The sequence below is a fragment of the Coregonus lavaretus genome (genome assembly GCF_964263955.1).
Source record: "Coregonus lavaretus genome assembly, chromosome: 28".
Classification (NCBI taxonomy): Eukaryota; Metazoa; Chordata; class Actinopteri; order Salmoniformes; family Salmonidae; genus Coregonus; species Coregonus lavaretus.
The window spans coordinates 14,714,028-14,786,116 of record NC_140015.1 but is presented as its reverse complement, the minus strand read 5'-3'; the positions used below and the strand labels follow the sequence as shown (position 1 = coordinate 14,786,116).

Genomic DNA, 72,089 nt, shown 5'->3' with positions numbered 1-72,089 from the left:
TCCTCTTCTTTCTGTTACAGTTGCTGGCCAATGTGCCCGAAGGAGTGAAAAGAAAACCACTGAAATCAAGAGAAAATCTGAAAGTAAAATGTATTTTAGTATGGCGCAATCAAGGCAAATGCAAGTGGCAGGCGACAGCATGGATGTTTGTTGGGGTAGTGTGAATGGAAAATCGGTCATTGTGGGAAGGGTTTGCTGAATCTGACCCTGGCTGCTACAAGACAAGCAAGTGTGAAATTCATATGAAAGGTAAGCAGCTGATAACGCTATACAACAAAGGCAATATCATCTCTCCCTCTTTTCCCTAGTGTTCTTTTCACTACTCTCATCTGCTTATACCTCTCAGTGGCTGTTGTGTGTTTTTTGGCATTTCGCAATCTTCACTATCCATTAAACACATGCTAGCTTTGATCTAAAAATAACCAAACTTCAGGTTTTATATGAAAGCGCAGCTATTTCCAGCACTCTCCATGGTTAGAGAGTTTCTTTTTTTAACCAGACTGGATAAAACCAGACTGGATTGCAGAAGAGGACTCAGTTCAGCTTTCTTTGTTCAAAGCCACTTTCATTTTTGTAATTGTCACCCCTAAGTCTCGCCACAAACTGTGATCATATCCGCTAATAGTAAGTGGGCTATTTCTAATGTTTACCCAGCAATTAGGAGCAAATCACTCATGCCAGCGGGGTCTGTTGCTATAGTTACAATAGGATTCTGCGGACTATCATCTGGTCCTCGCATCCTCCAATGGGATTGCAGTGAAGAAGCTGCAACATAAAGTAAATTTATTTATTTATTTATTTTGGTCATTTAGCAGACGCTCTTATCCAGAGCGACTTACAGGAGCAATTAGGGTTAAGTGCCTTGCTCAAGGGCACATCGACAGATATTTCACCTAGTCGGCTCGGGGATTAGAACCAGCGACCTTTCAAGATGCACATCTTTCAGCAACCCACTAGTAAGAAACAGAAACAGGTTCATGAGTATAAGAAAGTAGTCTAGACTGGCAAGCAGGCGACTGCGCCCAGTCATGGCGGACCAGAGAAATCAGAACCGACGACACACTCAGCAGGAGAGGCAGGTGAGAGCATCGACCATTTTGAGACTTAACTGGTTATTGTTTGAAGAAAGTACTTTACGGAACAAAAAAACTGTGACAGTAAACAAGATTAGCCTTAAAATCGAGTCTCCGACTATAAAAGAGGGAAAAGAGTCCTATGAGTGGGGTGTCAGAATGGATGAAGAGCATTGTCGGGATGAAAGAAAAACAAAAATGTAGTCAAAGGCCTCTCAGAATTGTTTTTGTTTCAAATGGCGTGATCATAGAAGTCCAGCTGAGCACTTGTTTACTTACGATAGGTTTTGTGCTCTCGATTCGTACATCGAAAGAACGGAAGAACAACAAAGTCGGATCGGTTGGATCAAGCGTTTGTGTCTCTAATACCTTTGTTATCCGTAACATTTGTGACTGAGACTGTACGGGTGACAACAAATTGGCCTAGATCAATCAAAGTCCTCTAAATCTCATTACTCGGAACATCGGACAGAAAGATGTATTCAATAGGCTCTATTGAAGAGCTTTGAATTCGGCCTTCCACACATCAAAGGCCTCAGAGCTGAGATACATTTTTGTTTGGAATCACTATGTTTTGGAGAAAAACTAGAAACGTCGTCAGTGAATGTGCAGCGAGGTAAAGGACAGCGGCCAATGCTGCTTGTTTTGAGATGCCCCCCTACCGGGCGGCACATGATCCTGTCGATATGGCGGTTTGATGTCAGTCAGAAAAGAAGAACCCCCACAACAATCACAGAGGGGGCCGGGACGGAGAGACAAGAACAGAGTAAGAGAGGGGAGAAAGGAAAGAACCATCGACAGATGAACTCAGTTGTGATTAAAGATGGCGGCTGTGCATACCGCAGACTGCGTAGAGCGGGACGTGATCCATAGCAAGACAATCGGAGCAGTCTGCATTTCAGCACGACAAAAACAAGCATCGCGTAACAAGGTAAATTCAAATGGAGGTGGTAGTTTTGCTGTCTGCACAGCTTTGAACCTTTGACAGCGATGGCTGCTTTTGCTTTGTTTACCGCTCCATTTCTTCTTTTCGAACAGTTTACGTTTTTTCTTTCCCAGACGATCTTGCTACTGTTACGGGCCTCCTTGTTTGCCAAGGCAGAGCACATCAATTGTTTTGACTGCTTGAAGTGCATTCCAAACCCAAACTACTGGGCATAATGACAAGCTTTCATGCCTAATTTCATGTGCATTAGTCCAACCCAACAGATCTTGTATGATCAGAGGACTATCGCCATTGGGTGCATGGCCACCGCTGCATGTGACTTTAGGGTTCCATTCCATAACAAACAAAAAGCAGCCTGAATATGTAGTTATATGCATGTTTCGAAGAGTAGAAACTATAAGTAGTAATATAAACTCAAGACGGCAAATCGTTTAATCCTCTGTGCCTAATCCACTCTTGGGTTTGTTAGTCACGATATATTCAGCAATGACAAAGAACATCAGCAGGACTCCAGAATACATTTTCTGACAGTCTTTCGGTATTGCTCTTTCAAGACTTCCAAGCGCTAAAAAAGCAGCATATCAATACACCAAAGATACACTCTTTCTTTTAAGTCCCTTCTATTCAAGTAACTTAATTATTCTTAACCAAAGCTTGACCAAAGCTTGCACTGTGGTTCAAAGTATCCGCAGCAGAAAAACCCCTCAGCCGCTGAAAACATTTGTCCGTGTTTTATTTCATTGTTGTCTTTGTATCTGTGTCTTGTTTCATACTTTTTTGATGAGAACTTTGAGACAAATACATATTTTTCCTTGCTTTTGTGCTTATGCATACTTCATTTTGTGAGTGACTTGAAAACGACTGGTTTTGAAACATGATACCGCCTTGTGTGTACAAAGAAATAGAACATTAATTTGAATGTATAGATGGGCTATTGTCAAGTGAAGAGGCCTCACCAGAGATAAGCCTTTTTCAAGCAAGGCTTACAAGGGAGTGAAAATACACATTGGCAACCGGAACAAAAGGCAATATAAAAGAAGAACTGTGGATGTATTAAGTTGTTAAGATTATTCTATGAAAGGAAGCTTGCATCATTCAATTAGATGATTGCTGATTTTATTTTTTATTTTTTAGATAGCAATCATTTTTTATCCTGTCATGAAAGAGAGGAAACACACAAATCATTCTTATGAATGTGCTTTTTAATTATTTGTCATTAGTTGTCATTGTCTGTATTTTAACCTCAAAACCCCAACATTTATCATGGCTTATCCTGATTCAGTCCAATGACAATGTAAACAAATTAATAACATGAAATTAAGGATTTATTCATGTTTATCAAGAAAAATGAAGGTGTACGCATTGTATGTATGCTTTGTCCATCCATCTCTGCATCCATCTATGCATCTTAAAACTGTTCCTAGTGCAGTTAGAATGATGGCAATTACTATATTTACAGTAGTATTGAGTCGATGCCTATTTCGAAAGATGTCTCTATAGCCAAAAGTGGTTCTCCAGAGCAGTGTGAAAGGAAGTCAAAGGAACACCTGCAGGTCGCATTCTGTTCCCTCTCAATCTCAATCAGCCATTATGGCTGTCATTGCCTGTTTATTGAAAGCTTGAGTTGCATATTATTCAGTCACAGCCACTGAAATAGTTGGAACAGAACTTGAGCATTTTGAATGGGTACAGGAATTAGTGACATACAGCTGAGAGATCGGAATGTCTTTTGTCTTTGTTCCTGCTGATCAGGATTTAGGAGTGATTGTCCAGCATGTCCTCAAAGGAACTTAGAAACTCCTAAATAAAAAGCAAGGAATCAAGCAGGTAGGCATAAGCGTAAAGTACATGTACAAGTATCCTAAACTGTGTCGTAAATGCCATACACAAAATATGATTTTTTTATTAATTTTTTTGGTCATTTAGCAGACGCTCTTATCCAGAGCGACTTACAGTTAGTGCATACATTATTTATTTTTTCATACCCCCCGTGGTCTATGTGTCTGGACTTTTGGCAAAGTGGTATAGCATGTTGGGTTGGCAAGCATCATGTAAGTAAAGATCCTATTCTCAATACTATCCACATTTCTACAGCAATGAAAAATGTGTCACATACTGAAGTCATTTAGAGAAATAACTCCGCAGTCAGTAAATTATCCCAAAAAGGAGTGTAATTGCAAAAGAAAGGCATGCCCGTTGTTGCTTCATTACATTTCATAAGCTGTTATTGAAATGTATCTGGGATGTAACCTTTAACATAGTCACTGTGAAACATGCACATTGGTCGTTTTTTCCCCCCCTCAGCAATGAGACTTTGCTGTCTTTAAGCAAACACAGCTCTCAGATGTGCAAATGAGATAAAATGGGCAGGCCCGGGGGAGAGCCCTGAGATTTATTTTGGATTTACAGGAACTGTGTCTGGAAAATGAAAAGCTAAACAATCTTAAGGAGAGGAGGTGAGGAGGAGGAGATGAAATTGAAATACCACTTGCTATGCAAAAAGCTCATTTCATTTCATCACGGTCTAAGACAGTGCATGAATTCCCTGCGTGGCCCAGCCCAGGCTCCATTCTTGTGTGATATAGCCCACTGGAGGGATGCCTGTAGAAGCATTTTCATCTGCTGTAGGAGAGCAGATGGCTGGGTCACAGACAATGGAGAACATGAAAGGCGCCTAGAGGCCTGGTTTAGGTTACCTTATCATCTTCGGCAGCTGTGAATTGCAGCACAGGAAATCAAGTGCACCATAGACCATAGGTGGCACATGTTTAAGCTGCTGTTAATTCAGATATGAACATTTTTACTTCTGGTCGATGAGACACAAATAAAGATGGAGTATTCCGTTCCGTGTGTCTGTTCGTTCTATTCACTTGTAACACAATTGTTCTCAGTTCAGTGAATATCTGACTATGGGCTCAATTCAATCAAGCTCGCATTGCAGTAGCATAAACATGCTTTTCCACACTAGGTAGTCCCCCCCTCACACACACACACAGGTAAATGCTTACAATTTTCAAAACAAGACTTGTAGTCTTTAGTGGAGAAAAAACTATACAATTATATGGCAGGTCTGATTGAATTCTAAGTTTTACTTGGATTTTACCACTAATGCTAAAAGGCCTCATGTTAAATTATAACTCAATTCATAACACGTACTATCTATGTTGACAGTAAAGCAGTAGGATGATTAATTGTCCATAAATATTATCTTGCAATAAAGCAGTATTGTATTTTGCATGCACAGCACAGCAACTTTGTAAACCTTGCACTTTGCACACCACATGCATACAATATGTTGACAGTGCACCAACAGATAATACATATTACTTGGACCGGTACAATGAATTGAAGGATTCATCCATGGGTATAATATAAACATTGCATTATTATACCCAAGGGTTTGTCTCCTGATAATTCAGAGAGGAAGACGAATTAAAGCATAGCTGAAACCAAGATATATTCCTCTGTATTGCATCACTTTGTATTGTTTCATGTGTACAGAAAAATCAGCAACATTTGAGACAAATTAACACAGGGACTCAAAGTAAAATCGTTCTTATGTACAGTATATGTCCCTGTTTTAGGAGCGACCTACCACCATGATGTAATCATATCAGGTTAATGTGTAACGTAGAGGGTATGATAGGGTTGGGATTACCACCCTGAACATTGTATCTGATGTCCTGACCTCCTTACTCATGCTATGCTCTAGCTCTGCAACATGCAATTCTATGATATTTTACCATTTAACTGTTGTTGATCTCAAAGTGATTATATTACAAGCACCAAAAGGCTACATTTGTCCAATTATACTTATGAGAATAATGTGTAATATTTCTATGTGAAGTTATGTGAATAGTTATAAAGGAAGCGACCTCATTAGTTACAAGTGGAGACAGTTGGATGGCATGGTGCAAATAAGAAAGAGAGAGCAGGTGCTTGGTTAATGAGTGTGTTTTATTTGGTTAGATAATAATAATCAGCAGTGAATGACATCATTGTACACTATGGGATCTATTTTAACAAACTAACCGCTAACATAAATCTAAGTGCACTCGAGTTGTGGATGTGTCAGAAATATTTTTCCTATTTTGACAGCGGGAACTATGGGCGCAACACCTGGCGGTAACGTAAAGAGGCAGGCTTTCAATGAATTAACAAGTTGTAGGTGTGACGAGGGCTTGACCACTCACTGGCCAATGAAAAACTCACAGAAGCTTTTTGTGGTTGCTTCAAGTTGTGTATTTACGGTGTTTGGTGTTCTGTTGTCATAAACTGTGGCGGGAGAAAATGGATGTTCGTCCTATCCGTGAAAGATAGGGCTACTAGTTTATTAAATAGCATACAGTATAAATAACATACAGCAGTAACCCTATAATAGTCCTAGTTATAACAAATGTTTATGTATCCAAATTCTCATATGCCTTTAAAAATAAAAAGGTAATGTGCTTAACATGGGAATATTACATTCAAATTTCGGTAGCCTCTAGCCTAAATTGCATTGCATATCCGAACAATAGACATCGCCTACCAAACAATATAATAAGATTAGCCTACCTTCACCGTGATATGGCCTGTATGGTGACTTTGCCATGTGAAGAATTTTACAGGTAAACAAACAAACAGTCAAATATATGTCTCCATATAGGCAGAGGGACAGGTTGCCTCCCACAATGTATCCACCTAGGGTCGGGTTTACCAGACTAGGCAAATATTAATACAATAGCGGATTCAGCACAATAATCAGAATTCCTGCGATTTGACATCAGCAGAGGGCAGTGGAAGATTCATTTTTCAACTAAATGATCAACGAGAAACAAGTAAACTTTTTAACAACTTGATGTTTCTAAATAGGCTTCCTACACATAACAACTTGATGTTTCTAAATAGGCTTACTGACATATTTCATTCAATGGGCAACACACGTGTCTAAAGTTTTTTACAGGAGCTGGACATAAATATTATAAAAAAACTGCTCCCAAAAGTGATATTTTAATATAACATTTACATTTACATTTACGTCATTTAGCAGACACTCTTATCCAGAGTGACTTACAAATTGGTGCATTCACCTTACAGCCAGTGGGATAACCACTTTACAATATTTTGGGGGGGTGGGGTGGGGTAAGGGGGGGTAGAAGGATTACTTTATCCTATCCCAGGTATTCCTTAAAGAGGTGGGGTTTCAAGTGTCTCCGGAAGGTGGTGAGTGACTCCGCTGTCCTGGCGTCGTGAGAGAGCTTGTTCCACCATTGGGGTGCCAGAGCAGCGAACAGTTTTGACTGGGCTGAGCGGGAACTGTGCTTCCGCAGAGGTAGGGGGCCAGCAGGCCAGAGGTGGATGAACGCAATGCCCTCGTTTGGGTGTAGGGACTGATCAGAGCCTGAAGGTACGGAGGTGCCGTTCCCCTCACAGCTCCGTAGGCAAGCACCATGGTCTTGTAGCAGATGCGAGCTTCAACTGGAAGCCAGTGGAGTGTGCGGAGGAGCGGGGTGACGTGAGAGAACTTGGGAAGGTTGAACACCAGACGGGCTGCGGCATTCTGGATGAGTTGTAGGGGTTTAATGGCACAGGCAGGGAGCCCAGCCAACAGCGAGTTGCAGTAATCCAGACGGGAGATGACAAGTGCCTGGATTAGGACCTGTGCCGCTTCCTGTGTAAGGCAGGGTCGTACTCTCCGAATGTTGTAGAGCATGAACCTACAGGATCGGGTCACCGCCTTGATGTTAGCGGAGAACGACAGGGTGTTGTCCAGGGTCACGCCAAGGCTCTTCGCACTCTGGGAGGAGGACACAACGGAGTTGTCAACCGTGATGGCGAGATCATGGAACGGGCAGTCGTTCCCCGGGAGGAAGAGCAGCTCCGTCTTGCCGAGGTTCAGCTTGAGGTGGTGATCCGTCATCCACACTGATATGTCTGCCAGACATGCAGAGATGCGATTCGCCACCTGGTTATCAGAAGGGGGAAAGGAGAAGATTAGTTGTGTGTTGTCTACGTAGCAATGATAGGAGAGGCCATGTGAGGATATGACAGAGCCAAGTGAAGCGAGAATAGGAGAGGGCCTAGAACTGAGCCCTGGGGGACACCAGTGGTGAGAGCACGTGGTGCGGAGACAGATTCTCGCCACGCCACTAGGTAGGAGCGACCGGTCAGGTAGGACGCAATCCAAGAGTGAGCCGCGCTGGAGATGCCCAACTGGGAGAGGGTGGAGAGGAGGATCTGATGGTTCACAGTATCAAAGGCAGCAGACAGGTCTAGAAGGACAAGAGCAGAGGAGAGAGAGTTAGCTTTAGCAGTGCGGAGAGCCTCCGTGACACAGAGAAGAGCAGTCTCAGTTGAATGACCAGTCTTGAAACCTGACTGGATTGGATCAAGAAGGTCATTCTGAGAGAGATAGCAAGAGAGTTGGCTAAAGACGGCACGCTCAAGAGTTTTCGAGAGAAAAGAAAGAAGGGATACTGGTCTGTAGTTGTTGACATCAGAGGGATCGAGTGTTGGTTTTTTGAGAAGGGGTGCAACTCTCGCTCTCTTGAAGACGGAAGGGACATAGCCAGCGGTCAAGGATGAGTTGATGAGCGAGGTGAGGATTGGTGATATGCTATTCTATCGATTAGGATACTGGGTGCCTCCGCTGGCAAAATCCATGCCATAGACAACTGCCCTACCGCTAAGACCAGCTTTTGGTCTGTCTTTAATATCCCCACAGCGCTGCCTGAAATTGGCACTTTAACGCACGTTTTTAAGGACACAGCTCAAATATTTCCACCCCTCCCACCTCAGCGCAAGCGGGCTGATATAAGACAGGTAAATTACCGACCCTGGCACAAGGGTTTGAAAAGAGCAGAGTGCCTGCTTTAAGAGGTTGAAATTGCAAAAGATTGTGCATTTGAGAATTGCGCTGGGTTAATGGCAGCCGAAAATAGAGCCCTATACCTTTACGAGGTTGTCATCGTGACATGTGCTGTGTCATGTACCATTCTGTTCCTTAGCTGGGTCTATGGTCAGGGATGCCCTTGAATGCTAGTTAATATCACTTGAGATAGATAGACTGTGACATGGTGTTATGATTTTAAAGGTCAAGGAGAGACCGTTAAACTCCCTAAGTACATGGTAAGGGTGGTATGTAAAAATCGCTTGCCACCCTAAACTTGATTTGTGTACCCCATCTTTATTTTTGTTACTGCACTGTGCTTTCCCTTGCATATCTACTGTATATTCCAACCAAACCTTGTAAGGCAGACGGCAAGATTTGCCATACCTGCAAAGCATATGTGATTTCATATAACACCATGGTTTGTTGGACCTTCACTGTACCTTTGCTGCTGAGGCATTGGCATTGATCAGAAATGTTAGACTGATGCCGGCTACACTTGTGATTAGATACTTAGTGGAGTTTTCCTTATTCAAACTTGTTCTGAGGGCAGCTCTGCCTTGAGGGCAGGAGAGAAGACAGCCCTTACTGTCAATAACCCACCCACCCCTCACTAGCTTGTCAGCTGCCTTGTCGAGGGGGCAGGTACTAGCTCAACCTGCACCTGTCATGCCATTTGTCAATCAGTCCCAAGGCCAATCAGCAGGTAGTCGATTGGCATCTACAGCTGCCAGTCACAATCTCCACACATCATAGTAGAGGAAAGCTGCCAAACACAGCTGCCAAATTATTCGAATAGTTTGCTCTATGGGGGGAACATGACATCCATACGTTATATGTGCAGACATCGATATAATGTAAAAGCAACGTGGCCACAAGCCAAATAAAATTAATGTAAGGGTTAACGATTATTTGAGGGCCGCTTCAATGGCTTTATGTAATACTTTATGCAAGACTGACCAGAATTGCAACGGTAGTTACCCAATCTGTGTAAATCGTATCCATTCCCTTGGCATTACGCCCAAACTTCTCCATTTTTTATTTTGCTGGTCAGCTGGTGTTGAGCTTAATTGGTATTCCCTGGACTCCCGGAGGCCTGGTGTTGGTTCGCCGTGGGGGGCCCAGCTATCAGGGAGAGGGCTGTGTGTGCAGCTGGCTGATGGCATCTGATGGGAGCTCTGCTCTGCCATTTCCTCTCAATTGGGGACCACTGCTACAGACCTTGTATATTATTCACCAGGTTATGGTAATGTTGAAATAGCCCCTTATCTGGATGACAGTGCTACATAGCTGAGGAATATTGAAATAAACACAGTCTTGAGTTAAAAAGGGGTAGGGGGCCTCTGCACAGCAGTATGTCTCCTTCAAGGTGCTGGTTCTGGCAGGTTTTGGATATTATTTTGAGATGCTTGTTTATTCTCTAAATAATGGCATAAAATCATTTTATGTATTTCTTCAATTTCTATTTGAGTGAGGTGTCAAAACTTTGAAAAATAAAAGTACAAGTAAATTTGCATTAGCATTTCACATCCTCAGAGCTTTGTTGTCAAATTTCAAATATTTTATATTTGGTGATAATGCAACCAAATGTTTTCTTGTTCCTCTGTTTCAGAACCGAATGGATAGAAAATACATCCTGGTATGGCAAGATTCTCCATGGGCAGGGACCTTCATTTTGCTAGTATTGAGAGAGATGTTGTCTTTACTGGCACCTGATGTATCCAATGAGATTGCAATGGGAGCCTCAGCAAATCGGTGTCAAATTGGAGGGGAGAAATCCATTAAACAATGGAGTAACATTTTACTAAAGGTAAGGCATGTTGTTTTACATAATTAAGCAATCATTTCTTATTTTATTTCAGAACTTGTGGCATTTTTCAATATCGAGCCTATTCATTTTTTTTTATGTGTCTTCAGTCATATGGGCCTGCAGCCTAAGACTTGAGCTCTTATTTATAATGAGACACAGCTGTCAGGCAGATACAGTATGTCTGTGAGCAGTGCTGCATGTCCTCCTCTCATCGTCATCATATAGAATAGCCCATGGTTAGGTTTGGTCTTTCAAATGGTTTTCTTCCCTCTATTACTAGCACACCACTCTGCTGCTGTTTCTGTATCTCTTCTGTACATATTTCTTGGAAATGTTATACACAACGCACACTGCTTGTTGTGCAGTCATACGTAGACACTCCAGATAATAAATGCTTATAACATTGTTGAATACTCGTTTCTGATTGGCTTGAAGGGCATTCTAGAGTGTGCATGATTTCCCTATAATGCACAGTAGAATTCAATGGCTATAGTTCATTCTTACATGTTCTATGTTTGAGCTGCTTTTGAAAACAAAAGTCGGATTGAAAACATTATTGGCATTGTTGAATTCGATTTTCATAATGGCAAGCTAGGACTGATGGTTTGGTTAGCTAAACTAGGAAGACTGTTTGTTTGGTTACCATCTAGTAAACTTGCTAGCTACTTCAGTGGATGTTAAACACATTTCTAGCAGCAAATTAACACATTTCTAGCGGCAAATGTGTTAAATTATAGCCATGGTATAAAAGGGATAATCAACTCGTGGCTCTATGCGTTATCTGGAACGACCTTCCACGTCGTTCATTAGTTTCCATAGAATGCATAGCCTCTTGTTGATTATCCCTTACATAATGAATACAAGTACATGTGTCATAGAGGAGGTGTGATTGGTTCAGGGGCACTGCACTCCAAGTCACTCTATGTTGACAGACAATTCCTCTAGTCAGCCATTCTGTGTCATTTGAGACCTCTGGCATGCTGTGTGCCCTTGTGGCTACAACGGTTGAATAATAGTGCACTTGAATGGAACTGCATGCAGAGGGCTTCGTCAGGACATTTTCACAGAGGCAATTATCTATAGGAGGAGACAGAAAGTTCTGACTTGAAGAAATGTATGTCACTGTAGTTTACAACTTGTCCTCATTGTTTATGGCTGATTATAGCGTTATGGAAATTACATTTGCATGAAATATCACAATTTTAATGTCTCACAGAATGGACAAACAAAATATAAATGAAATGTTTTGTGTGTGTCTATAGTACCCTTTGGGGTGAGTGTATATCCCCAAAAAGACTTCTAAATATTGGTATGTTGGAGATATTAAGCTAATTAAGAAGAAGCGTTATCGGTGTTAAATGAAATGGCCACACTTTTCGGGGAGACTGAACACATTAGCAAAAGTCTGTGAGTTTGTCAGTCTTAGGTCAAAACATGGATTGCCATTTCGAAGGAAAGGCTTGGCTGAACACAAAAACTATCATTATGAAAAGATTGTAATTTCCATTATTACTTTAAAGAGGAAAAACAACTGTTATGGATGTTACACCCTCCGTTATGGATGTTACAGAGTCTGAAATAGACATTCAAATCTTAAAGATTTCTTGATCAAAATCTATCATAACACATGTGTCATTTGGAATGTTCTTAAAATGTCAGCAGAAGGCATAGTACCTTATGATTGGATAACTCCTGGCAGCCTGAATATAACACAAGGCCAGGCACCACTTCTTTTTCTCTTTAAACATATACAGCTGTCCTCCAGTGTTAGTTATGAAGATGAGATGTTAATGAATGTTATTGAAAACCCCCCTGAAATATTGGAACAAAATATGCAAATGATACAATATACATGATGTGCCTATACTGCCGATCCACTTGTCTGTATATTTCTTTCTTTTTTTTTGGGGGGGGGGGGGGGGGGGGTGCTTCCATTTGGAAAATACAATCCAGGACTATTCACAGATTGTTGATAAACAATCTTCTCATCTTTCTCTCTAAAAAACAGCACTGCGTTGTATGTGAAATCAGAATATATTTTCCAAGAGAATCTTATCTAGAACACATCATTTTCAAGAAATCAACAATTGCTTCAGGACAAGTCTGAAGAATACTTATCAGAACAAGCACACAAAATGTGGTGAATTCACAAGCTTCTGAAGCTAAGATATGATACATCAATATCCATCACATCCACAACCGTTATGGATGTTAAGGATATCATTGCGCTGAAAAAGGATACTCATAATGAAATGTGAGAAACCAATTATAGACCATATAAAACCTTGTTGAAAGTTGGCTTTACAGATAAAGTTTCAAGATGATCCAATGTAAGGTGCATGTTTTACGAAAAACTTTCCTGGATGGATGTTACATTGCCTGTCCCAGTCACCCCACTATCTTTACAAGATAGTAGAACATGAAACAAAACTTTGGTCTGTATTGCTATTGCTTCATTAACATCTCATCTTCATAACTAACACTGGAGGACAGCTGTGAGTGGAAAAACCAGCTCTGCGAGCCCTTTCTGAAAAGCCTTTTTTGAGACTTGGTAGCCTACTCTGTAATGGTCCAAATGCATGCAATTTCCTACTTAAACTGGTCAAATAAATCTTGAACTCCAACATATAGAATAATTATCAACGTGGTTTAATTTGGAAATGACTAACTTTATTTGTACATGCTCAGGTTGACCTTCCCACGAATTCACCCTTATCTTATTTGTATTGCACAGTTGTGTATATTGAAGCACACCATGGTGGCATAGAATCTGCACTTCAAAGACAAGACTCAAAATAATATAACAAGAATTGACACTTCATACGACCTATTTCTCAGAGTCTTTCGTATTTGTCCATCTTACTTTTTCAAGACAATAAATATATATTTGACCTGATAAAAAGAGTCAAATAAAAAAGGATGAGGTCACAGTGAATTCTCAGAAGAAGATGGCTCCAGGCCAATCACATAAAGTAGATCATTTACAGGACATGACACACACCTTACGGTTGTTGAATTTTTTTGCCATTGGAGGTGAAAGGGTTTTTGAACAAGAAAGGATAACTTGAGAAAGATATGATCTTCCACAATACCAGCAAATAGCCTGAGCAAGGTCAAAACACATTTATATTTTGTAAGTGCACACAAAAATTATTTGTTTTTAAGCAATTTGTTCAGCCAGAAGTGATTATTTTGGGTTGTCAAATGTGTCATTCCTTGAATAGAAATTATATTATTGAGCTGACTATGTTAAAGACATGCTCCGGTACTTTGCCAACTAAGAAAGTATTATTTAAACCTCCTGCTTTGGGCTGGATGTGTCAATGTGTAGTTATACATGCATAATCTATGAGCAGAATTACTGTCTTACGAAATCCCTAGTTTAAAAGCGACTGTTTTCTTGAAGTTGTACAGCCTTTTCCCTACATTTCCCTCCACGTGGGCCAGCCCACTACCAATTCGAGTCTAGCCAATGAGCTGTAGCCCCTCGCATTTGAGTGACAGCTAGGAAGAGGCCTGCCCTGCAATCTCATTGGACAATGCTGGGCAGGCCTCTTCCTAGCTGTCAATCAAATGCCCAACGGCTCAGTGGACACAGGAGAGAGAGAGAGCGAGAGCGAGCGAGAGAGAGCAATGACTTGGTGCACATATCTGCACATATGTGGTGTGGTACATAATTTTCGGGGACCACTTTTGGCTCGTCAGTGCTACTTTCAGAACTACTGGCTAAAAAGTATACAAAAGTACCCGGAGAATCTCTTTAACAAAATGTGCCTTGAAGTATAAAGTTATGACATTCAGTCATATTTAACCTCAACCAGGTTACAACAACACAGGGTGTAACTAAGTATACCTCAAGATGTTGTTTACTCTGATCATTTTACGCAACACAAGGACCTCCAATTCTTGAAGGGCTGCACATATGCCAGATTTGTCTTGGCTCATTCAGTTGCAGTGAAGGCATAAATCCAGGCCCCCCTAAAATATAATGTAGTTGAAAAATATGTACAGTCATTCTCTGTACTTTTTGAATGATCTAATCTAATCAAATCATCAAGACCAGTAATGGCTTTCTGCATTCCAATGGCCTTTGATCTCAGTACAGTAAAGCCTTGAGATTACAGACCTGATTGTTTGCAGGTGTGTGCAGCTAGTTTGCAGGTCTAGATCAACACACAAAGTGTGATACACAGTCAAAACACATATTGCCCTTGCAAATATACATTCCAGTAAAAATAAATGTTAATTCTTACTCCCTTGTGTATTTCTTAAAGGTGGCTAAAGATTAGAATAGCAAGTTGAAAGCCACCTGCATTAACTTTGTCTAAGCATTTCTATCCTTTGGTCAGGTGGAGGAATACAATCACAGGAATACCTTTGATCTTTATCTCTTTACAAGCTGTGAAAAGAGAGCTAGAAGAGTTAAAGAGTACCAACATACCACCCTGCATTTCTCTTTGGTAAACTCCGGCAGAGCTGATAGATTCAAATGATAAGATATAATAAATACATTCATTGGCTGTTGTAATGTAGTGCACATACTGTATGGTGATAATAGAGCTCTCTCTGGCTCTCTTCTTGTATTTGTATTTGTATTTATTAAGGATCCCCATTAGCGCAGCTACTCTTCCTGGGGTCCTTCAACATTAAGGCAGTTAATGGTAGATAAGCTGCACTCCACGTTCATATTCCCTGTGTGTTGATATTGATGTTTCACTGACATTTTCAAAGTAAACTAACTACTGCAGGCAAACACAATAACCCCATTCTTCATTATTCTGTGCCAGCCTTATACATAAAAGAACAGGGGAAATGGCAACCACATTAAATTCTTACTTGCCTTTTTGAATCTATATTCTCAAAACATGTCCTTGGCAACAGTCCTTGTGAAAGTATTGCAAATAGCATTCGTAAAGAGACAGGTGGTCTACTGTCCCTTATTGACACATCATCTGCTTTTACATGCGGCATTGTTCCTCTCCTCCTTACAAATGTTATGTTTATCTCTGTTAATTATTTCCCTGATATGAGCGTTTTCATTTGACCCTTTCTGCCAACGGATTTCCAAATAACGGTATAGATGTGTCATTCTAGGCTTTTGATTTGTTTAGATGGTTTGATCAGGTTGTCTTTATTGTCTTCAATACATGTGATAAAATATATTGTCGCCAGGGTAGAGAAAGCCTAGCTACACTATAGAATATTTGAAGAGAATGCACCTCATCCCTCTCCCTCCAGTTCAGGTCCCCCCCCCCCCCCCCCCCCCATTCCATTTCTTCTACACGCAGCAGTATGTATTTTGAACGCTCGTGGCGCTGTACATCTTCTGAACCACCACACAGACAGGAGTGAGAGAGACATGGAGAGGTGGAGAACGGACTGTTTTCTTTGTTATTTTTAAACTCTTGCTATTCGCATCTATGACACGATTCACAGTGAGCCGTACAAGCAAAAACTCCCGATGCACTCGAAAACGGCAAGTAGGTTTTCACAGGTGAAGTATAGAGCACTTTTTTTCAGCTCATGGTTTGGGATTGCGGTAGCCGGAGATGATATGTGCCATCGCTTTGCTGTGTGTGTGCGCTAGTCAATTCTGAGATCGAGGGTTCTAGCTCTGCTGCGTCTTTTATCGATTTTGAAAAATTGTGGGGTGTTGGTTGTGAACATCTCTGAACATTCATTACCTAAGATACTTACATTTTAATAGGCAAATAGTGTTGCAAAGTTGTGTACTAGTCGGTCGGCTGCGGAAGGGCCTGGCGGTGTGTACGGAGTTTGTTTCTGCCTCCCCTCCCCCATCCGTTTATGCTGCTGTGCTGCTCATACTCAGAGGCCAAGACATGAATGCAATGAATGTGGGACTCACTTCAAAGCATTAGGGATGGCAGGGAATGGGTGTAGTAATACAGTTATAGTAGCGACAGATTACGATCTTTGGAAATGTACGTGCATATTACGAAGCTGAAGACAGCAACACAGTATTTGTGAATGTGCGCATGATAATGCTTGCATGATCTACGTGTTCACAGTTGAAATCATATCACAGCCTGTTCTTGTTAGATGTGATCTTGCTATTTTGGTAAATATGCTACTACGTAGGCTACGTTGTGGTTTAATAGAATTCCAGCATCAATATTGTTACTTTTTTTTGTTACAGTGTAACGTATTAGCTTTCTGCATGTTTGTTACGTTGTTGCTGGAAGGCTATGTTGCTAAGTTAATTGATTCCAGCAGTGTTGTTTTGGTATTGTACACAGTGAAAGTTGTGAATTCATTGTAGGCTTCGTTTTTCATTCTCACCTAAGCTTTCCCCCCTGATTTAAATTGAGCCGTTGAATTAAAGCAATAAAGAGGTAAACTTAGATTTAGTGTTTTGATATTGACATGACAAATTGCTTAACATTTTGTTGATAGTACAAATCATTATGAATAGTTGGCTGAAAACTAATTCCCAGTGGTCAAAGCAGTTGTCATTAGCAAACGTCCACACCTACTGTATATAAACATAGACATATATATGTTTTACCTTTTATTTATCCAGGTAAGTCAATTAAGATCAAATTCTTATTTACAATGACGACCTGTCACGGAGCAGACGCAGCACGTTTAACACACAAATAGGTTAAACAATATCATAGACACATCAGTCAAAAGTACACATAATGCCCAGCCAGTAAAACAGTCAGTAAGAGATTCAGTAATGGGCAGCATTTAAGAGGCAGGGGAAAACACATGCAGTTATCTGTTAAAATCTCAGACCGTTTGTTTTTAAAAGTACCAGTTGGCTCAAAAGAGCTTAGTTTCAGTGTTTAAAAACCCCATGGTCCAGTCTCAAGCAGCAGATAATTGAAAAGCATTTTCACCAAAGATACTGAGAGTCTTGGGGATTGGCAGGTTTATGTAATTGCTGGATCTCAGGTTGCTGTTGGTGGTGGGGAGCTGAGATAAAGGGGTGTCTTGCCGAGGAGGGATTTGTATATGAATGTGAGCCGGTGGGTTTGATGTCGTACATGTAGGGATGGCCAGTTAATGGATGACTATAAGTCACAATGATGGGTTTGGAATGGGGCACTAGTGACAAAGCTTATGGCAGAGTGGTAAAGTACGTCCAGTTTATTGAGGGTGGACTTTGGGGCCATACTGTAAATGACATCACCGTAATCCAGGATGGGGAGTGTTGTCATCTGGACCAGGGTGTGTTTAGCAGAGTGTGTGAATGTAGATTTGTTCGGGTAGAGAAAGCCTATTCTGGATTTGACCTTTGCTTGAAGGTTATTGATGTGTGTGTGGAATGATAGTGCCAGATACCCAGGTATTTATATGAGCTGACAAATTCTAGGTCAGTTGGTGTCTAGATAGATGAGGACATTCTAAAGATATTGAGAGTCTTGAAATGTAACATTTTAAGAGAAGTACTACTCCTGCTACTAGAATTGAGCGTAGCACACTTTTGTGTAGATTCATCATCTCCGTCAATGTGAAAAGGAGAGATTGGGAATAGTTAGTGTTTCATTGCACTGTGATGTGTAAAATGCCCTGTCTGTCCACTCCATAGTTCCCGGACGGCCACAGGGAGGGCCACTTCCTCCAGGACTCAGCAGGGACTGAACATATTTGACTCAAGGTCGTCCTCTGATATGATCAGTTGGAGTGCCTGCCTGGCTGCATTCACCATACACAGCAGCCATGGTCACAGTCATGGCAGATTGGGCTCTGCCTGCACCCCGCAGTTCCTCTTTTAACCTCCAGAATGCTCTGCCCTTGTCACGCTATTTCATGCTCAGGGTCGGCTCCTGTAGTACACTGCTCAGATTTGTGTCTGTCGTCAGTGGCCTCAAGTGGAGTTTCTGTTCTCTGTATCCTTTACATGACACATGTCAAACATGGAAAAATGTCTACGTTTATTTTCAATAGTGAAGAGGGGTCGATGTGCACATTGGTCTCTACTTACAGGGAAAAAAAAGAACTTGACAGTTTTATAGAATGGAAGGAAGAGTCACCTACTACTGTGTCCATAACCCTTTTCCTTTAAGTTATTTTCAGCCAACCATACCAAGTCGGAAATACATTCAATAGGATTGGCACGAAGCAGTTAGGCTATATCCAAAATAGTGTCCTTTATTTTCGCTATCTCTGTATTTCATAGACTAGATTTCATTCATACTAACATATAGCCTAGCCACAGTTCAGAAACCTAACAATAAAAATAGGTTCTTGACTCTTGTGATGTTAAGGTATCGCTGTGGGGAATCATTAGCGGAACGTGCTAATCTGTGTAAACATATGACACACAGATCACTTTTTTTCATGAGCTTCGATTTATTCAATGCACTTTGCTAAAGCTTTAGGGGATATAGAATTTTATTTCTTAGTAGTAAATATTTTTTTTACCTTTAAATGGGTGCTATCGATGTGAGCAATGAAATAATTTATGGCATCTCTGTTTTGGCAGGATTTATTTTTGAAATATTAGACTTTTAAGCTTAGACATGTATATGCAGTCTGTGATTTTATTTTCTCAGTATTGAATGCATTTAAAATTTGCCTCAAATGTTTGTTATATTTTACTAAGTTGTCAAAATGAGATAATAAACGTCTGAATCATTGCCTGTGAATACGTTTACATTTTGTGTGTTTTTAAAGCTTCCACTCATTATATATTTTTGTGTTTTTCTTACAGGAGAATTTCTTTCACAGTGTCATAAGTAGAGGTGTGGATCTGCTAGTTCTGCACTGTGGGCTGTACTGGGACGGGGTGTATGGACGCTGTGAACATGAGCGTGGGCAACAAGGTGGGGGGTTACCTGGTGGATCTGGGGGGCAGCTTCACTGAGGATGCCCCTAGACCCCCGGTCCCTGGGGAGGAGGGAGAGCTGGTGTCCAGCGATGGACGGCCCTACAGCCACGGCTTCTATTCCTTCAAGAGCGAGAGCCACAAGAACGAGGCCTCCACGGCCACGCCCAGACGACCTGACCTGGACCTGGGCTATGAGCCGGAGGGCAGCGCCTCCCCCACGCCGCCCTACCTTAAGTGGGCAGAGTCCCTGCACTCCCTCCTGGATGACCAGGATGGTATCCATCTGTTCAGGACGTTTCTCAAGCAGGAGGAATGCGCAGACATGTTGGACTTCTGGTTCGCCTGCAGTGGCTTCCGTAAGCTCGAGGCCAACGAGGGCCAGGGCGAGGAGAAGAAGCTGAAACTGGCGAAAGCCATTTATAAAAAGTACATCCTGGACAACAATGGAATAGTGTCGAGACAGATCAAACCGGCCACCAAGAGCTTCATCAAGGACTGTGTGATCAGGCTGCACATTGACCCAGCCATGTTTGACCAGGCTCAGACTGAGATTCAGACTATGATAGAGGAGAACACCTACCCACTGTTCCTCAAGTCTGACATCTATTTGGAATACACCAGGACTGGGGGGGAGAGCCCTAAACTCTACAGCGACCAGAGCTCTGTTTCTGGGGGTGGGAAGGTTTTACCAGGGTATTTGCCGACGCTGAACGAGGACGAGGAGTGGAGATGTGACCACGAGTTGGAGGAACAGCAGGAGAGCGATCCCACTCCCAGCAACCGGCTCACTCAGAAGCTGCTTCAGGAGACAGCTTCCCAGCGCGTCACCAGCACCAAGAGATTCCAGGACAGTCACGAGTACAGGTAAATCCTGTCCCAACACCGTCTCTCTCTCTCTCCTCCAGTCTCTATAACTATCTAGCTTCTCTGTGCAAGTGCTGAATTAGAAATAAACTTGTGTCCTCCCCCCTCTGTGCGAGTGCTGCCTGAAGTTGGAGATGAAAAGAGGCTCTGAGTTTAGCACAGCGGACAGCTTAAGATGAGAGGAATGCAGTGTAGGCAGAGGCCTTTAAGTACCTGTGACTGTGATGGCGAGGCAGTGGCAGGGGTCGGTGGGAGAGCATTTGCTGGCTGTTAGAAGGTGGAGGCAGACGCTCTTTGTGTTCCCCACGCAGGTGTTCTGTGAATGGCAGGCTTTTCTAGTGGAAGATAGATTCTCTCAAAGAAAAGCTCAACATGATTTCTCTTTTGACTGTGGAAAATGGAGAACTTTGGTTTAACTGTAGCAAAAAGTCAAAGGAAGTATTCCCTGTCTAAGGAAATGAACCTGGCACTAAAAAAGGAAGCACTCCCTTATTTCTCTTCTGGATGACTAAAATAGGATTGTAGAAGTACAGTCTTGTTTATCTGTCTTCCATTCTTTAATCAATAGTAATATGATGCTTATGTTATATTTTACAGAAATCTTTCAGTGTCAAAGCCTTGTGACATTCCATATGCGCAGAATGGGATTGTGAGATGTGACTGACTACAAAACTCAAATCCTCGTCCTGTTGGAACAGAAACAGCGCATCTGGGCTTTTTAGCCCACTGTGCAAAGGATTAGGCCTACAAATGTTCCTGCCAAAGTCTGTGAAATTAAATGTCAATATTTTTTAAAGACATATTCCCACATCTCTGAATTTGTTCCATATTTGTCACTAAGCAAAGCTGCTATCATCACCAGTTGTGAGATGAATATGTGGAGGGATTTTGCAGCGTTATATAGCCTTGCTCTGAAATATGTAAGAACACAGCATCTTTACTTTTCAGATGTGCTTAAGGACACTGTATTCACTGTTGGTATTGTCTGGTGCAGAGATTGAAGATTGCGGAATTCTATCCCTAGAAGTTGACCCACTTTTCTCACAACAGTCTTAGACAAACCTTGGCATGTGTAGAAGATGCAGTAGCTCTCTGTGCAGAGAATGAGTTAAAGATTTCTGGATGCAGGGCTGAAGGACTTGAAATCAGTGTTTTCAATTACCCAGACTAAAAAGTAAGATTTCCAAGTCTTTGTTTCAGTTTAGGACCAGTGTTGTGATTTTGGAAATAGGCCTACTCAGAAATAGCACATTGTTTAGGCTATTGGCCTATGCTAAGGAATATTGTTTTGTCTGAATTTAGTCTATTTGAACAGCGTTTTTAGTATAGTTACAGTGTAAAGGCCTATACGTTGGCTTTTCTCATTTCCAACTGGCCTATAAATGTGACAGAATGAAAGACTAGGATATTTTAAAACCACAAACACTCCCCACTCCACCCTACTTCTGATTGTGTATTCTATGGCCCCTGGATATGATTGGCTTTAATTAGTGAGAGCAGTGCATTTTTTAGGTTGTTTTCAAATGACTATTTCATTAGGTCTAGTATTTGGCGGAAATTACAAAAAGATTACCCTCCATTTTTAAATAGCCTTTTAGCATCACCCTTCGGGTTTTTGTGCAACTAAATTTTGCACCAGTCAGATGTCTCTTAATGTGCGAAGACATGGAATCCAGGGAATTAAAAGGGAGCAGCTCTGTTGTGAGAAAAACATATTATTTTCAGTTGTGTAGTAATGCACAAAAAATGTTGCAGGATATTTTTTTGTTCTCAGACAGCCAGTCACTGTTCTTGTAGAGACAAAGCTCTCTGAATATGTTTACATGCTATGATGAGCATGAATACAAATGTATATAAAACTGTTCATTCTAAAAGACTAATTTCAACCTGTCTGTCAACTCATTCAATTCACCCTTGACTCATTTTCCATGGGGAACCTTTCTCCTGGTGCCACTCCTCTCTCTAGGTCTCCCTCGGAAAGTAGCTTAGATTGTTTATCTCAATGACAATTTCTGGTTTAAACAGATTAGATATATAGCCTACATTTTTATATAACCCTATCATCTTCAGAGAAATTGTAGAGAAAATGTAATGAGTAACTAACCTGCTAGCAGGTCTGATTCCTTCACCTATGTTCCTGTGTATGAGCAGGGCTTTGATAAACCAATCAGTGGTGATCCAGGGGTGGCTGCACTCCGATGTAAAGGGGAGGGACAAAAAAACAGTCATTATTCTCTAGGCGCAAAGAAATGCTCAAATCGTTTGAACAACAAAAGGTCCTACGTCTAATGAGTTAGCATTGAGCTTCTCTCACTGTGCCCCATGGTGCATCAGGAGGACAGGTTATTTGAGTTTTTCAGGCCTAGGCTATTCAAAGGTATATGTATGATGTTTTGATGGGCTTTCTGAGAGGTATGAGTAACGTTTTGGCAAGTGCTGCTGTTGTACTCTGGTATTTCCTCATGTTCCTCGAAAGCCATCTAGCCTACATCAAAAGCTTACTCATTGGTCATAAGAAACGTGATGAAATGTGATCCATTTACAGCTGTGCACCCACACTGACAGACTGTAGCTAAACAGAGCAGAAAAATACAACAATAATGAAACCAGTGTTGGTTTGAAAGCATCTCTGTCCTCCGGCTCCCTCTCTTTGCTGTCTCTCTGTGATCCTGTTAACATTGACATCATGGCTGCTGCTTCAATCATTAGAAGATTCTAGATCATGGGCTTGAGTGCTGCCTGGGAATAATCATCAGAGGCTGCAGTAATCCGAGAGCTGCTTCCATCCGTGATCCATCCCTTTCCTCTTCTCTGGCTGAACCAGGCTGGGCTTAGAGGCTCATAAACAGATGCCTCACTACCAGTCAGTAGGATGGATGGCCATGGTTCCGGTTCCGGTAGGAGACTGACATTTTCCCTGTGGTGCCCTGAAGCGAGAACGCAGCCAGGTTTAGAATTGGAAGCCCTGGTTTCTAGGGGGAAGCAGGCTTCCAGGTCAAGGGGAAACCCTGGTAGAAAGGAGGCTTCCTGCTTGGCGCTCGCTCCCCTGCCGTGCAAACGCCTTAAAACAGACTGTGGCCTCCTGCAGCTGCTCCTTTCATTTGCATTTCCTCTCGGAACGCTCCCTCCTTTTAAATGAATCCCACTCATTTGAAACCTCAGCCATAGAACGTGGTCATTATCCACAACCACGTTGCACCTCAGCCACAAAATGTACATTTCTATGCATTGACGGCTCCGTATTTGTTGGACTTGTTTTTGTTTGATGAATGTATCATGAGGGATGCCATCATGGTGTGGGTTTTGTTCCTCAAAGCTGTTTTTAGAGCATCAGTAGCAAATAAGTGTTCTCATCAGAGCCTCTGTTTTGAGAGGTGAATCGATTTTTACTACTCAAAACAGTTTTTTTATTGAGAGGCTTTTTAGACTTCAATGGAAACTCACTTTTATTGCAAGATTGCAGACCATTTCAAATGAAGGACTTATCTGAGCCCTTTCCCTTGTTTTCTTAGTTCTTCACATTATGACATTTCATGTTTTGTTAGGTTTAGGCTAGTAAGCTGAAAGCAAATGTCATGCATGTTCGCCATGAGGCCCCGTGTAGCTCAGTTGGTAGAGCATGGCGTTTGCAACGCCAGGGTTGTGGGTTCGTTTCCCACGGGGGGCCAGTATAAAAAATTTATGTAAGTCGCTCTGGATAAGAGCGTCTGCTAAATGACTAAAATGTAAATGTAATTCAGTAGACTTCCCTTGAAGGACAAATTATGTAATGGCTTACAGCTCACAGTGCTTATGGACTGAAAATGCTAAAAGGCCATAAGCATAATTTCATGACTAGAGTGCTTTAGTATTAAACTGTATTCTCTTTTCCAGTGATAAAAGCTCATAGGACTTATGGTTGACGGACAGGGCAGGGCTCTCTCTGTTCAGCAAACATGACTGTACACATGTTTTCTAAGAAGATTAGACCTATATTTAATTCCATGTTATGTTGAATAGGAAGTGAGGCTTGTTTCTGTGTTTTTTGGGGGGTGGGGAATTTGCCTCCGGGATTGTCGAGGAATAGTCTGTCTTACTTTATTGCGCTTTGCCGAATAGTTGTAAGCAACCCTGATATGGTCCTGGTGAAATGTGAAGGCAGTACAACTAGCCTACATAGCTCCTGTCATTTATAGCCAATAACCACGTTTTCATCCATAGTTTTTATGCGAGTAAAGTCATACCATATAAAAACAAAATGTTGTGATGGAAACAGGAAGTTTCAGTACAATTTTATAAACACAGACATATCATTTGTTAATTTGACATGGTGGGATCTTTTTGTGTCGGTAAAATTTAATTATGTGAGAAATGGTGGTGGAAATGCCTTTATGCGCAACTATTGATATAATAGCCATCATATCGAAGTAAACTTGGAGTCACTCGATGACATTGTGTGTGGTCCTCCCATTACGACTCAGGAAACCATGCAGTTTATTAAGCTACAGATTAAATAAGTTCTGATGAACTTCACAGGGTGGTGATAGTGCACGGTATGAGCTTGATGCTCCTTTCCAATAACTGTTGAGGGTCTTATTCTGGTGACATGATGATCGATGCTTGACTGCCGTTTGACAAATACAAATATTCTCGCTCTTATCCGTAGTAATATCCTGTATTGTAGACTAGCCTACCCACAGAGCCTACCCGCTCTGTATCTGCCAGCTGTTGGCTAAAGCGCACGTGCCAAGACCAGTCTAGTCACATTTGCTATTTAATGCAACAGTTTTTGTGACAAAACTATCGGTAGAGTTGAAAATGCGATGGAAACACGTTGAACATTTGATTTTTATTCGGAACATGAAAAAGTACGTTTTGTGTGCACTACGTCATCATGCACTGATTTCTATCAACAACAATTCAGTTTGGTGGAAACACACTGCTGGTGGGAAAATGCGCATATGTTCTTTGTGAATTTTGGAATATTCGTATGAAAATCTGTCACCAATTGGATGGAAATCTAGTTTATATCTTCATTTGATTTGATAGATTGGCAGTCTAGTTATGACACAATAAATGCTATCCTCTGTCACGACTGTCATTGCTTTTCAATGAGAACCAATTGTAATTTGTCATTTCTAGACATTAGAATCTTTACTTATATCATGTAGAACTAAAATACATTCTTCAACTACTCTCCTTTCTTCTCTTAATCCAAACTGATTTACCACTTCACAATAGATTTTATTTTTCTTCATTTGGACAGAATATGGGCTGACTAATGATAACCAGTCAGAAGTAGCCTGGGTTTGATTTGGTCTCTAGTAAGACTGAGAGCTTCAGAGATCCCAGGGAGGGAGCACGTACTGAACACTTGAGGGATCTTCTTCAGTTTAAAGATGAACAGAACAGAGGCCTATCCAGATCTATAATTCATGTGAAGGGAGCAGTTTGAGGAACGTGTTGAGGGAGGTTGAGTCAATGATGGAGGATGTGGTGATGCGATGCCTCCAATAAGAATTAAGTGAGCATCTCCCCTACTGTACCTATCCATAGAAACCCTCTATGAAGGATATTCATTATGACAATGTGGGTGGTTTTGTGTGAAAGGCATGTATTACTACAGAGATACTACAGTAGTCTTATTTCAAATCAAATCACATTTTATTGGCCACATGCGCCAAATACAACAGGTGTAGACATTACCGTGAAATGCTTACTTACAGCCCTTAACCAACAATGCATTTATTTTTTAAATAAAAAAGTAAAATAAAACGACAACAACAAAAAAGAGCAGAAGTAAAATAAAATAACAGTAGGGAGGCTATATACAGGGGGGTACCGGTGCAGAGTCAATGTGCAGGGGCACCGGCTAGTTGAGGTAATATGTACATGTGGGTAGAGTTAAAGTGACTATGCATAAATAATTAACAGAGTAGCAGCAGCGTAAAAATATGGGGTGGGGGTGAGGGGGCAGTGCAAATAGTCCGGGTAGCCATGATTAGCTGTTCAGGAGTCTTATGGCTTGGGGGTAGAAGCTGTTGAGAAATCCTTTTGGACCTAGACTTGGCACTCCGGTACCGCTTGCCGTGCGGTAGCAGAGAGAACAGTCTATGACTAGGGTGGCTGGAGTCTTTGACAATTTTGAGGGCCTTCCTCTGACACCGCCTGGTATAGAGGTCCTGGATGGCAGGAAGCTTGGCCCCAGTGATGTACTGGGCCGTACGCACTACCCTCTGTAGTGCCTTGCGGTCGGAGGCCGAGCAGTTGCCATACCAGGCGGTGATGCAATCAGTCAGGATGCTTTCGATGGTGCAGCTGTATAACTTTTTGAGGATCTGAGGACCCAGGGGGAATAGGCTTTCTTTGTTTTATATTTAAATTACATTTACATTGTCACTCAATTCTTATCTGCTCTTATCCAGAATAACTGACAACATACTTCCCTTTTAATGTTATGATAATACAGTGCAATAACCTTCGTAAAATGTACTTTCATGTGTCTCATGTGGACCTGAATCTATTGTTTAATGGTGCTAATACACTCTGACATCATTGATTTTTGTTATATAATGTGCTATGTATTGTTAATGACTTTGCCTTAATGCTCTCTCTCTGAATGTTGTGGTTCTTTCAGACATGTGCCGTGGCGGGAGCCTGTCAACCCATACTACGTCAACACGGGCTATGCCATGGCCCCTGCCACCAGCGCCAACGACAGTGAGCAGCAGAGCATGTCCAGTGCCAGCGACGTAGACACACTCTCCCTGACCGACAGCAGTGTGTATGTACTGGCACAGCCTCCGCATCACCTCCCACTCACACACATGCACACATACAATCGAAGAATGAAGATTAACTTCCCTGTTCCTTGCCATTCAGCATAAGGACCTTCACAAACAATTTCATGAAATGTGAGTGTGTGGGTATAGAAAACAATAGTAAGTGTGTAATTTTCAATTTCATCCATTCCCAGTATATCTGAGCTCTACTGTGGTCGTATTCATTAGGGCACACAGTAGCAAAACGTTTTGCCACAGAAAACAGAAACAAGTTTCTCATTGGACAAGTTCAGGTAGTGCCTCTCTGTTTGAGAATGTTTTCTTCCGTTTGGTGCTGAATGAATAGGACCCTGGTCTGACTGTAGCGCCTCCTGCTGCACGCAGACTGGTGCCATTTCCCCCTGTCTGTCTCCTCACTGGAAGCAGCAACACATCTCTCTGCTCCTCTCCTCAGAGAACAGCCATATGTTCATTACCCACACAAATGAAAGCTCATAATGTCATTACTTATGCTAATTATAGAGCTATAAACTGGGAGGTATGACAGGGCCCAGGATGTCATTTGAAGACATTGACTTGTTTCCCTTTAAATCAAGTTTCCTGGAATTCTAAGGAAATGGTGGAGAATTGACGGTAAAAGAGCAGGTTATTGAAATAAATGGTAGTGATATTAGAAAATGAATGAGTTGTTCTCTCACTAGAGTGATGCGCAACATTGGACAAAGGTTTTCTTAATATTTGTTTAATCACATTTCAAGCTAAGTAGACAGGCTCTCATAATTGCGTAAAAGGAATCGGTACACAATGAATAAAAAGGAAATGTTATAGCCTACGTCTAATAAGACATGCCCACATTGCTTGACAATGGTTTGTTTCAAGATGGGTAAATGTATAAGCATTGCCTTTGGAGGATCCCATGTTGGACACAAGCTGTTATTTAGCACAACAATACTCTTTTTTTCTTCCGCATTAGCGGGAAGCAGCATGTTTCCTTAAGAGTAAGTGGAGCTAGGTTGTGTTGGCAGAGGGAAGCCAGAGAAAGAGAAGAAAGGAACTGTGCTGTAAGTTCAGAGATGGCACTGGGGGACGCATGTTAAAGAAACATCAAAGGCTGCTCAGCAGGACCAAAAGATGTGTCTGAAGCAGGATAGATTAGAGGCCGTTATCAGCTGTTTGTTCCACAGCTCCTGACACAGATGAATCAAACCCAGCGGGACCACTGCGACTTGGGATTAAACAATTCATAATGTTGGTATCAGTGACCGCGCCGCTCTCTAGTTGTTCACTGCTGTGTAGGGCTACAGCGGAAACCTCAGGGTATAGATACTCTGGTATTTACCGAAACCTAAGTCCAGAATTCTCAATCCGCTCAATTTACCACAAACTCCCAAAATGTTGTTGTTCTCTTAGGTTGATTCTGCTACCGTTAGAAATGTAAATGCAGCTTCAAAGTAACCCATGAGTTGTTTAGTTTTGAATGTGCTTGTAAAATGTTCCTTGTTTTTGTTCCAGAGATGGGGTTCCACCATACAAATACCGCAAACAGCATCGACGAGAGATGCACGAAAGTGCCAAAGCAAATGGGCGAGTGCCACTACCTCATATTCCTGTAAGTTAACCTTGGTGTAGCTACACACACACACCTACACAAACAAGCGCGCACACACACCCCTGCACATACACATACCTGTAATAACCCCACTCGCTCATCAAAGACGGGTTACAAGGCTGTAATCTGGTATTATAGAAACCTTTCTCAAATGTTCCCATCTCTCCACCTTCCTGCATTTTTAAGATGCCTGACTCCATCTCTCTCTGGGCCTGTGTAGGGTGTGTGAATAGCTCATGGAGAGGCGTGTGCTGTCTAAACTGTGCATGGTGCTCTCCTCAGCTGTCTGTGTTGAAGCCCATCTGACAGCAGTGTTTCTCCTCTGTGGCAGTCCCGCCTCCCTGCATGCCTCTGCAGCGCCCTACAGGAGAACTCCCATCCTAATTGGGCCGCTGAGTCAAGAGTCCTGTTTAACAAGACTCTCTCCCTCACATTGGGATGCATGTACAGTGCCTTCGGAAAGTATTCAGACACCTTAACTTTTTCCACATTTTGTTACGTTAGACTTTTTCTAAAATGGATAAAACAAAAATGTTTCCTCATCAAGCTACACACAATACCCCATAATGACAAAGCGAAAACATATATATATATTTGTTCATATGTATTAAAAATCAAAAACGCCTTATTTAAGTAAGTATTCAGACCCTTTGCTATGAGACTCGAAATTTAGCTCAGGTGCATTCTGTTTCCATTGATCATCCTTGAGATGTTTCTACAACGTGATTGTAGCCCACCTGTGGTAAATTCAATTAATTGGACATGATTTGGAAAGCACACACCTGTCTATATAAGGTCCCACAGTTGACAGTGCATGTCAGAGCAGAAACCAAGCCATGAGGTCGAAGGAATTGTCCGGGGAAGGGTACCAAAAAATTTCTGCAGCATTGAAGGTCCCCAAGAACACAGTGGCCTCCATCATTCTTAAATGGAAGAAGTTTGGAACCACCAACACTCTTCCTAGAGCTGGCCGCCCCCGGCCAAACTGAGCAATCGGGGGAGAAGAGCCTTGGTCAGGGAGGTGACCAAGAACCCGATGGTCACTCTGACAGAGCTCCAGAGTTCCTCTGTGGAGATAGGAGAATCTTCCAGAAGGACAACCATCTCTGCAGCACTCCACCAATCAGGCCTTTATGGTAGAGTGGCCAGACGGAAGCCACTCCTCAGTAAAAGGCACATTGACAGCCCACTTGGAGTTTGCCAAAAGGCACCTAAAGGACTCTGACACAAGATTCTCTGGTCTGATGAAACCAAGATTGAACTCTTTGGCCTGAATGGCAATCGTCACCTCGTCTGGAGGAAACATCTGGAGGAAACCGGCAGGGACTGGGAGACTAGTCAGGATCGAAGGAAAGATGAACAGAGCAAAGTACAGAGAAATCCTTGATGAAAACCTGCTCGAGAGAGCTCAGGACCTCAGACTGGGGCGAAGGTTCGCCTTCCAACAGGACAACAACCCTAAGCACACAGCCAAGACAACGCAGGAGTGGCTTCGGGACAAGTCTCTTGAACCCGATCGAACATCTCTGGAGAGACCTGAAAATAGCTGTGCAGTGACACTCCTCATCCAACCTGACAGAGCTTGAGAGGATCTGGAGAGAAGAATGGGAGAAACTCCACAAATACAGGGGTGCCACGCTTGTAGCGTCATACCCAAGAAGACACAAGGCTGTAATCGCTACCAAAGGTGCTTCAACAAAGTACTGAGTAAAGGGTCTGAATACTTATGTAAATGTGATATTTCAGTTGTTTTTTTGTATACACTACCGGTGAAAAGTTTTAGAAAAGGTTTTTCTTTATTTTTACTATTTTCTACATTGTAGAATAATAGTGAAGAAATCAAAACTATGAAACAACACATATGGAACCATGTAGTAACCAAAAAAGTGTTAAACAAATCAAAATATATGTTATATTTGAGATTCTTCAAATAGCCACCCTTTGCCTTGATGACAGCTTTGCACACTCTTGGCATTCTCTCAACCAGCTTCATGAGGTAGTCACCTGGAATGCATTTCAATTAACAGGTGTGCCTTCTTAAAAGTTAATTTGTGGAATTTCTTTCCTTCTTAATGCGTTTGAGCCAATCAGTTGTGATGTGACAAGGTAGGGGGGTATACAGAAGATAACACTATTTGGTAAAAGACCAAGTCCATATTATGGCAAGAACAGCTCAAATAAGCGAAGAAAAAATCATTACTTTAAGACATGAAGGTCAGTCAATCCGGAAAATGTCAAGAACTTTGAACGTTTCTTCAAGTGCTGTCGCAGAAACCATCAAGTGCTATGATGAAACTGGCTCTGATGAGGACCGCCAAAGGAATCGAAGACCCAGAGTTACCTCTGCTGCAGAGGATACGTTCATTAGAGTTACCAGCCTCAGAAATTGAAGCCCAAATAAATGCTTCACAGAGTTCAAGTAACAGACACATCTCAACATCAACTTTGCAGAGGAGACTGTGTGAATCAGGCCTTCATGGTCGAATTGCTGCAAAGAAACCACTACTAAAGGACACCAATAAGAAGAAGAGACTTGCGTGGGCCATGAAAAACGAGCAATGGACATTAGACCGGTGGAAATTTGTCCTTTGGTCTGGAGTCCAAATTTGAGATTTTTGGCTCCAACTGCCGTGTCTTTGTGAGACGCGGTGTGGGTGAACGGATGATCTCCGCATGTGTATTTCCCACCGTAAAGCATGGAGGAGGTGTTATGGTGTGGGGGTGCTTTGCTGGTGTCACTGTCTGTGATTTATTTAGAATTCAAGGCACGCTTAACCAGCTTGGCAACCACAGCATTCTGCAGCGATACGCCATCCTATCTGGTTTGGGCTTAGTGGGACTGTCATTTGTTTTTCAACAGGACAATGACCCAACACACCTCCAGGCTGTGTAAGGGCTATTTTACCAAGAAGGAGAGTGATGGAGTGCTGCATCAGATGACCTAGCCTCCACAATCCCCCGACCTCAACTCAATTGAGATGGTTTGAGAGGAGTCGAACCACGGAGTGAAGGAAAAGCAGCCAACAAGTGCTCAGCATATGTGGGAACTCCTTCAATACTGTTGGAAAAGCATTCCAGGTGAAGCTGGTTGAGAGAATGCCAAGCGTGTGCAAAGGGTGGCTATTTGAAGAATCTCAAATATAAAATATATTTTGATTGTTTAACACTATTTTGGTTACTACATGATTCCATATGTGTTATTTCATAGTTTTGATGTCTTCACTATTATTCTACAATGTAGAAAATAGGAAAAATAAAGAAAACCTCTTGAATGAGTAGGTGTTCTAAAACCTTTGACCGGTAGTGTACATTTGGAAGAAATTCTAAACACCTGTTTTTGCTTTGTCATTATGGGGTATTGTGTGTAGATTGATGAGGGGGAAAAAACAATTTAATCAATTTTAGAATAAGCCTGTAACGTAACAAAATGTGGAGAAAGTCAAGGGGTCTGAATACTTTCTGAATACGCTGTATACAAAACATTAGAAACACCTGCTCTTTCCATGACAGACTGACCAGGTGAATCCAGGTGTAAGTTATCATCCCTTATTGATGTCACTTGTTAAATCCACTTCAATCAGTGTAGATGAAGGGGAGGAGAGGTTATGTTGATTGTGTGTTTGTGCCATCAGAGGGTGACTGGGCAAGACAAAATATTTAATTGCTTTTGAACAGGGTATGGTAATAGGTGCCAGGTGCACCGGTTTGTGTCAAGAACTGCAACACTGCTGGGTTTTTCACGCTCAACAGTTTCCTCTGTGTATCAAGAATGGTCCACCACCCAAAGGACATCCAGCCAACTTGACACAACTGTGGGAAGCATTGGCGTCAACATGGGCCAGCATCCCTGTGGAACTATTTGACACCTTGTAGTCCATGCCCTGACGAATTGAGGCTGTTCTGAGGGCAAAAGGGGGCGCAACTCAATATTAGGACAGTGATCCTAATGTTTTGTAGACTCAGTGTACAATCTTCACTAATAGAGGGTAATAGCCACAATAGTGTAGTAATTTCTACAGCCAGATCTTCTAAAGGCCATAAAGCTACTCAGGGCTTTTTGTATGTTAAGCTTTGCCTGTGTTGGGATAAATGAATATGAATCCAACTGAAACCGAATTCAAAGAAAGAATAGCAGTCAGAGCTGGAGAAATCTCCTGCTTTGTAATCAGCATGTACACATCCTGTGTGCTTTGGTGGGTCCCTGAGTAAAACGGCCCTATACAATATTTAGCCTATCCCCCAGAATGTACTTTAATCTCTCTTTGCTAGATTACTACAACAATGCACCTTACAGGCTTGAGTTGTGTTGGGAATACCAGCTAAGAGCTGAATATAGCCAGCATCTCGCTTTGATAAAAATGTACTTCACTCTGCTGCCTGTAATTCAACGAACATGCAATGATGGGGATTATTTTGAACGGACAATCACCTTTTAGTGATTAAGTCTGGTCTGTGGTGTACCAGTGAGTTTCCACTGTGTTTTTCCAGACGTGGCCTGTAGCTCAGATGCTGTCGGCCCCATGTAGTGGTGGGGCATGGTGTCACGCTGTGATGGTTCGATCTGGAGATTGATTTCGGTGTTTTTGTTTTAATGGCTATAAAAAAGTCTCTGACCAACAGAAAATTGTTTATGGCTGATATTTGACTGACTATCCTATACATTTTCTTCAACTTTGGATGTACCCTATGTTGAAACTTTTAATTGTTGAGATGAATGCCTGCGGCTTACAGCATACGTTATGCAGAGCAGCCTACATCAGACTATTCAAAGTCTTAAACCATGTCAAACCAGACCTTGTAGATACTGCAGTAGCTACTAGGGCAATAGTCTTCTTGACTTTGGTTTGAGGTTATTTTGGCACCTTAATTTCCATTACAGGTCCCCTGATAGCTTTTCCCTGATAAACTATAGACTTGTTTGATCAGTCTTTTCTCCTCTTCTATACCACTTTCTCCCTTCTGTTCTATCATCAGAAGTGAACAGCATAGTGACCACTGGTTTTACCTTGAGGAGAAAACGTCAACAATGTTATCAACTAATGACTACTGGTACAATTGAAATTAACTGGAAATGATTTGTTTCCCTCTGTAGCGCACAAACCGGATACCAAAGGACATTCACGTGGAGCCGGAGAAGTTTGCGGCGGATCTGATCAGCAGGCTGGAGGGGGTGCTGAGGGAGAGGGAGGCCCAGGAGAAACTGGAGGAGCGGCTGAAGAGAGTCAGATTGGTACGTTGTTGTCCACAGAAATACCACCCTGCTGTATGTATGATCCCTCTCCCTGGTGGGGCACTATGCTACTCTATATGTCCCCACCATCCTCTTAACAACCACTTACCATGTTCTCTATAGCTGGTCACTGTTTGTCTGTCTATCAGAAGGTACACTGTATTATCCATTGTTTGAGTAATGAGGGAAAGGATTGATTCATTAAAAGGGAAACAGACATTATGCCGTTATGAATCATTTATAGAAGTCTAGCTCTGGCCTATCAGGGATCCATCCCACTGTATCCTGGATCCCTTTGTCTCTGGCATCAGATGGAACACCTGCAGACAGCCTGAGCTACTTGTGAGCCTGGCGCACTGTAATGACTTTGTTTGAAGTCAGTTGGAGCGTGAAGAAATGCCTGCGCTCACCGCAAATGGAATCTCTTTCAGTACACAGAGCCAGGTCTTAAGTCTCAAGGCAGATATTTTATGTAGTTTGGCCCCTCCGTAAGAGGAACCACCATCATGGAACGGTAGGTTTCTCTTTAGTAAGGCAAGCAGGAGAGTGACAAATAGTGACTCTATTAACTGATATTCTTACCTTAATCAAATATAAGATAGTTCCCCCCCCCCAATTCCTCTCCTCTCTTACCTGGTTTTCATCCACAGACTTACACCCTGATCTCACAGAATGTGGCCTCAATCCAATGTTGAATGGTTGAGAGGTCACATCCGGTCTAGGCATACTCCCTCAGTAGTGTCTGAAAGGAACGAGTCAATATTGCAGGATAGCCTGTGGTATAATGGTGCTGTTGACTGATGAAATCATTTGTCTTCTTCATCTCTCCTCTAAATAATACAGAACCTTTAGGATCAATGCATTGGTGCCACTGAGAGATAAATAACTTAATAGGCATTTTTCTCTTTACTTTTCAAAGCTCTGAATATTGGCCCACCTAATGTATAATTTACATGTTCAATGGCAGCAGTACGTTCCAATTCCCTGAGGTGAGAGTGAGTGAGAGAGACGAAGTACATCACATTCATTAGTAGATGCCTTTCAGCAGGATGGGCTCAGCAGGTCTGGATCTGGCCTCATTTTGAACAGGGTAACAGAGTGCAGAGCAATGGCCTGCACAGCTGCTCTGAGCCAGAGACCGAGAGCCAGGCCAATATCTGCACACGCCAGCCAGACCCTCATCAGAAAGTCCTTAGCTCCCGCCCAGGAATCCGTTACCTGGAGTGAGCATCAAAGCCTCCACCACATAAATTGCCCACTGTGATTTGCCAATGATTCCCATGTTGAAATGCCATCAAAGGTGTGTGGGAAGGTTGAGGTGGTGAGGAGCCAATGGGGGCTGATGTCATTTAGTTAGAGGAATGGACGACTGGGTCCACACATCCTTAGCCATTCAGTTAGTTGCAGAGACGGAGACAGACCTGGTGAAATAATGGCACAATGGTATGCACAGTTGCTCCATGTCATACAGTTAGTTGCTGTGGCTGACTGCAACTTTGTCTAGGAACTAGAACATAGCAGGATTGTAGCTTGAAATATATAGAGCTATTTAATTGTAGTAAAAATCAAAGGTCTATTGCGAGCTAAGGTTATGCTGGCTGACTGATGTAGAGAGAAATAGCTTTACACCACAGAGGAAGAACATTCCCTCTAGCAGAGCAGTGATAATGCCGCGGCATGTGTTAACACATGGTTTTGTGGAATTGTGCCATCTGCTGGTATGACTGATTGGAACAAATAGCCTTTGCCTTTTGAAATGACTTTAACAGTTGTTCTTTCGCAATGTGGTGAGTTGGGACCCCCTTTCTTTCTTTGGGAAATGACCAGACACTAAAGCTCATACATGTGGGTTGTAATTGAGATTTGTCTCAATGTACAGCACAAATTAATGTGTGGGATATATTTGTATATTATATAATGATGTGATATGTCAACTTGAAGTATTGCTGTTGAGTAGAGTAGCAACCATTTTCAGTATATTTAATGATCATTTATTTTTCTTTCTGAAAGGAGGAAGAGGGTGATGATGCAGACATCTCCACAGCCACCTCGTTCTCCAGTCACAGACTGCCCCCTGGTGCCCACCCACAGCACTACAACAACCCCCGCTACTCTGACATCGGCTACAACGGCCTGGTGCTGCGACCTGATGCCCACGAGGAGAACCCCGAGAGCATCCTGGATGACCACGTCCAGCGAGTCATGAAGACCCCCGGCTGCCAGTCCCCGGGCACCGGCCGCCACACCCCCAAATCCCGCTCACCCGACGGCTTCCCTGCAGGTGGCAAGGTGCCCGGACCTGGGATGCCACTGCCCACAGGCCCGGGCAAACACCCAGCTCGGCTGGGGCCCAAGGGGGAGGCTGCCAGCCACCAATACCACCACAAACACGTGCACCACATCCACCACCCTGCCGGAGGGAAGCCCAAAGAGCAGGTGGAGGCTGAGGCGACCATCAGGGTCAATGGTAACTTCCCCTGGGGGATGGAGCAGCACCACTACGGGTCCAAGTCTCGTAACTATGCTGACGGCATGGGCCCCAGCCCGATGGACCCTATGGGATACAGGTATGCACAAAAACACACAGCCTCTTCATGTCTCTTTGAATTTTGTTTTTCGTTCTTCCATTTAAAAAAATGTCTCAGATCTTTTTTGTTTTACTTGCCATTAACGTAGTTGTCCTTTTTTCATTAAATTCCTGTAGTAGCAAAGGTAGCACGCTATCGAAGAGGCCGTTTAAGAAGGGTGAGGAGGTGCGAACCATTGAGGTGCCCGTGCCTCCAGAGGACGTAGAGAGGAACCAGAAGATCCTCCAGTGGATGATGGAGGGAGAGGCAGTCCGCAACAAGAAGAGCCCCTATGGGTGAGTTACAGCTTATGGGTGACCGCTAGCCGTCTTTCCCACTTAAGGAATCAGTAACGTACGACCACAGAGATGCAAGTCAATTTAATTAACTCTGATCCGTATTATGGTGGTTTGTGTACATTTGGGTCAAACAATGACAATGATTTTGTCTCTGTCTCTCAGGAGCACCACAGGGTCCAAGAAGACCCTGTCGAGCCACGAGGTGTCGCGGCCCAGCTCTGTGGAGCGTCCTGGGGCAGTGCATCCTTGGGTCAGCGCCCAGCTGCGGAACAATGTGCAGCCCTCGCACCCCTTCATCCAGGACCCCACCATGCCCCCCAACCCAGCCCCCAACCCACTCACTCAGCTGGAGGAGGCTAGGAGGAGACTGGAGGAGGAGAAGAAGAAGACTGGGACCTTACAGACCAAGCAGAGGTGAGTCGGCTTTACCTGGGGAGGAAGGGAGATGTCTCTGTCAAAGCATGGTTCTTCATGTTATGTCTATCCATCCATTGTATTGTTATAGTGATAGTGGCAGCCATGTGACTGAATCACCAAACTCATCCTTTTGATACTACAGGAAAAAACAATAACGTTGTTATCGAAAAGTAATGTTGGTGCTAAAACAGCAAATGTTGGGGTGAGCTGAAGCATGACAGGGTCTCAGAAGACTTCTAAAGAATTAAACATTCGTAACTTTTGTAAACTTTTCTCATTGATCAAACCCCCTTTTTAGTAGCATGATGCACTGAACTTTTTTTGCTTCTTCATTGCACATCTGTGCATGATCACTGGTGTGTGTATCCTGGTTGGTATGGCCCTGTGGCCGGTCAGTGTCTAACTCCCAGGGTTGTTGGGTCCTTCAGGTATGTGATGGAAGTGATCCAGCGGGGGCGTGCTGCCGCCAGGCCCGCCCTGTTCCCACCGCTCAGCGTGGTGCCTGCCGTCTCCGACACGGAGCTCTCCGAGTCCGAGTACGTCCAGTCTGGTTTACCCCAGTAGCCCTTAACACCCACCCCACCTCGGCCCCCATCCCAACCCCCATCCCATTGGTCACAGCAGCACCCCACCTCACCACCACCTCCCATGTCTATCACCAGCAGCATCCAGACCCGACTGCTCTGTACCTGTATCTGCACAGCCAAACAGAGGCCTAGACTCCATAGAGATTAGTAGAGGCATATACTGTATGTCTGCCTTCTATGAGTAATCAATAATGTTTGATTACTGGCACTAATACTTGTATCCCCATAATCTAGTAGTAGTTTCCTGTACAATAGCATCTGTGTGTAGTTTAGTTTTTTGAAATGAAAATTCATATTTGATCTGATTTGCTTGTGTATGGCTGGGGATTAGAATAATCAGTCTCACCTCGTCAGCCATTTCTTAGAGTCAGACAGTAATCCATAGCTGCAGGGTGAGGGCTAAGACAGTGGATGACAGTGAGAATGATCATACCTCTAGCTTCACACTGGTAAGCAGAGGGGATGAGTAATTAGAATGATATTAAGTGGAGGGAGATGGGAAAGATGGAACTGGAGGACGGGGGGGGAGGTGGCAGGAGGCAGCAGCTAGGGAGAGGTGTACTGTAAGCTGCGTGGGGCGAGAACAGAGAGCAGAGCTTTGATGTTCTCTGTGTGAAGCTGCAGTCTGTTTGATGTCCTGTGGCTTCTTCCTCAGATGGACAGTTTAAAGATGTAGGGGGACAGGATAGCTGCAGTAAGGACCAGATGAAAGCCTGGCTATCCTGGCAAAGCCCCTGGGCCTCTACCACCCCATCCTATCACTGGGCCTATACCACCCCACCTCACCCCACACCATCAAACCCAACATCAGGCCCGGGGGCATGCAGTTGGAAAACGACTTACTGTAGTAACCTTCTCCCTGCTGGTAGCATTTGGGCATAACACCTCTTCCTCACAATCCCATGTAGACTGAGCATTTCCTTGCTGGAACAACATTACCTCCATGAACTCTGATTGATAAATTAATACTTTCTCTGGACAAGCTTCTTTGGGCAATATTACCTATACCTGAAGTGCTCAATTTGATAGCATTTTAGAGGAAACCCAATGCTGTGAAGTCACACATTACAAGTGGCTCATGAAGTATTCAAATCATGAAACTGATTCTTTGAATTTGTGTGTCAAACATATTTAGCCTTTATAGGTTATCTCCTTTTTGGCGGACCTCTGGAAATCAAACTAAGGCCCCCATTAGGGGTCCCACGGCCCCCTGGTTGATTTATGCTTAGCCACCTAAACAGTCATTCGCTGCATTGCAACTCTGGTGGCAACAACCAACATGTAGAAGTTGTAAAGAAGGAGTATAAGTGACTTGATCTGATTTTCTTACATCAGATTCTGACTGAGAGGAAATTATACCTCTGGATGTCTGAATTGTCTTTCCCACTCTTACTCTGTCAAATGATCAGAGCTTGCAGTTGGAGTTCTGCTGAGATATTTGAAACATCTCATGCAAAAGATGAAAGGAAGCCTTGACTTGACCCATTTAATGAGCTTCTTGCTTGTTTGCAGACATAAAGCGACGAAGAAGCCTGCGTGTGAGAACATAACAGTGGCCTACTACTTCTGTGGGGAGCCCATCCCGTACAGGACGTCGGTCAAAGGTCGCATGGTCATGCTGGGCCAGTTTAAAGAGCTGCTGACTAAGAAAGGAAGCTACAGGTGAGGTCACTACTCTACTTGGTGAGGCACAGGAAAGTAGATTTACAGGATGATGTTATGAAACGTTTTAGTCTATTAAACTCTGAAGTCCTTGAAATTGAATATCACGTTTTTGTTGTGTTTATGGTAATGTGTAAAATGATGAACCACATTCCAAAGTAAATTTTTCGTATTATGTAAATTTGGTGCATAATAAATCAAGCTTTTTCAATGGACTTGAACTAACAACCAACTGTTCTCTATCCAACCGACTCTAGGTATTATTTCAAGAAGGTAAGCGATGAGTTTGACTGTGGGGTGGTGTTCGAAGAGGTACGCGAAGATGATGCAATCCTGCCCATCTTTGAGGAGAAGATCATTGGGAAAGTGGAAAAGATTGATTGACGTGGAGAGGAAGGAGATGTTCACAAAGTCGGCCTGCGATGGAGCTATTGATGGATGAGCTGTTCGCCTGAGAGAGACCGAGAGAACGTGTTTGATTAGAGGGAAGATTGGCAGGGGAGAAAAGGTACGGAGTAAGTCGCTACAGGAGGGAACGGATGAAAGGAGGAGAAGAGGAGGAGAAGACTGCATAGTGGACACTGTGGGAGACACTCATGACTCCAAGGCTTTCATATCTGCTCAGTGCCACTGCATTGTGCAGACAGAGTAGGAACGCATTGGACTAAAAAAGCAAAAACATTCTCTCCTTCAGTGTCTTTCTAACTGAGTGTAATGTAATGTAGCATTGTACAATTTGACTAGAAGAAAAATACTATGAATCTGCTTACTAAAGCAGCATATTATTTTTTATATGACGTATCAGAAGGTATCCTTTCTAATGTAACCAAGCTTGTCATTTTTATATGTGTTGGTACCAGATGTGTACAGATTGTCTGTTTAAAACATAACGATAAAGTTTTATATTATCTATTTAAATATTTTAAAAAGCGGACGTTTTAATCCTATTAAAGCAGTGGCACTGTTCCAGTTCGACGAGATCCAAGTGTTTTGATAGGGCTGTTTTTCAAGTATTGTAGGAACTATTATACAACCCCATGTTCTACCAAGTGCTTTTTACAGTAACACTCAACCTTGCCAGTCCTCTAAAGTTAAGTGGCATTGAGTTGTCATGCTGCACTTATCACTGTATTATGCGTTAGTGTCAGTGGAGCAAAATGAAAGCCTTCTTGAGGATGCCCTTAACTGATTCCGCCTTTTGTGTTTTTCAGTTAGAAAAGGGACTCCCTAGCAGTAGCTCAATCTGTGTACTATGTACTGTACTCTGAGGTCTCTTAACTTGCCCCGTAGTGTACGTATGTATGCACATTAAATACATTATTATACCCATACCTGCAGACATCTGCCAATCCACTATGTTCAATACCTTTTCGATTTTGCTACAGTTATGTCTTTATTGTAGCAGATCAGTGCAGAAATAACATATTTGATCAGAGATAATCACAACCAGGTGAGTACATGCTACTGACGTTTCAAATTCACATTCTATTTACAGTCTAGAGCTTTTGTAGGCATTTAAGATCAGAGTCCATAGTAGAAGTCTCCTGAAGGTTCATACATGGGTGTCTGTGTAGAGAAAGGGTCTATATGCAGAAGTGTGTCACAAGTAACTACTGAGTTCAATAGAGCATTGATCATCTAATTGGTGTGTGCGTGCATGCATACAGAAAGGCTTCTGACCCCATGGTTTCACTCTGGCCACTGGACAATGAAAGGACATAATATATGTTTACCTAGTTAATGTATCACAAATATAGCTGAATAATGACTTGTAGCCTTTCATAGCTCAATAGAGCTAAATTTGGTGCCTGGTAGAAATTGTCTCTAGAAATAACTTTAGTATAAAATGATCTTCCTTTTGAATGGTCACAATACACCAAAGAGAACAGTAGAAGTGCGTTGTCCCCTTTTCTCTGTTTATTTACCCTCATTCACATGGGTACTCTTCTTGATTATTCTCCAAATCCTTGTGTTAAAGTGGAATTCTCTTGCACATAATGTTCTAGGGCAGGGCTCTCCAACTCTGTTTCTGGAGAGCTAGCCTCCTGTAGGTTTTCGCTCCAACCCCAGCTGTAACTAACCTGATTCAGCTCATCAACCAGCTAATTATTAGAATCAGGTGCGCTAGATTAGGGTTGGAGGGAAAACCATGCCGGACGGTAGCTGTCCAGGAACAGGGTTGGAGAGCCCTGTTCTAGGGAATTGTGCTGGGGACAGTGCAAGGTGAAATGTGCTAACCGTTGTGTTTGTGATTAGGATGGTAAGGACAAGTAGATACGGACCTTTTAATCAGAGTGCTGTTGTGCTGTATAAACACCACATATAAGAGGAAGATATCCTTTTCTGAGATGCTGTTTTTGTATTTATTTAGATGGATATTTTTTAAAGAATCTGTATAAAGTTAACAAATGTAGTGGAGAACCCTCTATTGCTCCTGTTAAAAGATTTGAATAACCATATTTTATGTTTTTATAACGAGAGGTATTTACTCCACGATCTTTGACAATATTGGTACTCAATCATCATCTGTCACACTACAATGTATAATTTGTCTCTCTGTTATAATTTCCATTAGATGATTAGATGGTCACTGTCTGTATGTATTACCAATGGAGGGCAGTGATTCTTACTGTGAAAGCCCCGAAGTGAACGTCCCCCACTTATGATCAATGAAATGTATATAACAACGATCACAGAGTGCCTTTATTGTCGTCCTCATGACATCCGCTATGTGATTCTCAAGTATTACCAGGGCCTAGCTTTATGTTTGTATTTAGCGTCTTACAAAGGATGTTCTGTTCAAGTGTTTCCTATGTCACATCTCACTTTGGATACAACTTTTCTATGTAAATATGTACAAATGTACGTGTCATCAACCAGCAATTCAATACCCTGGACCTGCTTCTTTGTGCTGAGTTGTGCGGTTATCATTTAAAGGTACTTGAACAATAAATACATGTAATAAACCTGAACTTATGCATTACTTGTAGTCATTAAAATGTGTTAACTGTTTACTACTGATTTATAAACTATAAACTGACAACACTTTATGAAATATGTAAAAATTCCTATTTAAGTATACTTTACTATGTACAACTGACTAAGTATCCCTCTTTCCCTTTTTACACACAAAGTCGATGTAGCAATAAATGAAAAATCTGCAGTGTTTTAATGGCACAGCCTCAACTGAAGATGGCAGTCTTGACCTGCTGACAATGTGAGCAGTGCTTGAAGTGGGCTGGTTCTCACCTGTACGGTATCTGCACCTCAAGTGTTCTACTTCTTGACTACCGGGAACCTCTTATAGAAAATTGGCTCTAAGATTTGACACCTAAATACCTAAAATTAGTACTGTAAAAAATTGCAGTCCACATCAAGCAGAGTGAGAGAAACAATTCCTAGTGTAAGGAGTAGATTCTCACACCTGGCTGAGATGACAGCAGCTACAGACAAATCCTTTGATTATATGGTTCTGGTGGTGAACTTTGGAGAGTGTGGTTGTTGTCTGAATAACTGTTCAGATTTCCAGATTGAGAGGATTAATTGGAACATTGCTACAGCATCACATTTTGAGAATCAGAATCAAACTCTTGATTGACTCTTGTTGTGGATTGTATTAGAACAGCTTTCCTTTTTCATGAGTTTGTAGTGTTTATCAAGTTTAATTACAAAGGAAGATGTTGCAGTTAAAAATCATTAAGAGTCTATTGACCGTGCGTCAATCTAAGTAACAACATAAAAAAATCCCCATCAAAATCCGTCAGTTTAAGCTGGAGATATCAGTTTGCGTGGGCTGCGTCTCAATCCACTGCATCTGCCTGTCTGCCTTCCGCATCTGCTGTGTTTGTCAGACCATGAGACATCACGAAAAACGTCTGTAGCGTCCAAACGGTTTGGCCGACAAACTATGACCCCCACAAGTGTCACGAGACTTGTCTGAAGGTAACCCATACAAATGAATGGAAGTATGGAGGTAGTTTTGTGCCCCAAAAATATGGGGTTAAATATGTTTTTTTAAATGTAAAATATTTCCTGAGCTTTCTTATATCTCCTAGATATAGGACAGACACAACTTTATTCCTTATGATTTATTTTGTATTGTATTTTTTGCCATTTATGATGGTGTCATTCAATGCGTTTCTATGGGCTATAGTATATTCTTTGGGGGGGATACCTTAAGGGGTCCTAAAATTGCAAATCAAATAGCTAAATGATCCATTGTATGACCATGTTAGCGTAGTACCCCAACGGCTTAGACTTTTAGAGGTTAAATTGGCCCATTACAAGCTACATCAGGAATAGCTGCATACACAGACACAAGTCAGATGTGAGTGATTACATTTAAAGCTGTTATAGATGTGTAATGAATGATAAAATTGATTGATTCACTTACGAATCAGACTTTGATGCAGACTTACGAAGGGATAATGTTGTGATAAGAGTCAGATTCAAGTATTTTTTAAGATGGTTTGTATGTGAATACATTTTATTAAGTTAAGATGGTTTGTGGAAATACTTGACATTTGTGTAAAGCGGAAGCAACGTTACACTTAAAACAAGTGTTCTCAGAAATGACAGGGTTTCTAAGATCAAAATTGATGATAAGAACATTTGTAGGACGTTCTCCATTAACCTTCAATGACACTCTCTTGAAGTCTCTTTGCCGTGTGGGTGATTATGCAACAAGCAATGACTCCATATAAAGAGCTCTTCATATATCTGCACATTAGCTACTGTTACTGCTCAGAAATAGCTTCCTTTGTCTTCCAATCCCTAGTTTGAGGCTTGTCCTAGTTCCAGACAAGTGTTAGAAACACTCCCACTAGCACACTGTGTTGGTTAATTGTGTTCTCGCTCACTTCTTTCAAATCCAATAACAGTACCCTGAGGCCCCTGCTGTTTCATCCCAACAGGCCCCCTGCTCATATTGACTTGTAATTCATTCTGGAACACAATGTTGGGCTCCGTTTAGAGAAGCAAGCAGCTTAATTGAAAAAGTAAGATCATTAGTGTGTTCTCCAGCAGTGTATAAAACTAGCCAGACCAAATAAAAAGAAATAGGCCTTCATTAGTGAGTGCCACTGCTCCAAGATATATATAAATATATATCCAAGTTGTTTTTACTACAACTTTGCCCTCCACTCCCTTTTGCAATACAATCTAGCCACGAACGTCAAATCAAGGTTTTTCTTCTCACTTCTGATGGAGACGCTGTGTACTTCCTGTCTGACCTCTCTTCACACCATCCCTGTTGATGACTCTCTTTCTATGATGCTGTTATGTCCTTTTCCAGCATCCTCGGTTCAACATGTACTACAGTAAGTCTACTGCATTTTGTCAGACCACAGTGTTCTTCATTGTCTTGACACATGCACAAAAGTCTCTGAAACAGCAGGGTGCACCTGCTTAAAGCAAAAAGCATGAACATGCACTGACATGCACTTACTGTACCTAAAGAAAGGTCACACTGAAACGTTGGCTAGGCTAGTGACTTCATATACAGCTACAGTGCCTTGCAAAAGTATTCATCCCCCTTGGCGTTTTTCCTATTTTGTTGCATCACAACCTGTAATTTAAGTGGATTTTTATTTGGATTTCATGTAATGAACATACACAAAATAGTCCAAATTGGTGAAGTGAAATGAAAAAAATAACGTGTTTCAAAATAATCTACAAAAATAAATAATGGAAAATTGGTGCGTGCATATGTATTCACCCCCTTTGCTATGAAGCCCCTAAATTACCTTCAGAAGTCACATAATTAGTTAAATAAAGTCCACCTGTGTGCAATCTAAGTGTCACATGATCTGTCACATGATCTCAGTATATATATACCTGTTCTGAAAGGCCCCAGAGTCTGCAACACCACTAAGCAAGAGACACCACCAAGCAAGCGGCACCATGAAGACCAAGGAGCTCTCCAAACAGGTCAAGGACAAAGTTGTGGAGAAGTACAGATCAGGGTTGGGTTATAAAAAATTATTCAAAACTTTGAACATCCCACGGAGCACCATTAAATTTATTATAAAAAAATTGAAAGAATATGGCACCACAACAAACCTGCCAAGAGAGGGCCGCCCACCAAAACTCACGGACCAGGCAAGGAGGGCATTAATCAGAGAGGCAAGAAAGAGACCAAAAATAACCCTGAAGGAGCTGCAAAGTTCCACAGCGGAGATTGGAGTATCTGTCCATAGGACCACTTTAAGCCATACACTCCACAGAGCTGGGCTTTACGGAAGAGTGGCCAGAAAAAAGACATTGCTTAAAGAAAAAAATAAGCGAACACATTTGGTGTTCGCCAAAAGGCATGTGGGAGACTCCTCAAACATGGAAGAAGGTACTCTGGTCAGATGAGACTAAAATGTAGCTTTTTGGCCATCAAGGAAAACGCTATGTCTGGTGCAAACCCAACACCTCTCATCACCCCGAGAACACCATCCCCACAGTGAAGCATGGTGGTGGCAGCATCATGCTGTGGGGATGTTTTTCATCAGCAGGGACTGGGAAACTGGTCAGAATTGAAGGAATGATGGATGGCGCTAAATACAGGGAAATTCTTGAGGGAAATTTGTTTCAGTCTTCCAGAGATTTGAGCCTGGGACGGAGGTTCACCTTCCAGCAGGACAATGACCCTAATCATACTGCTAAAGCAACACTCAAGTGGTTTAAGGGGAAACATTTAAATGTCTTGGATGGCGGGGGGGGGGGGGGATTGAATAGTTATGCATGCTCAAGTCTTCTGTTTTTTGTCTTATTTCTTGTTTGTTTCACAATAAATCAAATGATACAAACACCCCAAAAATCTATTTTAATTCCAGGTTGTAGGCAACAAAATAGGAAAAATGCCAAGGGGGTGCATACTTTCGCAAGTAAGTCTATGTACACATGACTTCAAAAAGAAATGAATGTCAGCCTGTCAGGTCACTATTGTCCAATGTCCCAGGCTAGTGGAAGGTAAATGCCAGTCCAACCTCCTTTCATGCATTACCTTCCTTACAATACCACACTGCCTTACGTACTTTACAGGGTCATAGACCTATAAATGGAACATATCCTTTTGACACTTATCTCACCTGTAAAGGATGTACAGTTGAAGTCGGAAGTTTACATACACTTAGGTTGGAATCATTCAAACTCGTTTTTCAACCACTCCACAAATTACTTGTTAACAAACTATAGTTTTGGCAAGTCGGTTAGGACATCTACTTTGTGCATGACACAAATAATTTTTCAGCTTGGAAAATTCCAGAAAATTATGTCATGGCTTTAGAAGGTTCTGAAAGGCTAATTGACATCATTTGAGTCAATTGGAGGTGTACCTGAGGATGTATTTCAAGGCCTACCTTCAAACTCAGTGCCTCTTTACTTGACATCATGGGAAAATGAAAATAAATCAGCCGACTTCAGAAAAAAAATTGTTGACCTCCACAAGTCTGGTTCATCCTTGGGAGCAATTTCCAAATGCCTGAAGGTACCACGTTCATCTGTACAAACAACAGTACGCAAGTATAAACACCATGGGACCACGCAGCCCTCATACCGCTCAGGAAGGAGACGTGTTCTGTCTCCTAGAGATGAACGTACTTTGGTGCGAAAAATGAAAATCAATCCCAGAACAACAGCAAAGGACCTTGTGAAGATGCTGGAGGAAACAGGTACAAAAGTATCTATATCCACAGTAAAACTAGTCCTTTATCGACATAACCTGAAAGGACGCTCAGCAAGGAAGAAGCCACTGCTCCAAAACCGCCATAAAAAAGCCAGACTACGGTTTGCAACTGCACATGGGAACAAAGATCTTACATTTTGGAGAAATGTCTTCTGGTCTGATGAAACAAAAATACAACTGTTTGGCCATAATGACAATCGTTATCTTTGGAGGAAAAAGGGGGTGCTTGCAAGCAGAAGAACACCATCCCAACCGTGAAGCACGGGGGTGGCAGCATCATGCTGTGGGGGTGCTTTGCTGCAGGAGGGACTGGTGCACTTCACAAAATAGATGGCATCATGAGGAAGGAAAATTACGTGGATATATTGAAGCAACATCTCAAGACATCAGTCAGGAAGTTAAAGCTTGGTCGCAAATGGGTCTTCCAAATGGACAATGACCCCAAGCATACTTCCAAAGTTGTGGCAAAATGTCTTAAGGACAACAACGTCAAGGTATTGGAGTGGCAATCACAAAGCCCTGACCTCAATCCTATAGAACATTTGTGGGCAGAACTGAAAAAGTGTGTGCGAGCAAGGAGGACTACAAACCTGACTCAGTTACACCAGCTCTGTCAGGAGGAATGGGCCAAAATTCACCCAACTTATTGTGGGAAGCTTGTGGAAGGCTACCTGAAACATTTGGCCCAAGTTAAACAATTTAAAGGCAATGCTACCAAATACTAATTGAGTGTATGTAAACTTCTGACCCACTGGGAATGTGATGAAATAAATAAAAGCTGAAATAAAACATTCTCTCTACTATTATTCTGACATTTCCCATTCTTTAAATAATTGTTGATTCTAACTGACCTAAGACAGGGAATTTTTACTAGGATTAAATGTCAGGAGTAGTGAAAAACTGAGTTTAAATGTATTTGGCTAAGGTATATGTAAACTTCCGACTTCAACTGTATGTAACACCCAAGGAGGTAATGTTCTGACGGAGAAACCTGTATTGATTGGGAACAGTGTGTTAGAAACATAGAGAGAAAGATGTAGGGAGGGGAGGGAGGGATAATATGTTTCTATTGCATGGAGTCCTTGTATTGTTGGCTAATTTATGCATGTTTTAAATTGCAGCACAGCAGTCCATGAATCCCACTGAATCTGAGAGCCTGAAATCCCCATGGTAAACAAATCTAAACACTCATATTTTATTTAATCACGATGCATCCTTTAAAAGTAAATGTCAATATGGCCTCCATCAAGATAGCATGGTGAAGATATACCTTGGTAAAGATATGCTTCCATTAAATAAATTATTGCTTTTCATTAGACTGTGTCAGGACTCCCATTCTACATTCACACTGTTATACAGTAGCTGTTGTTGTGTGTGGGGGTGTATCCATTGTTGAGAATCACTAAAGCACATATAAAGAGCAGCTGTGCACTTTGCTCCCACCCAACAGAAACAGTGTGCCTAATTAGACTCAATCAATTAATCATGCATGGTCCAGAGGAATGCACAGACAGCAGCATATACAGGATTTCCCTTGTGTAGAAAATGCACAATTACAGTACCTGTTGTTTATGACATATTCTGCTTAACGTGGGTGGGCAGCTAAACAGAACCCTGTAAATGATGTAGGTAGGATAATCATCATACAGAAGCTAGTCTTCCATGGATATGACAATAGAAAAGTGGGTAAAGGAATAAAGAAATGTGTCAGGTTTTGTGCTGGTGGGAAAAACAGCATTGATGAAAGCACAATGTAAACAGGCAGACTGTGAGCCCACTTCCATTTGGTTACACCAGTCAATAACACAATGGATATGTCAAACGAATTGCAGCAAGCATCTTTTCTAACTAGGCCATAGTAACAGTAGGTTCATTTGAGCTATTTTCTGCTGTATCTTTTCCCACTGCATGGGGTTGTGTTAATTGTTGTTAAAACGTCTTAATGTGACTCAGCTCAGCTCATTCATTTCCTACCCATTTCCAAGACTTGTAACATTAATTGTTGTATTTGTATGCCAAGGCAGAAGCTAGTCTTCCTGGGGTCCAGCAACATTAAGGCAGTTACAGTTGAAGTCGGAAGTTTACATACACCTTAGCCAAATACATTTAAAATTAGTTTTTCACAATTCCTGACATTTAATCCTAGTAAAAATTCCCTGTCTTAGGTCAGTTAGGATCACCACTTTATTTTAAGAATGTGAAATGTCAGAATAATAGTAGAGTGATTTATTTAAGCTTTTATTTCTTTCATCACATTCCCAGTGGGTCAGAAGTTTACATACCCTCAATTAGTATTTGGTTGCATTGCCTTTAAATAGTTTAACTTGGGTCATACGTTTCGGGTAGCCTTCCACAAGCTTCCCACAATAAGTTGGGTGAATTCTGGCCCATTCCTCCTGACAGAGCTGGTGTAATTGAGTCAGGTTTGTAGGCCTCCTTGCTCGCTCACACACACTTTTTCAGTTCTGCCCACACATTTTCTATAGGATTGAGGTCAGGGCTATGTGATGGCCACTCCAATACCTTGATGTTGTTGTCCTTAAGCCATTTTGCCATAACTTTGGAAATATTCTTGAGGTCATTGTCCATTTGGAAGACCCATTTGCGACCAAGCTTTAACTTCCTGACTGATGTCTTGAGATGTTGCTTCAATATATCCACATAATTTTCCTTCCTCATGATGCCATCTATTTTGTGAAGTGCACCAGTCCCTCCTGCAGCAAAGCACCCGCACAGCATGATGCTGCCACCCCCGTGCTTCACGGTTGGGATGGTGTTCTTCTGCTTGCAAGCATACCCCTTTTTCCTCCAAACATAACGATGGTCAGTATGGCCAAACAGTTCTATTTTTGTTTCATCAGACCAGAGGACATTTCTCCAAAAAATAAGATATTTTTCCCCATGTGCAGTTGCAAACCGTAGTCTGGCTTTTTTATGGCGCAGTGGCTTCTTCCTTGCTGAGCGTCCTTTCAGGTTATGTCGATATAGGACTTGTTTTACTGAGTTTGAAGGTAGGTCTTGAAATACATCCACAGGTACACCTCCAATTGACTCAAATGATATAAATTAGCCTATCAGAACCTTCTAAAGCCATGACACCTTTTTCTGGAATTTTCCAAGCTGTTTAAAGGCACAGTCAACTTAGTGTATGTAAACTTCTGACCCACTGGAATTGTAATACAGTGAATTATAAGTGAAATAATCTGTCTGTAAACAATTGTTGGAAAAATGACTCAAGTAGATGTACAAAGTAGATGTTCTAAACGACCTGCCAAAACTATAGTTTGTTAACAAGACATTTGTGGAGTGGTTGAAAAACGAGTGTTAACGACTCCAACCTAAGTGTATGTAAACTTCCGACTTCAACTGTATATACAATAATAAATATTGCATGACATTACATTTTATAACACTTTTCACAACACATTAAGTGTGTGCCCTCAGGCCACTACTCTACTACCACGTCTACAACACAAAATCCATGTGTACGTGTGTGTAGAGTGCGTATGTGTATGCGTGTGTCTTTGCCTGTGTGTGTATCTCTTCACAGGCCCCTCTGTTCCATAAGGTGTATTTTTATCTGTTTTTTAAATCTGATTCTACTGCTTGCATCAGTTACCTGATGTGGAAAATAGTTTAATGTAGCCATGGCTGTATGTAGTACTGTGCGCCTCCCATAGTCTGTTCTGGACTTGGGGACTGTGAAAAGACCTCTGGTGACATGTCTTGTGAGGGATGCATGGGTGTCAATACTTCTTACAATAACAAGTAGTAATGAAGTCAATCTCTCCTCTACTTTGAGCCATGAGAGCTTGACATGCATATTTTTAATGTTAGCTCTCCGTGTAGATTTAAGGGCCAGCCTTGCTGACCTGTTCTGAGTCAATTGTAATTTTCCCAAGTCCCTCTTTGTGGCACCCGACCACACGACTGGACAGTAGAGGTGCGACAAAACTAGGGCCTGTAGGACCTGCCTTGTTGATAGTGTTGTTAAGAATGAATCCTAAATCAAATAGTATGAAAATGTTAAGATTTTATTTGTCCTTTTCATGTATATTAATTCGACCAGCTGCATTTAATAAATGTTTCAGTTGTGCATATGACAACTACTTGTTTTCAAGATGACTTACACCCAAGTAATTTTCAGAACACTCTCAGTTCAGGATACTCTGTTCAAAGTGCAGCACTCCAGCATATCACACATTTCTCACGGCTTGAGAAATATCAAATCAATTAAAAACACCACTGGTATCCTGGATACATCATGAAAAGGCTTTAGTAAAGAAAGGAATTTGTGGAAGGTCTATGACAGTGTTTCCCAACCCTGGTCCTGGTGTACCCCCAACAGTACACAGTTTCGTTGTAGCCCTTGGAAACAGTGGTCTATGAAATCAGGTCCCTCGTAATATCGGGGTTCGGATCGGGGTTGAGTCAGATATTCTCAGGGATCCATCGATTGTTAGAGAGGTCATGTAAAACATTTATAATTGTGTTATAAACCACCATATCACATCGAAATGGCTTGGCTTTAGTCACTGGATGTCATTGGTGATGGAAGTGATGGCTGTGATTGATATTTCACCTCCACTATGTTTTTCATACAGTGATGGCCATCACTTTGTTTCAGACTCTTTGGTTTTCTGATCACTCCTCCAGTCTGAGCTGCTGCTGTATCAGTCTGAGCTGCTGCTGTATCAGTCTGAGCTGCTGCTGTATCAGTCTGAGCTGCTGCTGTATCAGTCTGAGCTGCTGCTGTATCAGTCTGAGCTGCTGCTGTATCAGTCTGAGCTGCTGCTGTATCAGTCTGAGCTGCTGCTGTATCAGTCTGAGCTGCTGCTGTATCAGTCTGAGCTGCTGCTGTATCAGTCTGAGCTGCTGCTGTATCAGTCTGAGCTATTGCTGTATCAGTCTGAGCTGCTGCTGTATCAGTCTGAGCTGCTGCTGTATCAGTCTGAGCTGCTGCTGTATCAGTCTGAGCTGCTGCTGTATCAGTCTGAGCTGCTGCTGTATCAGTCTGAGCTGCTGCTGTATCAGTCTGAGCTGCTGCTGTATCAGTCTGAGCTGCTGCTGTATCAGTCTGAGCTATTGCTGTATCAGTCTGAGCTGCTGCTGTATCAGTCTGAGCTGCTGCTGTATCAGTCTGAGCTGCTGCTGTATCAGTCTGAGCTGCTGCTGTATCAGTCTGAGCTGCTGCAGGCTATTGAAGCCATACAGAATCCAGACTACAGCATCTATACCACAGGTGTGTGTGAGCGCTCTTCAATGGTTGTGAGTGATAAGAATTTTGCCCTCTTCGTTCCACTTTATCTTTCCCACTGATGTTGCCATATATGGTTGTTTAGGGGTAATGTTTCTATTCTGATGAAGTGTCACATCCTGCTTCTTACACCTGGGGAGTGTAACCGTGGTTGAGTGTTTTAATTTTAATTTGAGATGTATCCCCCTACCTCCCTGCAACATATTTACATTTTTGTTTTGTTTTGTTTCATTTTTTGCTGTTCTCTTTTTTAGTATGCATGGTATCTCTTTTCAATCTACTCATCTTCCTAAACCACTGCAGAATATTGATAGAGCTGGTCTCTCTCTCTCTCTCTCTCTCTCTCTCTCTCTCTCTCTCTCTCTCTCTCTCTCTCTCTCTCTCTCTCTCTCTCTCTCTCTCTCTCTCGGGTCGTCCTCCTCCACTCACTGAAATATATTGAAATGCAATGATAAAACCATCTCTCTCTCTCTCTCTCTCTCTCTCTCTCTCTCTCTCTCTCTCTCTCTCTCTCTCTCTTTCTTTCTCTCGCTCTCTCTCTCTCTCTCTTTTCACCCCTCAGCTTGAGCTACAGTATTCCAATGCTCTCCAAGCTTCATTCCCACTCAATCTCAGCCCTTACCACTCATTTCTGCTTCAGAAGACTTCAAGAGCTATCTTCTTTTCCCCCATCTATCTCCTCTCGTTTTAATTTCTTCCTGGCATTGGGATCATTCCCATGTGATCATCATCTGGCAGACAGAATGGCTTCGACATGATTGCTCTCAAAGCTCTGGATTTCAGTCTTGCTCCTTAATGTGTAGCCAGGGTTTCTGTAGATATAGAAATGCTTTATATTCTTATGTCATAATCTGTCTTGAATGTACTCTAGAAATCATATGGAGGTCTATTATACTACTCAACCGTTATATGCTGTACACTGCATGTGGCCTTCATATGGAATTAACATCGTTATGGTAAAGCATACTAAGGCATACTTTTCAGATTTTCTTTTGTGTGGATCCTCACAGAGGCCTTTCCTCGAGTTCATCAGAAATTAATAGAGATGGCTTCCAGCCTGTTGTCTGCAGAATGCATTCATTCATTTTGCATGTGTGTGTGTGTTTGTGTTTGTGTGTGTGTGTGAGTGTGTGAGAGTGTGTCTGTCTGTGTGTCTGTGTGTGTGTGTGTGTGTGTGTGAGTGTGTGAGAGTGTGTCTGTCTGTGTGTCTGTCTGTGTGTGTGTGTGTGTGTGTATCCTCACCATGCCGTTGCCTGACTGCTCAGACAGAAGTTTGATTTTCACAGTGCTAGAGATCCAGACAGAAAGCAATCAAGGACTTTGGGTTGTCACAGCCATGTCTAGGAGAAAAGGGTATAGTAGAAAATATAAAGTGGAGCATTGGGAAATTACATTTACATTTTAGTCATTTAGCAGATGCTCTTATCCAGAGCGACTTACAGTTAGTGAGTGCATACATTTTTCATACATTATCCCAAATTCTGCTTGTCTAACACATTGGTACTCCAGACAAAAGTCATAAACCAACATCTCAGCCATAAACTGCGTTCATCTGGGTTTCTTTGCAAACATTGAGGTTCACATCTACATAAAATGTAACATACATTTCCTCAGTATATAGTAATCCTACACTGTTATCCTGCTCAGAGGTGAAATAGAAAGACCACATGCAGCATAAAAAATGCATAATAATTGATTTGTGGACCTGTGAGTAACTCTTACTCCCTGTAAGAGGGAGTTTTGATCGATTCTTCAAATAATTTTTCTTTCATATATTCTTTGAGAAGGCTTCAGCCTTCACCATAGAAAATAGAGAATATATTGCTACTGACGCACCTCTTTTCAATTCTCTTTAAACAAGAATACGTTTCAATGCTCATCAAGACAGCGATCGCAGGATCATGCAGAGAAGAAATCAATCCTGTCACACCCTGGCCTTAGTTATCTTTGTTTTCATTCATATTTTAGTTAGGTCAGGGTGTGACATGGTGAAGTATGTGTTTTGGTTTGTCTAGGGGTTTGTAGGTTTAATGGGGTATGTCTTGTCTAGGTGTTTGTATGTTGATGGCTGCCTGGATTGGTTCTCAATTGGAGACAGCTGTGGTTTATTGTCTCTAATTGGGAGCCATATTTAAGGCAGCCATGGGCATCATGTGTTTGTGGGTAATTGTCTATGTTGAACGTTTGTTGCTTGTCTGTGCACTTACGTTATTTAGCTTCACGGTCGTTTGTTGTTTTGTAAGTTTTGGATAGTGTTCGGTTTCGTGTTTTCTCTCTTCCAAAATAAAGAGATGTATTTTGCACACGCTGCGCCTTGGTCCTCCTCTATGCTTGACGATCGTGACAGAATTACCCACCAATCTAGGACCAAGCGGCGTGTCAAGCGGCAACAGGACCCACCTACACAGGATTCATGGACATGGGAGGAGATACTGGATGGAAAGGGTCCTTGGGCACAACCGGGAGAAGTTCGCCGCCCTCGTGAAGAGCTGGAGGCAGCTAAAGCCGAGAGGAGGCGATATGAGGAGGCAGCACGGAGGCAAGGCTGGAAGCCCGTGAGCACTAGCCAAACATTTCTTGGGGGGGGCCTTAAAGGGAGTGTGGCGAAGTCAGGTAGGAGACCTGCGCCTACTCCCTGTACTTACCGTGGAGAGCGAGAGTACGGGCAGACACCGTGTTACGCAGTAGAGCGCATGGTGTCTCCTGTACGCGTGCATAGCCCGGTTCGGTACATTCCAGCTCCACGTATCGGCCGGGCTAGATTGAGCGTTGAGCCGGATGTCATGAAGCCGGCCCAACGCATCTGGCCACCAGTGCGTCTCCTCGGGCCGGCTTACATGGCACCAGCCTTACGCATGGTGTCCCCGGTTCGCCTACATAGCCCGGTGCGGGTTATTCCACCTTCCCGTACTGGTCGGGCGACGGGGAGCATACAACCAGGTAAGGTTGGGCAGGCTCAGTGCTCAAGGGAGCCAGTAAGCCTGCACGGTCCGGTATTTCCGGCGCCACCTCCCCGCTCCAGCCCAGTACCACCAGTGCCTACACCACGCACCAAGCCTCCTGTGTGTCCCCAGAGTCCTGTGCGTCCTGTTGCTGCTCCCCGCACTAGCCCTGAGATGCGTGTCCTCAGCCCGGGACCACCAGTTCCGGCACCACGCACTAGGCCTTATGTGCGTCCCCAGGGTCCAGCATGCCCTGTTCCTTCTCCCCGCACTAGACCTGAGATGCGTGTCCTCAACCCGGTACCTCCAGTTCCGGCACCACGCACCAGGCCTATAGGGCGTCTCGGCCGGCCAGAGTCTGCCGTCTGCCTAATGGCGCCTGAACTGCCTGTCTGTCCAACGCCGTCTGAACTGTCCGTCTGCCAAGCGCTGCATGAACTGCCCGTCTGTACTGAGCCTGCTAAGCCGCCCGTCTGCCATGAGCCTTCAGGGCCGTCCGCCAGACCGGAGCCGCTAAAGCCTTCCGCCAGACAGGAGCCGCTAGAGCCTTCCGCCAGACAGGATCAGTCAGAGCCTTCCGCCAGACAGGATCAGCCAGAGCCTTCCGCCAGACAGGATCAGCCAGAGCTTTCCGCCAGACAGGATCAGCCAGAGCCTTCCGCCAGCCATGAGCAGCCAGATCCGTCAGCCAGCCATGAGCAGCCAGATCCGTCAGCCAGCCATGAGCAGCCAGATCCTTCAGCCAGCCATGAGCAGCCAGATCCGTCAGCCAGCCATGAGCAGCCAGATCCGTCAGCCAGCCATGAGCAGCCAGATCCGTCAGCCAGCCATGAGCAGCCAGATCCGTCAGCCAGCCATGGGCCGTCCAGCCAGGATCCGCCAGAGCCGTCCAGCCAGGATCCGCCAGAGCCGTCCAGCCAGGATCCGCCAGAGCCGTCCAGCCAGGATCCGCTAGAGCCGTCCAGCCGGGATCCGCCAGAGCCGTCCAGCCAGGATCCGCCAGCCAGCCAGGATCCGCCAGAGCCAGCCAGCCAGGATCCGCCATTCAGTCCGGTGCTGCCCCTTAGTCCGGTGCTGCCCCTTAGCCCGGTGCTGCCCCTTAGTCCGGTGCTGCCCCTTATCCTGGTGCTGCTCCTTATCCTGGTGCTGCTCCTTATCCTGGTGCTGCCCCTTAGTCCGGTGCTGCCCCTTAATCCAGTGGGGTTAAGTTGGAGGGTGGTCATTTGGAGGAGGCTACGAAAGCGGGTAGTGACTATGGTGGGGTGGGGACCACGACCAGTGCCAGAGCCGCCACCGTGGACAGACGCCCACCCAGACCCTCCCCTAGACTTTATGCTGGTGCGCCCGGAGTTCGCACCTTAAGGGGGGGGTTATGTCACACCCTGGCCTTAGTTATCTTTGTTTTCATTCATATTTTAGTTAGGTCAGGGTGTGACATGGTGAAGTATGTGTTTTGGTTTGTCTAGGGGTTTGTAGGTTTAATGGGGTATGTCTTGTCTAGGTGTTTGTATGTTGATGGCTGCCTGGATTGGTTCTCAATTGGAGACAGCTGTGGTTTATTGTCTCTAATTGGGAGCCATATTTAAGGCAGCCATGGGCATCATGTGTTTGTGGGTAATTGTCTATGTTGAACGTTTGTTGCTTGTCTGTGCACTTACGTTATTTAGCTTCACGGTCGTTTGTTGTTTTGTAAGTTTTGGATAGTGTTCGGTTTCGTGTTTTCTCTCTTCCAAAATAAAGAGATGTATTTTGCACACGCTGCGCCTTGGTCCTCCTCTATGCTTGACGATCGTGACAAATCCAGCCTTGTACAGTGTCAGAATCAAAACTTTCCCACCCTTGACCCAGCATGTTTTCCTCCAAGCTGTCGGGTCTGTCAAGATATTGTATTCTGATCCATCAGACTCTATTTCCCATAGTTGATTGCCATGGTGCCGTGAGGGAAGCCTGGGCAGAGAGCTCTGTCAATATTATACCTACTGTTGTTATTTTTAAGTGATTTTTGTTGAATTCATTTAATATCTTTTTTTTGGGGGGGGCGTTTGATAACCTTAAGCTACAATATCTGGTGGTAACCCATGGATTTGCAGGACTGACGATGGCAAGTCTGGTTACTTGGCTTGGCTAGCTATAGCTAGCTAGCTAACATTAGCTGGATAATCTAAATTTGAATGATGCACCGGCTATTTGTTCCACTTTCCCAGGTTTCTGGAAGGATGTGGATTGTGAGGGGATGACAGAGGCTCGCCTTGTAGGAGACTGTTGCTGATTACTGACATGCGGTGGTCTCTAAGGCGCTTATAGCTGCTGAAGCATCACCCAGGTGTGTGCCACACTTTCGGTGGTGAATCTGTTCCAACTGCCTAGGAGGAGTAGCTGTGAACTTCAGAGACAGAGGTGCCTGATGAAGAGCTCCATGCCTGCCTATCTGACTAATCTTACTCCCTAGCTGGACCATCGACGCCACCTCGACTCAAGCTACTCCTGTACAGAACTGCATCATCATCCAGCTGTGGAAGACCATCTCCCATGAACTGCCAGCTCCCTGACATTTTTTTTTTGTGACTGAGAATCTGTACAAAAAGTGCTCTGTATGATAAGTGCTATTACTATTATTATAAAGATCCTATTAAATTACTAGAGGCGCTATGTCATAAACCCTCAAAGTTCCAGAATGGTATGAAAATGGCAGCCATTGTGGTCAGGGAGAAATCCAAACCAGTTTAGTTGGAATGAATGGCAGTAGAGGCATAGGTGATGCATTTCCTGCTTTGACTTATGCAGGGAAATAAAAGTAAGGCATGTGCAGGGGCGTCATTTCTGCTAAATGACCTAAATGTAATGTAAATGTATGGCAAAATGCAGGGGGTGGGGTTTATAAAGTTCAAGCTCATTTACTGCATTTCTACACAATTCAAAACTCTAAAATGCATTTTGGAGAACAGCAATAACAACCAAAATGTATTCCAGCCATTATCACCTTGGCTGCTGTAACTTCATTCACCTCAGTAGACAGGAGACTTAACATTCTACAAACACGTCATACAGCAATTCTCTGCTATACGCTCTGGCTCAGCACTGGGATAAAAAACTCTAGTTTAGTTTCATGTCAAGTCAAACAGCAGTTACCTAGACATCTAGAGACATCTTCCAGATCTTCCAGATCTGCACTGTTGCGCTGTTCACTCACTGCAGAGCTGTGTCAATGCGCTGTCCATAGTCCTAAAGCCAGCTAGCCAGGCAAACAGCCTTACCCCCTGCTCTGAGCTATCCGCATGGTCCTAAAGCCAGCCCTTAATATTGCTAAACTGAATTTGCCTTTTAATCGGGATTGGAATGATTTTAGTAGCCTATTTTAAATTGTTGGTGTTGAGCTAGGGTATGGTAACTGTCATACTCTGCCATACCCAATTGACACCCTTGGGCATGCAATGTGTCAGAAATTGTGTAAAATAATTGTTGTCCAGCAAAAATATTGTTATATCATTATAATTAAAGTTTACACCGGTTTTAAACCAATTTCAACATTTGTTTTCTTGGAAAGCTGTGTGTTATGATATGATACAATATTGGTACTTGTGCATTTACAACTTGTCTAAGTCCTGTCAACTAATTTCAGCAGTGTATGGCTGTGGATTGACTGCATTGTTTGTATGGAATGTTGGCATATTGACAGTTAATTTGAGAAAGTATTGGAATCATTCCACTTAAACTGTCTGGCTAGCTAGCTAACAAACATACTGTGGCGATAATCTTCAAATTAATTGTTTTACATAATATCTTATTACAGCACTGGCTGACCACTGGCTTACCAACTCCCTTACCAAAATGGCTGACCTTTTATATCGTCATAAGAAGGTTCATGTCCATTCTAGTATTCTAATTCCTAATTCTATGCTATTTCCTCACAGTCCTTAGATAAACCTGTGCTTAGGCAAACTCAAACCATATATCCAACTGCCCAGCATTACCCTCTCTTGACCCAACATTTGATTTCCCTTTAATAGCGGATCTGTCCATGCCAGCCTTGCCTATTAGTGTCTTCTGTATTCTAGATGTTTGAAAGTCAAGAGGGATGCATACAGCACCACTATCAGCAAGTAGAAGTTAAGTACACTGTATTTCCTTTAAGGGTCTGTAGGCACACTTGGCAGCATCATAAGCCTAAGCACATTCTGCAAGCTCCCTCCGTCAGCCAGCCATGCAGTTCTTGTTGGATTGTTGTTGGATGTTTCTAAAGCCCTTGTTTGATTTCACGTATTGGATTGAAAAGCACTCTAGCCCAGAGAAACCTTTTATCCATTAATTTATCCTACATTTATATGCCTGGTGCCTTTCTAATTAGGCCTACATCGGTAGGAGAAGGCTGCTATTGCAGGGAGCGAGGAGGATAATAAATGGAATCCGTGGGTGAGGATTACATCCCCTGTGTAGACACCAGCCCTGAGCTGGAATCACTAATGAACAGACACAACCAGAGTGGAAATATTAGGCCCTACGTTGAAAACTGTTGGAATAACCGCCGACATCACCATTACGCGAAGGACGTGCGGTGGCCGTAGATATAATTACAGTGACTTATTTCAAAAAACGACTTGCATACCTCTAATAATTTGATATCAATGAGTTGGACACATGTAGTAGTTACAGAAAATCGATTGTATACATAGATTATGTACAGAATGATTAAGTGGAGACCGCTAAAAACTGTCATATATCAGATAGGGTATATCAAAAGCAGAAAGGGAACTTGCTAACTGCATGCTGAGTGTTGGAAATTATTAAGTCCCTTCTATTAGAAAATTAAAGTGTGTCTGTTCTGCCTGACTTTCTTAGATCCATATCAAACAAAAAGGCTTAAAAAGAACAGTCTATATCTTGCTAAGAAGTAATTGGGGTTTATTTATGTCCTAAATTGTTCTTTAGACTTAATTCTACCCTGAGTCATAGCAACCGGATACTGACGTCTCATAGATCACGTTTACTGCTGCTTGACACCCACGGATTTCGGGAACGGAGGGGTTTGAACAGCGTCAAGGCCATGACTAAAGCACCACTCCTCTAGACTTTCAGCTCTACTATGATCATCTTCACAGGAAGTGTTTACACTGCAGATGGGTTCTGGAGGAAATGGAGGTTATGGTTTGTCCACTCACCTCTATGACTTGCCCTTGGATCATCAGTAATTAAATCAAATCAAATCAAATCAAATCAAATTGTATTGGCCACATGCGCCGAATACAACAGGTGCAGACATTACAGTGAAATGCTTACTTACAGCCCTTAACCAACAGTGCATTTATTTTAAATAAAAAAGTAAAATAAAACAACAACAAAAAAAGTGTTGAGAAAAAAAGAGCAGAAGTAAAATAAAATAACAGTAGGGAGGCTATATATACAGGGGGGTACCGGTGCAGAGTCAATGTGCGGGGGCACGGCTAGTTGAGGTAGTTGAAGTAATATGTACATGTGGGTAGAGTTAATGTGACTATGCATAAATAATTAACAGAGTAGCAGCAGCGTAAAAAGATGGGGTGGGGGGGCAGTGCAAATAGTCCGGGTAGCCATGATTAGCTGTTCAGGAGTCTTATGGCTTGGGGGTAGAAGCTGTTGAGAAGTCTTTTGGACCTAGACTTGGCACTCCGGTACCGCTTGCCGTGCGGTAGCAGAGAGAACAGTCTATGACTAGGGTGGCTGGAGTCTTTGACAATTTTGAGGGCCTTCCTCTGACACCGCCTGTTATAGAGGTCCTGGATGGCAGGAAGCTTGGCCCCAGTGCTGTACTGGGCCGTACGCACTACCCTCTGTAGTGCCTTGCGGTCGGAGGCCAAGCAGTTGCCATACCAGGCGGTGATGCAACCAGTCAGGATGCTCTCGATGGTGCAGCTGTAGAATCTTTTGAGGATCTGAGGACCCATACCGAATCTTTTCAGTCTCCTGAGGGGGAATAGGCTTTGTCGTGCCCTCTTCACGACTGTCTTGGTGTGTTTGGACCATGATAGTTCGTTGGTGATGTGGACACCAAGGAACTTGAAGCTCTCAACCTGTTCCACTACAGCCCCGTCAATGAGAATGGGGGCGTGCTCAGTCCTCTTTTTTTTGCTGTAGTCCACAATCATCTCCTTTGTCTTGGTCACGTTGAGGGAGAGGTTGTTATCCTGGCACCACACGGCCAGGTCTCTGACCTCCTCCCTATAGGCTGTCTCATCGTTGTCGGTGATCAGTCCTACCACTGTTGTGTCGTCGGCAAACTTAATGATGGTGTTGGAGTCGTGCCTGGCCATGCAGTCATGGGTGAACAGGGAGTACAGGAGGGGACTGAGCACGCACCCCTGAGGGGCCCCCGTGTTGAGGATCAGTGTGGCAGATGTGTTGTTACCTACCCTTACCACCTGGGGGCGGCCCGTCAGGAAGTCCAGGATCCAGTTGCAGAGGGAGGTGTTTAGTCCCAGGATCCTTAGCTTAGTGATGAGCTTTGAGGGTGTTACGTTCCCCAGTTTCTATGTTGTGGTTTGTGTATTTTCATGTAGGTATTTCAGGAAATAGGTTCCTGAAATTCCTCAACAAGCAGCTGATTGATTTGAAAAACATTGATGATTGGAGAGCTGACACCGCGCCCTCGTCAGGACGCAGCTGTCTCCAATTTACCAACTCCTCCTGAAGCTATATAAGCCCCAGTTGCTCAGTGAAGGCAGAAAAGGGGAACCAGAATTGCTGAGAGTTACAGCATGTTGGTTGTATGCTAAGAGTTTGGTATGTACTGTGTTGTTGTTGCTCTGAGAACCAATTGTAATATTTTGTGTTAGTTTGTGGGTCAGAGTTTCTTTAATGTCCTGAGTTAGTTTTTTTCTCAGGTTTTTGTTGTGAACCAGTTTGTGCTATTTTTGTTTCATTTGTTCCCAAGGGGGGAAGGGGAAGGCACCTAGGGAGTGCTTAGGCAAGAGGCCCGCGGGCATACATTATCCGTAGAAGTTGACTGTCTATGCACACTAGGAAAGACCTGGGCGGACCATCCCTTGTATTTTGATTAGTGCACCAGGTGGTGCTAGTTAAGTAAGTAGTGGGTAGGCAGGTAAGGTAGGAGAGGGGGCTTTGATATTTACTTTCTTTGCTTTGGTTCCGTCCAGCCCCCTTTCCCCAAACTTACCGTGCGAAGGAATAAATTCCCTGTTAACGGTATTCTCTGCCTTTTGTCATCCTTACTCACACCTACAGTCCCATACCTCTTTCACACCATGGAGAGTTGAGTTGTAGCAGGGTGTTGCGTTCCCTCTTCCGAGAGGCGTGCGGAACAGAGGGCACTATGGTGTTGAATGCTGAGCTGTAGTCAATGAATAGCATTCTCACGTAGGTGTTCCTCTTGTCCAGGTGGGAAAGGGCAGTGTGGAGTGCAATAGAGATTGCATCATCTGTGGATCTGTTGGGGCGGTATGCAAATTGGAGTGGGTCTAGGGTTTCTGGGATAATGGTGTTGATGTGAGCCATGACCAGCCTTTCAAAGCACTTCATAGCTACAGACGTCAGTACTACGGGTCGGTAGTCATTTAGGCAGGTTATCTTAGTGTCCTTGGGCACGGGGACTATGGTGGTCTGCTTGAAACATGTTGGTATTACAGACTCAGTCAGGGACATGTTGAAAATGTCAGTGAAGACACTTGCCAGTTGGTCAGCACATGCTCGGAGTACACGTCCTGGTAATCCGTCTGGCCCTGCGGCCTTGTGAATGTTTACCTGCTTAAAAGTCTTACAACACATTAATACATATTTCACCTCTTCTTTCAAGAGTTCATATTAATCATGACATATTCAATGCCATCTTATCTAACAGCATATTCCCTATATACACTTAGTGTATGTTTGTAATCCACCCAGTTGGCCCACACTTTATCACCCAAGCTTAATAAAGTCCATAATGCCCATGAGAGAGGAGAGACTGTTACATAAGAACAGATTCAATTTCGTTCAAGCCTGAAAACCTACAAATGAAACCATTAATCACTAACCACTAAATTGTTCTTCAAGAAAAAAGTGGCTGAGGCTTAAAGCAATAAGGGTAGCCTGATGTAAAAACGTTTCAAGTCTATCAGTCCACTGAAGTGCTGCAATAATGGTATTGAGGAGTTAGTAACTCCCTGTGGTAAGAGACAATGACGTATTTTTCAATTAAAAAGACAATTAGATGGAGTATTGACCTGCTGGAAGAGAATGTTCAAGCTGTACTGCAAGGCAATAAAACAGTTCATAAAATCAAAGCACAGACAGTTTGTCGGATCACATCATTACATTTGTTTGTCACACATCTTTCATTATCCTGCTTCTAATTTGGTAATATTGAAGGATAATGGACATTGTATCTGATTGTAGGCTACCAATGGAGTTGTCTTTGAAAGATAACTCATTGCAGTTGTATCATCTGCCCACAGATTGAAGTGGTACAATGCCAAACAGTATGGCGCTTGATTCTTGACTCAGCTGGTTCGTGGACATGGATCTGAATCTCTGTCTTTTGTCAATATACAAATCCAGGACATTGTGTCCGAGCTGCATCATTCTGGGTGGAGGACATCTTCTGCAAAATGTAGTTATCCTAACAGTGGACGAGTCAGAGAACACGTCTCAGTGACGAATCCGTAGAGACAAACCACTCTCTAGTTAACTTCAAATATTGTACCACCACTACACCCTTGACAGATATTACAGTCAATTACTGTGTGCCAAAATAAAAGCTTTCATCCCAGCCTTAATTGCTTGCTTTGGGTTTTGGGTGTGACATGCTACATTTCAAACTGAAATGCCTTACAGAGTGATTACATTAAGGAATGCAGTCCCACCATGATGATGATACACTTATGAGTCATAATCAGCTGTGTTTATGCATAACGTTGCTTTCATTTAGCACACATTGGCCAGAGTCATTCTCTAATGTCCATGCACGATAATTACATTTGGCTTTATTCTTTAGAAGCTTTATTCTTTCATCAGGAGCTCCTTCAAAGTGAAGCAAAGAGGCAACTCCTGTATGCAAATGCTGCCTGCTCCCAGGTCAAATTCCAGAGATGCAAGGATCTCTGGGGGCTCCCTCTCTCCCCCATTTCTCACTCTCTCACTCTCTCTTGCTGCTTTCATTGATATTCTACTACAGCATGAGTTACTTCCTAGAGGAATAGGAAGAACCATCAATGAACAATCTGCCAAGAACAGGTAGGCCTAAATCAGTGGAGGCTGCTGAGGGGAGGACGGCTCATAATAATGGCTGGAATGGAGTCAATGGAATGGTATCAGACATGTGGTTTCCATGTGGTTGATACCATTCCATTGACTCCATTCCAGCTATTACTATGAGCCGTCCTCCCCTCAGCAGTCTCCGCTGGCCTAAATGCAGCAAAAACAATCCTCTTTCGTGTGTATGCACAGCACTGTAGTAACCTACTCTGAATCTTTATACAGTTTCATATTTATTCCATGTACAAACATGGTCAGATGTGTTCAAGGATGTAATGCTCCAAGGTGTGAAAAAGGTGAGGGTAAGAGCTCTGAGGACAAGGAAGGCTGCAGGCGTATTGATTGGTTGCCACGACAATTCAGAACAAAGTACTGAGCCTTATAGAGCATCATTTAAAAATCCTCCAAAAATCCTTCCTATAATCATATCAGTGCAAACAGAGAGCCTGTAGTTCAATAATTATATTTACTGTCTGTAATCATTGTAATGCCAGTGAATGAAACATGGGAAATTATTGCCTGCCATGGAAAGCATAGGATCAATGGAGTGGGTGGATGTATTGAACCACCATTTGGAGAGACAATTATCAAATGTGTAGGATGGTGAGCCTGACTGGAAAGGTCTTAGAAAATGCTTCATAAGAATTGGGTGAGACTGAACCTGTGACTGTTAGTATGATAATAGTCATTTTATTAGCCATATACAGTGGGGGAAAACAGTATTTAGTCAGCCACCAATTGTGCAAGTTCTCCCACTTAAAAAGATGAGAGAGGCCTGTAATTTTCATCATAGGTACACGTCAACTATGACAGACAAATTGAGATTTTTTTTCTCCAGAGAATCACATTGTAGGATTTTTAATGAATTTATTTGCAAATTATGGTGGGAAATAAGTATTTGGTCACCTACAAACAAGCAAGATTTCTGGCTCTCACAGACCTGTAACTTCTTCTTTAAGAGGCTCCTCTGTCCTCCACTCGTTACCTGTATTAATGGCACCTGTTTGAACTTCTTATCAGTATAAAAGACACCTGTCCACAACCTCAAACAGTCACACTCCAAACTCCACTATGGCCAAGACCAAAGAGCTGTCAAAGGACACCAGAAACAAAATTGTAGACCTGCACCAGGCTGGGAAGACTGAATCTGCAATAGGTAAGCAGCTTGGTTTGAAGAAATCAACTGTGGGAGCAATTATTAGGAAATGGAAGACATGTATCGTGAGATTTTGAGTGAAAACCTCCTTCCATCAGCAAGGGCATTGAAGATTAAATGTGGCTGGGTCTTTCAGCATGACAATGATCCCAAACACACCACCCGGGCAACGAAGGAGTGGCTTCGTAAGAAGCATTTCAAGGTCCTGGAGTGGCCTAGCCAGTCTCCAGATCTCAACCCCATAGAAAATCTTTGGAGGGAGTTGAAAGTCTGTGTTGCCCAGCGACAGCCTCAAAACATCACTGCTCTAGAGGAGATCTGCATGGAGGAATGGGCCAAAATACCAGCAACAGTGTTTTACATTTAAGTCATTTAGCAGACGCTCTTATCCAGAGCGACTTACAAATTGGTGCATTCAACTTAGGATAGCCAGTGGGACAACCACCACTGGGGGAGTGGGGGTGTAGAAGGATTACTGTTAGACTATTCCAGGTATTCCTTAAAGAGGTAGGGTTTCAAGTGTCTCCGGAAGGTGGTCAGTGACTCCGCTGTCCTGGCGTCGTGGGGGAGCTTGTTCCACCATTGGGGTGCCAGAGCAGCGAATAGCTTTGACTGGGCTGAGCGGGAACTGTGCTTCCGTAGAGGTAGGGGGGCTAGCAGGCCAGAGGTGGATGAACGTAGTGCCCTCGTTTGGGTGTAGGGTCTGATCAGAGCCTGAAAGTAAGGAGGTGCCATTCCCCTCACAGCTCCGTAGGCAAGCACCATGGTTTTGTAGTAGATGCGAGCTTCAACTGGAAGCCAGTGGAGTGTGCGGAGGAGCGGGGTGACGTGAGAGAACTTGGGAAGGTTGAACACCAGACGGGCTGCGGCATTCTGGATGAGTTGTAGGGGTTTAATGGCACAGAAAGGGAGCCCAGCCAACAGCGAGTTGCAGTAATCCAGACGGGAGATGACAAGTGCCTGCATTAGGACCTGTGCCGCTTTCTGTGTAAGGTAGGGTCGTACTCTGCGAATGTTGTAGAGCATAAAACTGCAGGATCGGGTCACCGCTTTGATGTTAGCGGAGAACGACAGGGTGTTGTCCAGGGTCACGCCAAGGTTCTTTGCACTCTGGGAGGAGGACACAATGGAGTTGTCAACCGTGATGGCGAGATCATGGAGCGGGCAGTCCTTCCCCGGGAGGAAGAGCAGCTCCGTCTTGCCGAGGTTCAGCTTGAGGTGGTGATCCGACATCCACACTGATATGTCTGCCAGAGATGCAGAGTTGCGATTCGCCACCTGGTTATCAGAAGGAGGAAAGGAGAAAATGTATTGTGTGTCGTCTGCGTAGCAATGATAGGAAAGACCATGTGAGGATATGACAGAGCCAAGTGACTTGGTGTATAGAGAGAATAGGTGAGGGCCTAGAACTGAGCCCTGGGGGACACCAGTGGTGAGAGCACGTGGTGCGGAGATTCTTGCCACGTCACCTGGTAGGAGCGACCTGGCAGGTAGGACGCAATCCAAGAGTGAGCAGCGCCGGAGATGCCCAACTCAGAGAGGAGTTGGATCTGATGGTTCACAGTATCAAACGCAGCAGATAGGTCTAGAAGGATAAGAGCAGAGGAGAGAGAGTTAGCTTTAGCAGTGCAGAGAGCCTCCGTGACACAGAGAAGAGCAGTCTCAGTTGAATGACCAGTCTTGAAACCTGACTGGTTTGGATCAAGAAGGTCATTCTGAGAGAGATAGCAGGAGAGTTGGCTAGAGACGGCATGCTCAAGAGTTTTGGAGAGAAAAGAAAGAAGGGATACTGGTCTGTAGCTCAGCTGGTAGAGCACGGTGCTTGTAACGCCAAGGTAGTCGGTTCGATCCCCGGGACCACACATACACACAAAAAAAAAATATGCACGCATGACTGTAAGTCGCTTTGGATAAAAGTGTCTGCTAAATGGCATATTATTATTATTTTATTATAGTTGTTGACATCAGAGGGATCGAGTGTAGATTCTTTGAGGAGGAGTGCAACGCTCGCTCTCTTGAAGACGGAAGGGACATAGCCAGCGGTCAAGGATGAGTTGATGAGCGAGGTGAGGTAAGGGAGAAGGTCTCCGGAAATGGTCTGGAGAAGAGAGGAGGGGATAGGGTCAAGCGGGCAGGTTGTTGGGCGGCCGGCCTTCACAAGTCGCAAGATTTCATCTGGAGAGAGAGGGGAGAAAGAAGTCAAAGCATAGGGTAGGGCAGTGTGAGCAGGACCAGCGGTGTCATTTGACTTAATAAATGAGGATCGGATGTCGTTAACCTTCTTTTCAAAATGGTTGACGAAGTCATCCACAGAGAGGGAGGAGGGAGGGGGAGGAGGAGGAGGATTCAGCAGGGAGGATAAGGTGGCAAAGAGCTTCCTAGGGTTAGAGGCAGAGGCTTGAAATTTAGAGTGGTAGAAAGTGGCTTTAGCAGCAGAAACAGAGGAAGAAAATGTAGAGAGGAGGGAGTGAAAAGATGACAGGTCCGCAGGGAGTCTAGTTTTCCTAAATTTCCGCTCGGCTACCCGGAGCCCTGTTCTGTGAGCTCACAATGAGTCGTCAAGCCACGGAGCAGGAGGGGAGGACCGAGCTGGCCGGGAGGATAGGGGACATAGAGAGTCAAAAAATGCAGAAAGGGAGGAGAGGAGGGTTGAGGAGGCAGAATCAGGAGATCGGAGGGAGAAGGATTTAGCAGAGGGAAGAGATGATAGGATGGAAGAGGAGAGAGTAGCGGGAGAGAGAGAGCGAAGGTTGCGACGGCACATTACCATCTGAGTAGGGGCAGAGTGAGTAGTGTTGGAGGAGAGTGAGAGAGAAAAGGATACAAAGTAGTGGTCGGAGACTTGGAGGGGAGTTGCAGTGAGATTAGTAGAAGAACAGCATCTAGTAAAGATGAGGTCAAGCGTATTGCCTGCCTTGTGAGTAGGGGGGGACGGTGAGAGGTTGAGGTCAAAAGAGGAAAGGAGTGGAAAGAAGGAGGCAGAGAGAAATGTGTCAAAGGCAGACGTAAGGAGGTTAAAGTCACCCAGAACTGTGAGGGGTGAGCCATCCTCAGGAAAGGAACTTATCAAGGCGTCAAGCTCATTGATGAACTCTCCAAGGGAACCTGGAGGGCAATAAATGATAAGGATGTTAAGCTTGAATGGGCTAGTGACTGTGACAGCATGGAATTCAAATGAGGAGATAGACAGATGGGTCAGGGGGAAAAGAGAGAATGTCCAATTGGGAGAGATGAGGATTCCTGTGCTACCGCCGCGCTGACCAGATGCTCTCGGGGTATGCGAGAACACATGATCAGACGAGGAAAGAGCAATTGGAGTAGCAGTGTTTTCTGTGGTAATTCATGTTTCCGTCAGCGTCAAGAAGTCGAGGGACTGGAGGGTAGCATAGGCTGAGATTAACTCTGCCTTGTTGACCGCAGAACGGCAGTTCCAGAGGCTGCCGGAGACATGGAACTCCAGAACATCACTGTTCTACTACCTTTTAGTAATGAAGGTTCTCAAAAAGAAATGCAAAGTATTTCTAATGTGAAGTGTGTGTCACATGTGTATCCTCCTATTATTAATGGGTGAACAAGAAAAGGATGCAAACTCCATCCTGGCTTATAAAGAGGTAATGTGCATGTTGCCAAACCTAGCATAGCAAATAACACAAGGAGCTATAATGATGTGACTGTTAGAACTTCTTATTGCTTTTCTAAACGTTTCAATACTGTACTTATTGATGTCTGATGTCTGATGTCTGACTGAAATCCCATATAAGGATAAAAGCAATTCCCATAAAAGCAATTACTATTCCCCCAGGCGGAATTAGCTTTTAAGTAGTCATACTGAGAGTTAGAAACGTTGAAAATCTACAGTATATAGGCTAAGATATCACTGAGGTGATGAGCTATTTGTTTCACGGGAAAAATAGTTAATAAGCTGAACTAATTCAGCTTTTAAAGCATGGTCTGCCAGAGCTTGGATGTTTACAACACACAATATTTGTTCATCTTAGTTTAAACTAATTGCTTATAAATAGCTACTATACATGAACATACCTTTCATAAAGACTAATTAGGGGTATGTCTGTTTAGGGGTGAATCAAGGTATGGCCATGAAGCTATGGTAAGGGTTAGGGTTGAGCCGGGTTGTGCACATGAAGCTAGGATTAGGGTTAGATATGTTACCAATAATAGCATTAAATACTCAGAAAAGTTCCGTAACATAAAACATTTTATTTGATAATTTCTATTTACATCCACTTCTAAAATGTTTTGCCAATATTTAACCAAATACATAATCTCATCCAATACACATAAACAACAAGTTAGAGAAATACATAAAGTACAGACATAAGGAAGTGTCACAAAGGCAAAAAACAATTATACAGAAAGCACATTGCATTTTGACAAAATTGCCCGGGTATAAAGGAGAGTTCTAAATATAAAATATATACTGTTCTGGCCTTATTCAGGAAAATAGTCCTGCTGGTGGAAAATGGCATTTCTTGGAATCTCTAAATGAGAGGGAGGGTAAGAACATGAGAAAGAAGCAGGGTAGTTTAACACAGCAGTGAGGTAGTATACAAGCTTTTAAGGAGACTCAACTAGGAAAGGGGAAACTAGGAAAGCGAAGAAAGGAAACAGAGAAAATATAAAGTTTTCATAGAGTTTAACAGACTTTGATTAGATAATACAAGTGAATAGAGGCCATAAAGGATAATATAGTTGGCAGCATGGAATTTACAACAGCAACACAACTCTTAAGTGACTGAGTGCTGTAGACATCAGAGAGAAACATGCGAAAAATAAAATATATGCAAAGCAAAAAGATAACACCACCAGCCTAATACCCATAGAGAACCTATTCATGAGTTCAAGTGGTGCAGCGGTCTAAGTCACTGCATCTCAGTGCTTGAGGCGTCACTACAGACCCTGGTTCGATTCCAGGCAGTATCACAATCCGGCCGTGATCGGGAGTCCCATAGGGCGGTGCACAATTGGCCCAGCATCGTCCGGGTTTGGCCGGGGTAGGCCGTCATTGTAAATAAGAATTTGTTCTTAATCGACGTGCCTAGTTAAATAAAGGTTAATAAATTCATAGTTTGTCACTCGGTCGCATCATGCCATTATTATGAGCATTCTCAAGCTGCCCTTCACCATAGTGGTGCCCAAAAGTTGTGATAAACCCAATCATTCTGAATAGAGGGTTTCGTTTAAATGATGTTGATAAAGTAGACAAATATTTAGTATGAAACCACTTTGCCATCATTATCATTTAGTCAAATGTACTTTAGACAGATGGTAGTGTTGTCATTAGCTAGCAAAGTTAGTCAAAAATAGCTAGCAATGCTAACGTTAGCTAGCTAAAATCCAGTAGTCTCCCTTCAATCTTAGCTTGCTAGCTAACGTTATTCTGGAAGTCCATCTGGTGACATCAAAATGATGACAAAAGGTTTTCCTACTAATTATTTGCCTCATTCTGAAATGTCATTGTATTTCCAAGCCATTGTAATGCACTTTATGATATCTTCATCAGCGCTCATTGATAATGAATTGAGTAGAATGCTCAGTCGGCATCAGTTCTAAAACGAACGTTCAAACCAATATTGTGAAGAAACGTGGGTGCAACCCATAAATTAAATGACTAGTATTCTAATTTATATAATTCTCTATTTGAACCATTCTCATGCTCTTTACCCTCTCATCAAATTCCCATTTGTCACCATCTCAAAAACCAAGATACTGTCATCATCCCTTTGAGGTTGGAATCCAAAGTATTTGTGATAAGGCAATCTGCACAGAGTCCTTTACCATAGGCCTCATCATTCAAGGCTGTTTCTGAAAATGGCTTATAGTTGCTTCCCTCGGCTCGGCGATGGGCCGGCTGCTCATCTCACAGTCATTTTGTCGTACATTGTCCTCATTCATTTGTGACACTTCTGTGGACCCCGCCTCGAACCCAGGCACCATGTTGGCCACATGTATCACATGCACTTTATTCCTGCTGTTCTTACTGAGAATGCAGCTGAATACCTTCTTGAAGCCTTTGCGAAAGTGCTTGGACACCAAGGCGTACACAATGGGGTTAAGGCAGGAGTTGGCGTAGGCCATGCAGTGAGAGAGGATCCTGAATGCGTATGTAGTCTGGTTGAAGGGGAAGTCTCCGTACAGGTAGCACAGGATCACCACATGATAGGGCAGCCAGCATATGCAGAAGAGCACTGTGACGATGATGATCATTTTGGTGACTTTGCGCTTAGCCCTCTTGGACTCTGACATCCCATCCAGTGGGTCCACAGCTGTCCACAGGTATTTGATGGTTCTGGTGTAGGACAGGCTCACGATGAGCACAGGGATCACAT

The 72,089-nt window shown here is 43.1% G+C and overlaps 2 protein-coding genes across 4 annotated transcripts in view; one reads left to right on the top strand and one right to left on the bottom strand.

Annotated features, from left to right (window-relative positions):
- The first annotated feature begins 13,810 nt into the window (after positions 1-13,810).
- LOC311104307 (axin-1-like) lies at positions 13,811-42,465 on the top strand. 3 transcript variants are annotated; one of them, XM_084146120.1, is made up of 10 exons: positions 13,811-13,833; positions 19,381-20,361; positions 26,978-27,124; positions 28,635-28,731; positions 33,824-33,961; positions 35,972-36,528; positions 36,666-36,824; positions 36,990-37,241; positions 39,344-39,493; positions 39,751-42,465. In XM_084146120.1, the coding sequence occupies exons 2-10, from the start codon at positions 19,460-19,462 to the stop codon at positions 39,875-39,877; spliced, it is 2,529 nt and encodes an 842-aa protein (XP_084002246.1). In that variant the 5' UTR covers positions 13,811-13,833; positions 19,381-19,459; the 3' UTR covers positions 39,878-42,465. The 3 variants fall into 3 exon arrangements, with proteins under 3 accessions (XP_084002246.1, XP_084002244.1, XP_084002245.1); XM_084146118.1 differs by lacking the exon at positions 13,811-13,833 and adding an exon at positions 16,037-16,194; XM_084146119.1 differs by lacking the exon at positions 13,811-13,833 and adding an exon at positions 16,041-16,180.
- A 29,088-nt stretch (positions 42,466-71,553) lies between these two features.
- The window catches only part of LOC311103570 (galanin receptor 2b-like), a gene marked incomplete at both ends in the record, with an annotated part of 2,836 nt that continues 2,300 nt past the window's right edge, over positions 71,554-72,089 (bottom strand). Inside the window, one exon of the mRNA XM_084145159.1 lies at positions 71,554-72,089. This exon is cut by the window's right edge and continues 218 nt beyond it. Coding sequence (XP_084001285.1) covers positions 71,554-72,089 — 536 coding nt within the window.

Coding starts and splice junctions, on each gene's coding strand:
- LOC311104307 (XM_084146120.1), top strand. CDS start 19,460: ATGGACGCTGTGAACATGAGCGTGGGCAACAAGGTGGGGGGTTACCTG. Junction 28,732..33,823: donor TGCCACTACCTCATATTCCT/GTAAGTTAACCT, acceptor TTCCCTCTGTAG/CGCACAAACCGGATACCAAA. Junction 37,242..39,343: donor ACCTTACAGACCAAGCAGAG/GTGAGTCGGCTT, acceptor GCTTGTTTGCAG/ACATAAAGCGACGAAGAAGC.